Source organism: Pongo pygmaeus, chromosome 5 (assembly GCF_028885625.2).
Source record: "Pongo pygmaeus isolate AG05252 chromosome 5, NHGRI_mPonPyg2-v2.0_pri, whole genome shotgun sequence".
In the NCBI taxonomy this organism is placed as follows: domain Eukaryota; kingdom Metazoa; phylum Chordata; class Mammalia; order Primates; family Hominidae; genus Pongo; species Pongo pygmaeus.
Window position 1 is genome coordinate 116,753,396 of NC_072378.2, and position 72,089 is coordinate 116,825,484.

The following is a 72,089-nucleotide window of genomic DNA, read 5'->3' on the forward strand; positions in this document are numbered from 1 at the left end:
AAATTATAAATGACAAATTAAAAAGCTTGAAATAAAACGAGCAGAGCATATAAAAGAAAGTTAATGAAGCTGAAGAAAACGTGAGCTTCTCTGTACACTCAACAAGGCTGCGATTTTTACCAACTTTTTTGCACTGTTGTAGGCCTAATAATGTATCTAAAATGGTACGTGACACAGTTTATATCCTTAAGAATGTATGCATGCACGCACGCGTGAAGAATGAATGAATGAGGGGTCGTCCCTTTGCACACACGGAGGTCTACGGGCCGCAGAGTACCTACAGCATGGCCACCGCAAGCGCAACTAAAATTCAGGGGTTGTCGCAGGCACAGGCTCCTCCTTCGGTGGGTGGGACGGAGGCGCGCACTTTCTCTACGCCCCACTGCTAGGATGTGCGGCCACCACTCCTTCGATGTGCGGCCACCACTCCTCCTCCGCCGCCGCCGCCGCCGCCGCCGCGTCGAGTGCAAGGGCTTCTGGGAGCCGAGCCTCGGGGTCTCGGAGAAGGGGCGCAGGTGGCCGCCATCTTGGATTGCGAACTGGGTCGCTACGCTTCACGCCAGGGGCGGAGTGGCGGCCCTTCTGTTACCCGCCACACACGTCGCCGCTGGGGACTGGGAAATCAGGGCATCGGAGCGTGCCACATTAATGGGTAAGTTGGAGTGAACACGGGCTAGGTTGGGGGAGCCTCGGGTTTGGTCCCTTTGGGAACTACTAGTTCCTGGGGCCACGGTTTTTATTTACCCCGTACTTTGCGAAGGTCTCTGGAACCTGGCGGTGCCGGGTGTTTCTCCTGTTTTCCCCAGGGCGACAGCGGTCGCGGGGGCGTGGCAGCCGGACCTTTCCCTTGCGGACGCGAAGGCGTGGTGAGTTCAGATTCTTTCAGCAGGTCCTCGGAAGGAGTGGTGGGCAGCTGGTCTCATCTTCGCCGCCTCGCCTCACCGTTTCCCGGTAGTTCTTTTCAGTTAATGGAATTGCCAAACGTTGCCACTCATACCTGGTACCCAGCAGCTGTGTCCAGAAGCTTATGGAAATTCCACAGTGTCCAAAGAAGAGACAGGTTCCATCCCGAGGGCCTCCTAGCCTCGCCCTCTCCATCCGGCCTCCTCCACCTGCGTGCAGGTGTCTCTAGTGCTGATTCCCGACGACAAGGCAAGCCTGGGTTCCACGCTTCTAATAGTCGGGCAGCTCCGTTCTAAGATGAAAACTTAGGTTTTCATCGATAATGCATAGGAGATGGAAGTATTTGAAAGCTGTGAAATGACAGTGATACGTCTAAAGAATATGACATTGGCGGCGGGCGCAGTGGCTCACGCCTGTAATCCCAGCACTTTGGGAGGCCGAGGCGGGCGGGTCACGAGGTCAGGAGATCGAGACCATCCTGGCTAACACGGTGAAACCTCGTCTCTACCAAAAATACAAAAAATACAAAAAAAATACAAAATAAAATACAAAATAATAAATACAAAAAAACCCCCAAAATACAAAAAAAATTAGCCTGGCGTGGTGGTGGGCGCCTCTGGTCCCAGCTACTGGGGAGGCTGAAAGAGGAGAATGGTGTGAACCCGGGCGGCGGAGCTTGCAGTGAGCCGAGAGCGTGCCATTGCACTCCAGCCTGGGCGACAGAGCGAGACTCTGTCTCAAAAAACAAACAAAAGAATATGACACTGGCATTTACTTTTGAGCTTTTTAGACACGTTTTTTTTAAAAAAGACAAAAACGCTAATGATTTATCTCTCAATTACAACACCCAATAATGACTCATATTCTGTAGGAAAGTGGCTTTCTTGGTACGTCAGGAGCAACTCTGTCCCTCCGACCTAAGTACTGCTTGTTTGGTTGTGAGGGCTCTCTAGTTGGCACCTCCCCCGCTTTGTGCAGTCTTTTACTTTCACTAATGAGGCGCCCAGCCCCATGGAAATGAAGGCTTTACTGGCATAAGAAATAATGTCGATTGATATTAAAGAAAATCGTAAGTTCAGATTCCAGTTATTTGCCCAACTTAAACCTGGTTTTTCTAAGAGCCGTTGAAAGCTTATGAATGAAAAAAAAATCCTCTATTCTGTAACTTTAAAGTGCCGGAATAACATTTCTTATATTTAATTTTTATGAGACCTCAGCCTTTGAAGTGCAGCCATTAAATTTATTTTTCAGTGAACGAAACAATCCCATTGGATGGGGCCCCTTTAGAGATAATTTCCCTTGGTTTATTGTCCCCTTTAAAGCAACTGCAGTGAGGATGGATGCCGGTGTTAAATCTGAAGCCGGAATTCAGTACTATTGAAGAAAAAGGAACAAGTGATATATGAGTTGTTGGGACTATATTTTATTTGGCTAAAATCTATGCTGAACGGTTACAATGTGGTTGCTTGGATTAATGGTCTCATAAGTAGCGCCTTTGTGTGTGTGTGTGTGGTGGGGCACAAGGTGATCCAGTCAGATGTGGTAAGAAAATATTAGAACTTCTATTTGTTTACCTTTTAAAACTTTCATTCTTAAAAATTTCTGTTTTTTGTGAATTTTATGCTAGAGTAGTAATGCATGTATAGAAATAAATATATTGAGGATGAATGCACAAATATATTTTACGTATGTAGGATGTGTGATTGAAAACGTTTAGAGCCAGTGGCCTAGAATATGCTACATATATAGGTGATAAATATTTTAAGAGTTTTATTTCCATGAGCATTTTATTTTACTTAAATATTTTGTATGTATTGAGTATAATTCAACAACTAATACTGTGGTCAGTTTGCTCTGTAATGAACTCTGATCTCTATTTTTTTCCTTTCAAGAGTCTAGCTTTTTATAGATATCAAATAGAGAATAATATCAAACATTGTTATGAGTGAAGTTATGTTGAGCAGTGTCCCTCTTTTATTTTTTATTTTTTTGAGATGGAGTCTCACTCTGTGGCCCAGGCTGGAGTGCAGTGGCATGATCTCGGCTCACTGCAAGTTCCGCCTCCCGGGGTTCATGCCAGGAGTCTCCCTCCCGGGGTCTCCTGCCTCAGCCTCCTGAGTAGCTGGGACTACAGGCGCCCACCACCACGCCTGGCTAATTTTTTTGTATTTTTAATAGAGATGGGGTTTCACCGTATTATCCAAAATGGTCTCGATCTCCTGACCTCGTGATCCACCCGCCTTGGCCTCCCAAAGTGCTGGGATTACAGGCATGAGCCACCGTGCCCGGCCTTTTTTTGTTTTTGTTTTTGTTTTTTGACAGAGTCTTGCTCTGTCTCCCAGGCTGGAGTCCAGGCTGGAGCGATCTTGGCTCACTGCAACCTCTGCCTCCCGAGTTCAAGCGATTCTCCTGCCTCAGCCTCCAGAGTAGCTGGAATTACAGGCTCCTACCAGCATGTCCAGCTGAGTTTTGTGTTTTCAATAGAGACAGGGTTTCACTATATTGGCCAGGCTGGTCTTGAACTCCTGACCTCAAGTGATCGACTCTCCTTGGCCTCCTAAAGTGCTAGGATTACAGGTGTGAGCTACCCCGCCCGGCCATATTGAGCAGTTTCTAATGGTATCTATTTGTAGGTGCACATAGTATTGCTGAATCTATTAAATATTTTAAAGGAGGAATTTTGGTAAATTAATCATGCATTTCTTTTCAATCATTCTCAAGTCCTCAGCCCCTTCTCTTCTACCTTGAGCTCCACCAGTAGTAAGATTTGTCTCACTATCTTTACCAGTGACATAATTACCAAATCTGATGCCTGATATGGTACTTGGATTATTATAGGCACTTTTATTTTCTGGATGAATCAATGAATGAATAAACCGAGTGGCCTGTTTTCAGTGGTACTACAACTTAAATATTCCTTTATCTTTTGAACTCCTTTCCTTTGCGGAACTCTTATTTTCTTTCTTATTCTTCTGCTTCTCTGACCTACTTCTTTTTGTTTTCTTTTGCTCTTGCCTTTTTCCGCTAAAATATGATGGTGCCCAAGATTTCTCCTTTGGTCATCCTTCTGTAGCTCTACATGATACCAAATGATCACTCCAGATCCCTGTCCTGAGTTCTGATCCGTATTTTCAACCATCTATAGATCAAAGCCTCCTACATGTGCACCAAGTACTATACATTTAACATGTTTAAAACCAGAGTCACTATACACTTATTAGAATGGCTATGACTAACAACGGCAACAACAAAACCCCTTACATTATCAAGTGGAGACAGGATGCAAAGCAACTGGAACTCTCATACATTGCTGATGGGAATGCAAGATGGAATACTCACTTTGGAAAGAAGTTTGACAGTTTCTTATAAAGTGAAACATAAACGTGCCGTATTATCCATCAGTTCTACTCCTAGATATTTACTGAGTGAAATGAAAGCTTATGTTTACACGAACATCTTTACATGAATGTCTGTAGCACATTTATTCATAACCTCCAAAAACTGGAAACCACCCAGATGTTCTTTAACTGGAAAATTGATAAACCGTGATATGTCCCTACAGTGGAATAACAGCAATAAGAAAGGAGAGTTGATAGATGCCAACAACGTGGACCACTCAAATACCATGCTAAATGAAAGAAGCCAGATTTATTTTGTTGGTTTTGTTGTTGTTATTTTACCTTTAGGCTCAGGGGCACATGTGCAAGTTTGTTATATAGGTAAACTCGTGTCATGGGTGTTGGACAGATTATTTTGTCACCCAGGTACTAAGCCTAGTACCCAATAGTTATTTTTTCTGCTTCTCTCCCTCTGCCCCACCCTCCACCCTCCGGTAGGCCCCCAGTGTCTGTTGTTCCCTTCTTTGTGTCCATGTGTCCTCATCATGTAGCTCCCACTTATAAGTAAGAACATGTGGTATTTGTTTTTCTGTTCCTGCATTAGTTTGCTAAGGATAATGTCCTCCAGCTCCATTCATGTTCCCACAGAAGACATGATCACATTCTTTTTTGTGGCTGCATAGTATTTCATGGTGTTTATGTACCACATTTTCTTTATCCAGTCTGTTATTGATGGACGTTTAGGTTGATTCCATGTCTTTCCTATTGTAAAAAGTGCTGCACTGAACATTCGTGTGCACGTGTCTTTATGGTAGAATGATTTATATCCCTCTGGATATACACCCAATAATGGAATTGCTGGGCCAAATGGTAGTTCTATTTTTAGCTCTTTGAGGAATTGCCACACTGCTTTCCACAGTGATTGAACTAATTTACATTTGTTTTTTGACTTTTTTTCTTTTCTTTTTTGAGACATGGTCTCACTGTTGCCCAGGATGGAGTGCAGTGGTGTGATCATGGCCACTGTAGCGTTGACCTTTGGGCTCAAGTGATTCTTCCACCTCAGCCTTCTGAGTAGCTGAGACTGTAGTCACGTGCCACCATGCCTGGGTAACGTTTTGATATTTTGTTGAGACAGGGTCTCACTGTGTGGCCCAGGCTGGTCTTGAACTCCTGAGCTCAAGCGATCCTCCTGCCTCTACCTCCCGAAGTGCTGGGATTACAGGCGTGAGCCACCATACCTGGCTCATTTTGACCTTTTAATAATAGCCATTGTGACTGGTGTGAGATGGTATTTTATTCTGGTTTTGATTTGCATTTCTCTAATGATCAGTGATGTTAACCTTTTTTTCATATGCTTCTTGGCTGCAAGTATGTCCTTTGAAAAGTGTCTGTTCATGTCCTTTGCTCACTTTTTAATGGGGTTGTTTGTATTTTTCTTGTAAATTTGTTTAAGTTTCTTATAGATGCTGGATATTAGACATTTATCAGATGCATAGTTTGCAACAATTTTCTCCCATTCTGTAGGTTATCTTTTACTCTGTTGTTAGATTCTTTTGCTGTGCAGGAGCTCTTAAGTTTAATTAGATGCTATTTGTCAATTTTTGCTTTTGTTGCAATAGCCCCTTCGTGATGAAATCTCTGACTATTCCTGTGGCCAGAATGGTATTGCCTAGGTTGTCTTCCAGGGTGTTTATAGTTTTGGGTTTTACATTTAAGTCTTTAATCCATCTCGAGTTGTTTTGTATATGGAAGGGGTCCAGTTTCAGTCTTCTGCATGTAGCTAGCCAGTTATCCCAGCACCATTTATTGACTAGGGAGTCCTTTCCCAATTGCTTCTTTTTGTCAGTTTTGTCAAAGATCAGATGGTTGTAGGTGTGTGGCCTTATTTATGGGCTATTTTGTTTCATTGGTCTATGTGTCTGTTTTTGTACCAGTACCCTGCTGTTTTGGTTACTGTAGCCCTGTAGTACAGATTGAAGTCAGGTAATATGATGCCTTCAACTTTGTTCTTTTTGCTTAGGTTTGCCTTGGCTATTCAGCCTCTTTTTTGGTTCCATATGAATTTTAAAATAGTTTTTTCTAGTTCTGTGAAGAATGTCATTGGCAATTTAATAGGAATAGTGTTGAATCTGTAAATTGCTTTGGCCAGGATGGCCATTTTCACGATATTGATTCTTCCTATCCACGAGCATGGAATGTTTTTCCATTCATTTATGTCATCTCTGATTTCTTTTAGCAGCGTTTTGTAATTCTCACTCTAGAGGTCTTTCACCTCCCTGGCTGGCTATATTCTGAGGTATTTTATACTTCTTCTGAGAAGCCAGATTTAAAAGACTATATGCTGTATGAATCCACTTTTCTGAAATTCAGGAAAAGGCAGAACTGTAGGGATGAAGAATTAACTTTTTACCAGATGTTAAGGGTCAGGGAGGGCTAATAGGAGCAGCTTGAGGGAGTTTTTGGGGGTGACAACTGTTCTGTGTCTTGATTGTGATAGTTACATGCCTGTATATTTGTTAAATTCATAGAAATGTATACGAAAAGAGTGATTTTTACTAAATATAAATTTAAAAATAAACTTAAAATAACGGAATTCATTATTCTTGTCTCAGAAACAAGCCGATATGTAAACACAACAACCACTACTCTGATCCTCCATCTGTATTCTCTGTCTTATGTTATCTTGCCATACTACTCAGATGGCTCAGTTAAAAACATGGAGTCATCCTCAACTCCCTTTTCTTCCTCACCAGATATCTGTTACATTCATTTGGCCTCTAATTTTTACTGAATCAATTTCAGAAATATTTCTAGAATCCAACTTGTCTTCTATGTTTTCATTGTAGTAACTTGTTTAGTTCACGCCTTCAGCATCTTTCCTGTCTGTCTCTCTGAACTATGTAAAAACAACCTTTTCCTTAATTTGTTTGATTCTATTCCTTAGGATCAAGTCCAAATTTCACAGCTGCATTATAGGAACCATATGTCCTCTAACCTACCTTTATAGCTTTATGTTCTGCCGTGCATCCTCATTTTGGACACACTTAGTCTCTTACTGTTCTTGGTTATGCAAGGCTTCTTCAAAAACTTTGCCTTTGCATATATTCCTTCTGCTCAAAATGATTGATTCTCCCCATTTCTCTTTCCTGCTTTTCCTTTAAGATAGGATACCCATAAAGCTTTCAGAAGTCCCTAAGGCACAATTAGTTGCCATATCTTCACTGCTCTCTCAAGACTTAAAGCATGTATTTTAGTGTACTGCTTACAATAAAATTTGCCAATTCATTAGTCTGTCTCTTCAATATCAGGGATGGCAGATGCCAGCCTCTCCTTCTCTTGTGTTTATTTCATAAGCTAATTGGTCTTAACATTGTCTCTGGTTGGACATGGATATGTCCTCTGAATTTAACAGAATAACATACTGGGTACTCACTAATTATCTAATGTTAAACTGAAGTTGGCACCCTGCTTTAGGCAGATTTTGTGTGTGTGTGATGTGTAAGTCCAGAATAGGTTATAATATCAGTATTTTAATATTCCTATAAGATAATATCAAAATATCAATACTGTTACATTGTTAAAAAGTTTATAATTCACTTTCTAAAAGTAAAACTAGCACATATATTTCAAATATGAAATATATTTGCATATATTTTATGTATTTATAAAATATGTATATAAATGTTAATGTTTTAAAATACATTTGCAATAAAACTACTTAAAAATAAAGTATACGTGTATTTTAGTATTTCAAAAGAACTAATTATACTGGAGTACTAAAAACTGATATTGTAGTCATAATTCAAGTCCTGACCCTTTGGCCATAGCTCTTAAGGCAATGCCTTCAGTAAGTGAAAGAAGCCAGACCCCAATAAATATTTGAGATGTGCTTACTGGAGCCTAATATCATATTTCATTAAAAATAAGATACTTCAAAGCTGGTTATTTCTTGATCTAGCCAGAAACTGTAATTTAGAAGACTTTTTTTTTTAACCTAAATAATTCATGATTATTTCCTGACAGTAATTATGTTTCAGAAAGGTTAAAACACTGTGGGGGCTAGGGAGACAGGAAAGGTTGTTGCATCTTAGAATCAATAAGATAGGGTAAACTTTGTCTTTGTTTAGACCAAAATTATTTGTTTAAGATATATTTCTAAAATATGTGGTCATTTTGCTCTAATCTTGATGTGGAATTAAGGGAATGTATTATTTGCACATAATTTTCAGGATGGGTTTTGTTGACCTGTTAATCAGTGAGCCTGAATTTAGTTGCTAGATTAAGTGTCTCATGTTGTTTTGAGAGAGTGAGTTATCAGTGTCTGTTTTCTTTTCTCCTTCCTTTAAGATGCCATGGCTAGTCCAGGGAAAGATAACTATAGAATGAAAAGTTATAAGAATAAAGCCCTAAATCCTCAAGAGATGCGTAGACGAAGAGAAGAAGAAGGAATACAGCTTAGAAAACAAAAAAGAGAAGAACAGGTAGGTGTTTTTAGCTATTTAATTTTGTTTTTTAAATTTTAATTATTTGCTAAGTATTGGATAATTTTAAATGGAAATGTTTTAAGAAATTGAATATAGCTAAATCTATTATTTATTAGACTCCAGGCATCATAATTGCAAATTTTGAAACAGAACTCTGTGCTACTTTTAGTCACTGGGAGAAATGGATTTTCTGTTTTATTGATAAACCTGTTGTGTTAATTATATTTTTACCCTACTGCTAAGAAATTTTTCCTCTTGCATCTACTTAGATCACTTCCATTTGTCATTGTAAAATTTGCCCCTTAAAGAAACATTAATTATATATTATTTGCTGCTTTGTAGTTTTCATAATTCTTGCCCATAAGTATATTATTGTCATCTTCCCATGCTAGTCATACTGTTCCCCCATTGTCTTATTAGCCGGATCTCTGTTTATACTTTTCATATGAGACAGAAAGAATATAAAATCATTTAAGAGAGTACATCTCAACATTTTTTATTCCAAGATGTACTTAAATGTAGAAGTATTTATAAATAAGTAAAATAATATGGTTCTCACACATATGAATTAAAACCGATGTGTGAAAAGTACTAGCAGTGAAGAAAGTAGAAAAGGCCTATTCTATTCTATTCTATTCTATTCTATTCTGTAAGTAGAGATGGGGTCCTGCTATGTTGCCCAGGCTGGTATTGAACTCCTCGCCTCAAGCAATATTCCTGCCTCTGCCTCTCAAAGTGCTAGGATTACAGGCATGTAATAGGCAAGGCCTATTTCAGAAATATGATAATGATTTCTCATCTCCCTATCTACAGCATCTAACACCGTCCTTCATACGTTATAGTAGGTACTAAAAAAATCATGTTGAATGAATGATTAGAAGGAAGATTGTTTACATATTAAAGAAGAACAGGCCGGGAGTGCTGGCTCACCCCTTTAATCCCAGCACTTTGGGAGGCTGAGGCGGATGGATCATGAGGTCAGGAGATCGAGACCATCCTGGCTAACAAGGTGAAACCCCGTCTCTACTAAAAATACAAAAAAATTAGCCGTGCGTGGTGGCTGGCGCCTGTAGTCCCAGCTACTCAGGAGGCTGAGGCAGGAGAATGGCATGAATCTGGGAGGCGGAGTTTGCAGTGAGCCGAGATGATGCCACTGCACTCCAGCCTGGGCGACAGAGTGAGACTCTATCTCAAAAAAAAAAAAAAAGAAGAACGATATTTATTTAGCTTTCAAAAAGAATATAACCAGATTTTGTTTTCCTCAAATTTTGATTTAGGAAATATAGAGTTATCCCTTGGTTCCAGGATCCTCTGCAGATATCAAAATTCACTGATGCTCAGGTCCTTTATGTAAAATGGCATGGTATTTGCATATTACCTGCACACATCCTCTTGTATATTTTAAGTCATCTCCAGATTGCTTATAATATCTAATACAGTGTAAATGCTATGTAGTTGAGTTGTTATACTGTGTTGTTTTAAAATATGTATTATTGTCGGGCTCAGTGGCTTATGCCTATAATCCCAGCACTTTGGGAGGCCTAGGTGGGCGGGTCACTTGAGGTCAGGAGTTCGAGACCAGCCTGACCAACATGGTGAAACCCCATCTCTACTAAAAATAAGAAAATTAGCCAGGTATGGTGGTGCACGCCTGTAATCCCAGCTACTCAGGAGGTTTAGGCAGGAGGATCGCTTGAACCCAGGAGGTAGAGGTTGCAGTGAGCCGAGATCGTGCCACTGCACTCCGGCCTGGAGACAGAGCGAGACTCCGTCTCAAAAAATAAAATAAAATAAAATAAAGTAAAATAAAATAGGTATTATTTTTTATTTTCATTTTTTGTTGTTGTTGTTGATTTTTAAGAGATGGGGTCTTGCTGTGTTGCCCAGGTTGCCCTCCAATTCCTGGGCTTGTGCAGCCCTCCCACCTCAGCTTCTCAAGTAGCTGAGACCAGAGGCACGTGCTGCTGTGCTTGGCTTGTTATTTTTTATTGTTATTATTATTTTTGATCCGAGGTTGGTTGAATCTGGGAATGTGGAACTCACAGATATGGAGGGCCAGCTGTACCTATAAATCTCCTTTAGTGAACTCACCATGTTTCTTTTTTTCTGCTTCATTTTTATCTGCTCCTGAATTAATAAGCATAGTACTGTCATTTCTAAGAATTGTTTTCTATTCCTTGTTAATCAGATATACTGAATCTGTTAATGTATCTGATGTTATCTTTCCTATGTAACAGATGTGCTTTTTAAGTTTTCTTGCAAAAATTCTTAGAATACCTCATAATCCAGTGTGGAAATACATGCTTTTTTAAGTGCTATAAAATGACCATGTGTATTCCACTTACAGGCTTACCATTGGTAAAAGATCTGAGATTGAAAGTGACGTGAAGTACTCTGTGCAGCCAAAAGCTAGCCCAGAAATTTGACTTCTCATAAATACCTTAGATCTTCCTAGTATAATGATTGGGAAATACTCAAATATTCAGAATTTTGAGTTATAAAATTGATAGGATTTTTTTGTCCACTCAAATGAAAACATGGAATTCTATGGCAATTTAATGTTTTATGGAAAGCTCAATGTGTAAAATGATTTCTCTTTATTACAGTTGTTCAAACGCAGAAATGTCTCTTTGCCCAGAAATGATGAATCTATGCTTGAAAGTCCTATACAGGATCCAGATATTAGTTCCACTGTACCCATTCCAGAGGTATACTTTACCAAAATATGTTTCAAATTATACCTCAATAATTTTAGCAATAGTATGTATAACAAATATTTGTGCATGCAAAATTATTCATGTAAAATATGTAAATGTTAATTATATTTTTGTGTGTGTGTTTTAGGAAGAAGTTGTTACTACAGATATGGTTCAGATGATTTTTTCTAATAATGCTGATCAACAGCTAACAGCAACACAGAAATTTAGAAAGCTGCTTTCTAAAGGCAAGAATTATTTTCAGTATGCTTATTTGATATTACTTGATTTTGTAGTAGAGGTTTATTTTATTTTATTTTTTTTTAATTTTAAAATACCTTTCTTTGCTAGACACAGGTGTTATATTCTCTGTAAAATATATTGTAAAGTAACATCCGTTTTTGAACGTGATGTTACCAAAGTAACATATGTTGACTGTAGAAAAATCGTAAAAATATAAAAGCAGTTAAAGAGGCAAATATAAAAAGATTAATCCTGCTGCCAAGAAATAAGATTAGATATATATATTTTTTAATTCTTGTAGAAATATTTTTCAGACATGATTTTTTATTTTTATTTGTATTTATTTATTTTTTATTTATTTTTAATTTTTTTGTTATACTTTAAGTTTTAGGGTACATGTGCACAACGTGCAGGTTTATTACATATGTATACATGTGCCATGTTGGTGTGCTGCACCCATTAACTCATCATTTAACATTAGGTGTATCTCCTAATGCTATCCCTCCCCCCTCCCCCCACCCCACAACAGGCCCTGGTGTGTCATGTTCCCCTTCCTGTGTCCATGTGTTCTCATTGTTCAATTCCCACCTATGAGTGAGAACATGCGGTGTTTGGTTTTTTGTCCTTGCGATAATTTGCTGAGAATGATGGTTTCCAGCTTCATTCATGTCCCTACAAAGGACATGAACTCATCATTTTTTATGGCTGCATAGTATTCCATGGTGTATATGTGCTACGTTTTCTTAATCCAGTCTATCATTGTTGGACATTTGGGTTGGTTCCAAGTCTTTGCTATTGTGAATAGTGCCGCAATAAACATACGTGTGCATGTGTCTTTATAACAGCATGATTTATAATCCTTTGGGTATATACCAAGTAATAGGATGGCAGGGTCAAATGGTATTTCTAGTTCTAGATCCCTGAGGAATCGCCACACTGACTTCCACAATGGTTGAACTAGTTTACAGTCCTACCAACAGTGTAAAAGTGTTCCTATTTCTCCACATCCTCTCCAGCACCTGTTGTTTCCTGACTTTTTAATGATCACCATTCTAACTGATGTGAGATGGTATCTCATTGTGGTTTTGATTTGCATTTCTCTGATGGCCAGTGATGATGAGCATTTTTTCGTGTGTCTTTTGGCTGCATGAATGTCTTCTTTTGGGAGTGTCTGTTCATATCCTTCGCCCACTTGTTGATGGGGTTGTTTGTTTTTTTCTTGTAAATCTGTTTGAGTTCTTTGTAGATTCTGGATATTAGCCCTTTGTCAGATGAGTAGATTGCAAAAATTTTCTCCCATTCTGTAGGTTGCCTGTTCACTCTGATGGTAGTTTCTTTTGCTGTGCAGAAGCTTTTTAGTTTAATTAGATCCCATTTGTCAATTTTGGCTTTTGTTGCCATTGCTTTTGGTGTTTTAGACATGAAGTCCTTGCCCATGCCTATGTCCTGAATGGTATTGGCTAGGTTTTCTTCTAGGGTTTTTATGGTTTTAGGTCTAACATTTAAGTCTTTAATCCATCTTGAATTAATTTTTGTATAAGGTGTAAGGAAGGGATCCAATTTCAGCTGTCTACATATGGCTAGCCAGTTTTCCCAGCATGATTTATTAAATAGGGAATCCTTTCCCCATTTCTTGTTTTTGTCAGGTTTGTCAAAGATCAGATAGTTGTAGATATGTGGCATTATTTCTGAGGGCTCTGTTCTGTTCCATTGGTCTATATCTCTGTTTTGGTACCAGTACCATGCTGTTTTAGTTACTGTAACCTTGTGGTATAGTTTGAAATCAGGTAGCATGATGCCTCCAGTTTTGTTCTTTTTGCTTAGGATTATCTTGGCAATGCGGGCTCTTTTTTGGTTCCATATGAACTTTAAAGTAGTTTTTTCCAATTCTGTGAAGAAAGTCATTAGTAGCTTGATGGGGATGGCATTGAATCTATAAATTATCTTGGGCAGTATGGCCATTTTCATGATATTGATTCTTCCTACCCATGATCATGGAATGTTTTTCCATTTGTTTGTATCCTCTTTTATTTCCTTGAGCAGTGGTTTGTAGTTCTCCTTGAAGAGGTCCTTCACATCCCTTGTAAGTTGGATTCCTAGGTATTTTATTCTCTTTGAAGCAATTGTGAATGGGAGTTCACTCATGATTTGGCTCTCTATTTGTCTGTTATTGGTGTATAAGAATGCTTGTGATTTTTGTACATTGATTTTGTATCCTGAGACTTTGCTGAAGTTGCTTATCAGCTTAAGGAGATTTTGGGCTGAGACGATGGGGTTTTCTAGATATACAATCAGACATGATTTTTTAAATGGTATCATAACATAGAGTATGGACATAAAATAATGTAATCAGGCATTTAAATCACAAAATAATGTAATCAGGCATTTAAATTTTTCTCAATTTTAGATTACCATAAAAATGCTACAAGAATTGTTAAGCAATATAAATTTCCTTAATGTGCATTCATAAAAGTGAAGTAGGAGGTCAAAGGGAATACACTGTATTAATTTACACTCCCATCTTCAGTTTGTACAAGCATGGATTTTACTATTTATACCAACATTCACAATTCTCTTTTTCTTTTTTTTTGAGACAACATCTCACTCCTGTCGCCCAGACTGGAGCGCAATAGCAGAATCACAGCTCACTATAGTCGCTGCTTTCCAAGCTCAGGTGATTCTCCTGCTTCAGCTTCCTGAGTAGCTAGGACGACAGGCATGCATCACCACGCCCAGCTAATTTTTTGTATTTTTAGTAGAGTCAGGGTTTTGTCATATTGCCCAGGCTGGTCTCAACTTTCCTCCCACCTTTGCCTGCCAAAGTTCTGTGATTACAGGTGTGAGCCACCATGCTTGGCCTCACAATTATCTTTAAGAAAAAAATAAATGCTTATATAATAGTAATTCATTATTTGGCTTTTTTTTTTTTTTTTGTAATTAGGTTGAATATTTTGCCTTATTTATTGGTTCTTTATAATACATAATTGCCTATTTATGTTATTTGACCAATTTTATATTGAGTTAATAAGAATTCATTTAAATAAAAATTTAAATCTTTGTCTTGTGTTTCATATATGGAATTTGTTGAACTAGTAATTCTAATTTTATGGGATTGTATATATGAAGGGGTAAGGTTTTGAAAATGCCCTTAGCTCAACTGCCTTATTGTCCTAAGGGAGACAGAGTTTAGTGACACATGAAGAAGGAAAGTAATCTTGTGATCAGATCAGCATAGATTACAAGGCTTTCACTTTTGCTTTCTTACTGTAATTTATGTTCATAAATAAATTTAACTTTTATTTTCTGTTCCTCACATACCTTAGCAATGTCAAGAAACCCTTATGCAATCAAGAATGGCTTCTCTCTTCCTCACAATACTTCACAGTTTTGGTTTTTATAATTGGGATTATTTTCTGAGTCAGATTAATATTTTTAAATTGTTTTTTAAGTATATTCCTTCAAGATTTTATTTTGACATACGTCATACTGATAACAGAATTTCTTTAGATTTAAGAGTTTTAGAGTTTGCCACCAGTGTTTTTGTACCATTTCCTCATTATTGAATTCTTTATCTTGACTAATTTTTTATTAGAGCATTGCTTGAAGGATTTTCTATCCCTTTCTTACCCCCATTCTAGGAAAATTGCATTGGTACAATTTTTTTAAGCCTTTATATGTCTAAATACTGTATTTCTGATATCTTTGAGCAAGTTGTCTGGGTATCGAATTCTTTGATCAGAAGATTTTGTCCTCATTTACTCTAATTCCTCAAGGTATTCTGTTTCCGTTAAACTGTACTATCTTTCACAGAGACAATTGTGTTCTCTGTTTCTTCTTTGTAATGGAATTATGCTTGCCCAGTTGGACATACAGCAAGGAATTAATAGACGTTTTCTTTCACTGATTGATGTGAGTTCCTGCCACATCTATCAGGCCTAGAAAAATAATAGATTTACTGTATTTTTATTTGATCTGTCAAAGTAGGAAATATGGGAAAGCAAGCATCTAGAGCCCAGAACTGGAAGCAGAAACAACAGGAAACTTTGCCTCTTTTGCAGGCATTTCTTTATTGTAATTAGTGTTCTTACTGTAGACACTAGGAAGATATGAATATGCCCTGGGTACTGCACAGCCTATCTTAGCTCCAGCTTTTACTCCTCTGACTTAAGTCTGCAACGGTGACCTTTTGTTACATCTTCTATTTATTTCCTTTTCGTGGCCACTCTTGTGGATATAAATCACAAACTATCCTTTTCTTCAATCCCAGTTTTGTAGAAAGTTCTCCAAAGCTTTTTTCTTTTGCCTGACTCTTGCTTAGTTTTCAGTGCTGAAGGAGATATTTCCCCTATACTGCTTATTGCCATAATGACTAAAAGTCTTCTCGGTAGCAGTTTATCACCATTATAAGATTATATAGACTATCATCCTGTCAATATAATACTAATAGTAGTTCATGATACCTGTTAGATAAGCTGACAATCCAAATGCACTTTAATTGCTTTCTTTTAGATGAAGATAAATATAAATGTGTTGCTTTTAATTCACCGGGAAGAAACTATATTTGGGTTCTTATATGTGTGTGTGTGGGGGTATATATCATATCATATCTATATTTACTTTAATATATGTAGCTGACGTTCTCAATGCCCACCTCGCCCTACCTACCAACCACAAAACCCTATATTTTCTTCCTTCTCTCTCATCTCTTTCTCTCATAAAGAGCAAGACAAAATTTCTGTCCATTAAATTTAAAACAAAATAGGATAATATATTTATGATTTTCTTTGGAAATAAAGGAAAAACAAGAAAGTGAAGGTGATAATTGCAATCCTATAATTTTGTTTTGATTTTTTTAAGATGGAAGGTAAAATGATTAAGAATACTTAACTGTTTTATCCTGTTGATGTTTTATAACAGTATAAGTTAGAGTCTGGAATTCAGTTTTCCATCTTGAAGAATTGGGGCTTTTCTTTTAGAACACCCAAACAAAACTTGATGGGTATAACTTTACTAACCTTGCAGAAATTTTCTAAATTTTGCCCAAGTTAGAAGAATAGCAAATTTGTAGAAAAATGAAAAGGAAGAAGGAAGTCTGTTTCTAAGTAAATCTTTCTTAACAATTGAGAACAAGGTTTCTAGGATTTGAGCTGACTTAAAACTTGATGAAAAAATTTTTCTATATCAAAAAGAACGATTTGTACAGATGTTTTATGTCCACCATTTGCTTAGTCATCCTACTCATTAAACACAGTATGTTAACATTAATATATGAGTTCTTTATGATCAGTAACACAGTCAAGTAGAGGAAGTAAGAAGGAAGAATCAGAAGTGGAAATGAGTATTCTCTTTTGCATGACTACATGAATAGATAACTCAGTAATATACAATTTAGGTGGCAGATGCAGGGCAAGGGAAGGAATAACCATGATGATATAATGAATTTGATTTTGGGTATGCTGCATTTTGAAAGAAGTGTGAAAATACATTTTAAAAGGTGTGAAAATAAAAATATATCTTATCGTCACTTAGGAATATGGTCTGAAATCTAGGAAAGGAGAATTCAGTTAAGGTTGTAAGGTTTGTGAATTATCACAAATAGTAATAATATCTGGTACTTGAATTAACAAAAATAGGTACGTTTTCTAAGATGAGAATAAACAGGAATAAGACTATCCCAAAAGAATACCAATAGGGAAGTTACTGAAGAACTGTAGAGGGTACGTTCTTGCTGAAGCCAAGGTAGAGGAAAGAGTTCTTTATACTTAGATGAGCAGTACCTGAAATGTCTTTGTCTGGATTTTATATAAGCTTCCTAGATATTTTATGATTCTCAAAAGCTGTCTGCATTTCATGAAAATTTATCAATAATTGTAGACAGTCCTTTAACATTTCTGTAAAAAATAATTCCCAGACAAAAAAGAATCTTGTTTGATAGACATTAGGTAAATTGTAGTTGATAATGAAGGAGATATGCTTAGAAATTGAGGGTAGTACTATAAAGAATTAGTGGAAACTTAATTCCTCAGTTGGTATTTTGAGTTTTAGACAGAAATAATCAGTGTTTTAAAGGTGTGCTCAATAGCCTTTGATTTATGAAATTTAAATGTTTATGTAGGAAATATTTTTAAAATTTCTTGCAGTGAGTGAGAAAGTGGAATTTGCAAAATGTACAAAAAACATTGTAATCTGGAGAAAATTTGACTTCAATTACATCTAGCTAAGGGTTTTAATCTTGGGTCAGGGAAACCTAGGAAAGAGTTATTTTATGTGCCCTGTTAATGGACATAGGGACTAGATTGTTTTCTTTTTGTGTCTTTGTAATAACTTAAGTCTTTTTAAATTTTTAGAACCTAATCCACCAATAGATCAAGTTATACAGAAACCAGGAGTTGTACAGAGATTTGTGAAATTTCTTGAAAGAAATGAAAATTGCACTTTACAAGTGAGTCTAAAGTTTTCTTTCTTAATTTTTCTCTAGAAATGACATGTTAAAGTTTCTAGTGAAAGCAACTTCTGCAGTATTGACTCTATTATAAGCATTAAGTAAATACTTGGTAATTAAAAGAAAAGGTAGTGCTGCCTGTCTTGTCTTGGACACAGTTTCAGTGCTAGTTTTTTTCCAGGAATTGTTATTTTATTAAGCAATTTTAGAAAAAGTATATAAACTCATTATTAATGTTAATAAACAATTCATAGTTAACCTTTAATAACTTTTTTGTTTTAGAAAACTTCAGACTAAAATGTTGTTAAATTTATTTTGATTCTTAGCTAGCCAGGGTTCTAACTTTTACCTTTTAAAACACTGTTAGCTGTGTTTTAAAACACTTTTAGCTGTGATTAGTTCTTTTTTTCAAAACAGGATAAATTAGTATTTAGTATTATCTAGTAGAAATGTGACCAGAGTTAAGTTTGTCATAAAGAACATTGGTTCTCAACCATGATATAGTTACAATTTTAAGATGTCTTCCAAATAATTTGCTACTAACGGTAATTTACTGAAGTTTGTGAATATTTTAATGTTAAAAAAAGATTGGTTTTCCCTACATTCATTGCTATGCATATTCTTAAGTCAGAGTACAGGTTGGAATTTTATCTATGTATCAGGAATTGCACAAGACATACACCTAACTTATAAATGCTATTGTCAATAATGGAGGACTGTTACTTCAGTAACAATTGTTGAATTTATAACTTAAGAGTAGTGGTCTACTTAGCTCAATAATTTGAGAAAGATCCTCACGTTTTAGGTATAAGCAAAGGAATGTATTGCATGTGTGAATGTGAAAAATTGTTGAGAATGTTTACAATAAGGGTCTCTAAGAGGCTACTTTAGTCATGTTACAGTTTTATTGTCAATTATTTTGAACTAGAGATCATGAAATCTGGTTCCATTGCTTTGTATAAGCCCTAAGTCCAGACTAAAACCCAGACCTCTTGATACCTATTATTTGGCTTTTTAATTCCAATTGAATGAAAGAAGAAATGATTGAATGTGAATAAATAAAATTATTGAGAGCTAGTTTGAGCCAAGCATCGTGTAAGATATTGTAGTTCCAAAATTCAGATGTTGTCCTGTCTAGAGAAATTCCTCACTTTCTCCTGGGAAAGACAGACATAAAAAAGATCTGTGGTAACATCGTGTCCTTAGTGCTCTAACAGAGCTATAAACAAAGTACTATGGGGACACAGAACATAGCAACTTACTCTGTTTAGGGGAAGTTTAAGTTTAAGACTTCACAAAGGTAGTATTGCAGGACTAGTCTTGAGGATGAAGGAGCCTTTGGCAGACTGAAAAGAGGAAAATTAATACTAGGTTTAGAGGATAGCGTGTGTAGACAGCACAGTGTGGGAAGATTTGCTAGGCATGGTGGCTCACACCTGTAATCCCAGCACTTTGGGAAGCTGAAGAGGGAGGACCTCTTGAACCCAGGAGTTTGAGACCAGCCTGGGAAAACAGTGAGACCTCATCTCTGCAAAAAAAAAATAAAAATTAGCTGAGTGAGGTGGCATGCACCCGTAGTCTCATCTACTTGGGAGGCTGAAGTGAGAGTATAACTTGAGCCCAGACGTTTGAGGTTATAGTGAGCCGTGATCACACCACTGCACTCCAGCCTGGGCCCTGTCTCTAAATAAATAAATAAACACACACACACTGAGAAGTTGAGCATTTATTAATCACTGTAATTAAAAACTATAGAAATTCAACAGTATGGTCTTGGGACAGCTACATGTTGTGCCATGTTACCCAAGTGCGTGTGAAATATGTTAGTTAGTATGATTGGTCCATCTAACAGGCCTTAAATTGGGGGCCTACAAACAAGTTTTGTTGGCCTGCACATGTTTTAAAGCGCAAATTAGATATTAAGTGTTAAAAACTTGGGGGATTTCAAATGAATATCCGGGTTTTTGGCTTCTTTTAACAAATCAGAGGTGTTGGCACTGTTGTCAGATAGTTAAAATGCAAGGAGGTTGAATAGGCATTCTGTCTCTATTTTCTTTGTTCAACTGGAAAGTTTACCTTTTTTTAAAATTGTAGCCACACACTCTAGGTTTTCACAGTTGTCACTTGCTTATCACTCGTTTTATGTTTAACTGGTTGCTGGCAGGCTTCTGACTTTACCAGTCTTCACTAAGGCTTTCTTCTAGGGATACTAGGGACAAGTTTGTAGAGTAACCTTTCAGTTGTCCACTAGCTTATTTCATTATCTACAATTGGTTAGAACTATGGTCTCCATTATTTTTAAATATAAATTCCCTTTAAAATTTTTCTTAGTCCTACACGTAAAAGTAACTGTACTTTTTAGTGTTTCAGTAATGCTTTTGGGTACATTTTTTGTTACTTATAATGACGTGTACGTTTACATGAAAAGTTATTTGTGAAATATTAAAAAAATTTTTTCATGGTTAATTTTATATGTCAAATATGTGAAATATTTTTTAAACTATAGTCACTGCTTAGTTTGCCTGTGGATTTGTAGGTTGCTTTCAGTAATTCACTAGTTCATTGTTTTGGAGCCATGGTTGAATTTTCTCAGTTGCTTTTAAATCCATAATGTATATGTATATTCAAATTTTAGTTGAGTTGATATGATAACTTCTCAGAGAGTCTGCAGCTTAAAAAGAATACCAGAAGTCCCAGCACTGGCTCTGTTAATAATGAAACCTTGATGTTGAACAAATAGCTAATCTCTCAACTTCTGATTTTTTTGTTTCTTAAATAGTAGGTTGAGGTTACATGATCTGTAGAGGAATAAGTACCTCTTATGATTCTAAGTGTCCTAAATATACTGTTTTTATAAGTAGTGTCTCTTATTTATTTTTAAACTGCTTGCTTTAGAATGCTTGCCTCTGTAATAATAAACAGGAGTTTTATGCATTGTAAATTCAAAGGTGTTTATATGTTGTTGATTTTGTATATTTTCATTATATTTTTCTCAGTTCTTATTTTTCCATATTAAAGAATACTTTTCTGTAATCAGTGATCTTTGATGACAATTACTTTTTTTTGTATGAGTTTTTATCCTTAAATCTGACTTCACAATGAATCTTATTAATATGTCAGTCTTTCACACTTGTCCTGGCAGGTCTTTACTCCCTCTCTTTCCTTCTTTGCCTTTCTGACATTTCTTTGGTTCTTTCATTTATTTTACCTTTTTTTCTTCTTAGTTTGAAGCTGCATGGGCATTAACTAATATAGCATCTGGAACTTTTCTGCATACCAAGGTAGTGATTGAAACTGGGGCTGTTCCGATTTTTATCAAACTTCTTAATTCTGAACATGAAGATGTTCAAGAACAGGTACGTCTCTAATTTGTATTGTTGTATGTACTAGAATTCAGTTTTCTCTTGAAAGTACCATTTGTAATTACGATGTGTAATTTATTTTTGTTTCTAATTGCTGTATATTGCATTAAATTATAGTAGTGTTTTTGGTGTTAAGTTAGAAGGGAGGAAGAATGAACAGTTCCAGACATAATCCTGGGTTCTCTATAAGTGTGATCACAGCTAGCATAGGAATTACTATTCCTGTTTATAAAAGTGCATACTGAGGCTGGGCATGGTGGCTCATGCCTGTATTCTCAGCACTTGGGAAAGCTGAGGCGAGCAGATCACTTGAGGCCAGGAGTTTGAGACCAGCCTGGCCAACATGGCAAAATCCCAGCTCTCCTAAAAATACAAAAATTAGCCAGGCATGGTGCCACAGCTCCTCAGGAAGCTGAGGCACAAGAATTCCTTGAGCCTGGGAGGCAGAGGTTGCAGAGAACCGAGATCATGCCACTGCACTCCAGCCTGGGCGACAGAGCGAGATTTGTCTCAAAAAAAAGTGTATACTGAGACTCAAGAGTTAGTAACTTATCTAAAGTCACAATGAATGGCAGAGCCAGGTTTTAAAGCTGAACTGGTTTGACTTCTTGTTCTCTGCATATATGTAGATTATTTTGTTGTTTGTTTTAAGAATATCACATTACTTTGAACTATTTTTTAATAAACTTAATGAATAAAGTTTTGTTGTAAGAGGTAAAATTTAATTACATATAATTGTACCATCTAAATAAAATCAAGTCATTTAACATTTTTTTGCGTCGTTTGTATGTACATAAATCTGTTGATCTCTCTCCCATTTTATTCATCATTTCATTTTATATATATTTTTTTCAGTTAACACTAATATTGGGAGCCTTTTTTTATGGCAGTAATTATTCTTCCATGGAAATTTTACTGATTACTCAGTATCTGCTCAGATATGTACCATAATTTGTTATCTGTTCCTGAATTGTTGTACATTTGGATTATTTCTAGCTTATTGGTGTTGTTAATAATATTGTGATGAATATCATTATATGTCATCACTCTTTATGTATCTTTTGATTATTTTACTAGGAAAAATGACTACCCTGTCAAAAGATAAATTTTTTTGTTTGTTTGTTTGAAATGAAGTCTTGCTCTTGTCCCCCAGGCTGGAGTGCAGTGGCGCGATCTCGGCTCACTGCAACCTCCACCTCCCAGATTCAAGCGATTCTCCTGCCTCAGCCTTTCGAGTAGCTGGGATTACAGGCACCTGCCACCACGCCTGGCTAGTTTTTGTATTTCTAGTAGAGACGGTGTTTCACCATGTTGGCCAGGCTGGTCTCGAACGCCTGACTTCAGGTGATCCGCCCACCTAGGCCTCCCAAAGTGCTGGGATTACAGGTGTGAGCCACCGCGCCCGGCCAAAAGATAAATTTTTTAAAGCTCTTACTATGTATTTCAAAGTCAGACTCCAAGAATATTATACCAATTAAGATCTCCACCAACAGAATATTATATTACACAAGGTAGAAAATGTCTTTAAAGGTTTTTCTTAAAAACAAACAAAAAAACTTAGGTCTAGAGTAGGTGTTAAAAATACTAACTTATGTTTTAAACATTAAAATAAAACTTTCCCAATTGAAAAGTAACATGTCTACTTTTGTACTAACATGAAAAGTTTATGGTGAGAATAAAATAAAATGATAATTTGCATTTGCATAATTTCTTACCTAATTGAAATTTAATAAATGAATATGTGTTCTGAGAAATACATTTTCATCATTGTGCAAATTCCATGGAGTCTATTTACACAAACCTAGATGATTTATAGTATGGCCTTGGGCATCCAGTCTACAAACCTATACAGCATGTTACTGTACTAAATGCTGCAGGCAATTTTTTTTTTTTTTTTTTTTTGAGACAGAGTCTTGCTGTGTCACTCAGGTTGCAGTGCAGTGACATGATCTCAGCTCACTGCAACCACCACCTCCTGGGTTTCAAGCAGTTGTTATGCTTCAGCCTCCTGAGTAGCTGGGATTACAGGCACCTGCAATCACACCCAGCTAGTTTTTGTATTTTTAGTAGAGATGGGGTTTCACCATGTTGGCCAGGCTGGTCGCAAACTCCTGACCTCAAGTGATCTGCCCACCTCACCTCCCAAAGTGCTGGAATTACAGGCATGAGCCACTGCACCCGACCTACTATAGACAATTGTATATACAGTGGTAAGTATTTGTATATCTACACATACAAAAGGTACAGTAAAGATAATGGTGTTATAATATTATGAGACTACCATCTTATGTGCAGTCTGTCATTGACTAAAATGTTATGCAGTGCATGATTATAATTGGAAAATTTGCTAAATAGATGTATTTTGTCTCTCCATGTAAATTCATAGTAAACTATGCTCTTTGTTGAACAGTATAGATATTTCACTAATATGCAAGGAAAACTTGTTTTTTGGAGACAGGGTTTCGCTCTGTTGCCCAAGGTGGAGTAAGGCTCATTGCAACCTCTGCCTCCTGGGCTCAAGTGATCCTGCCACCTTAGCCTCCTAAGTAGCTGAGATGACAGGTGCGTGCCACCACACCCAGCTAATTTTTGTCATTTTTCAGTAGAGACAGGGTTTTACCATGTTGCCCAGGCTGGTTTTGAACTCCTAGACTCAAGCGATCTACCCACCTCAGCTTCCCAAAGTGCTGGGATTACACGCGTGAACCACCTTGTTCAGCTGGAAAACTTTTTAAATGTCCTATCTTTCAATTTGAATAAAAATATTAAATTGAATTTTAAAAGTTTTTCTTCTCTACTTTTTTTTTTAACATATCGGAAACTGTTGCTTTGTTCATTGTGTACTAAAATCTCATTCCTAAAGGAAAGCCTCTAATTTAAAATATTGTCTTAAGAGAATTTTTTTTTTTTCCTAAGGCTGTTTGGGCACTTGGTAATATTGCTGGTGACAATGCAGAATGCAGAGATTTTGTTTTGAATTGTGAAATACTTCCACCTCTTTTAGAGTAAGTACTTTATCACAATTAAGTATGTATCGAAAACTATATACTCCACGATATTCTACATACATAATTAAGTTCTTCAGTCATACTTTTAAATTTGTCTTATGGTTATCAAGCCTGCAGTAGCTTGACAGTAGGTAGAACCAAGAGAAATTTTCAAATTTCTGTGTCTTTTATGTTCCCTTAAACCACACGTAACGGTGGTCATTGCTTACTTGATGCTTACTGATCTAAAATAGTTATTCTGCAAAAACAAGGATATATAGTAGTTTATAATACAATAAAATTTACATATTGCTATAGTAGGGAATCCTTAATACTTGAACAGACAGTATATTTAGGATGTCAGTATGTTTTAAATTTTATTAAAAGAACCAAGATTTAAGATAGAGATTTTTCTTTCAGGATTAGAATTTTACTTCAAGTGATTTATCTAGTAGCTTCTTCTACTACTTTATGTATTTTTTTAAAAAAGAAATTACCCTATAATGTAAGGTCCTTTATAGAAATGACATAAAATTTTTTGAAAGACAGGTTTATACATATTGTTTATGATTAAGAGGATCTTTATGTAGGATAAATGCTAATGGCAGGTAGTGAAGAAAAATACTAATTGAGGAGATAGTTAGAAGTAAACATTTTACTCTTCATTTCTGCATGGAGGTGCGTTTTCTATGTTCTCCAGCTGAGGAATTAAATAGGAAGAATAAATTTCTAGACACTAGTTTTCAAAAAAAATTTTACTCTAGCTTTCTGTGGACAGAAGTTATTTCTTGGCATGGTTTCACTTAACCAATATTAATCGAAGATCTGTGTACAAACCACTGAACTACTCACTATAATTTCATTTATTATGGGCTTAAAGTTAATGGTCTATAGTATTTGAGAATTTAGCTGAGCTGTAAAAGAAAGTACTGATTTAGAGTTCAATATGAATCATTTTGAAGTCTGTACTATTAAAAGCATCTCTTAAAGTTTCAATTTGAGACTTGTCTCACCTGATTTATGTGGTATATAAATTAACTGAGCACTTTTTGTTTTTGTTGTTCTGTCTGTATGTCATTTTATTATTTGTTAATATCTCAAGTAGGTAGTGGTTTATGAAGTAGTAAACATTTCTTAGGTCTAATCTCTTTAAATGTCCTAAGGAGTCTTTTAACCATGACTGAAGAAACCAAACTAAAAAATAAAACAAAGGAAGAATAACCAGTACCCAGCTATGTAGTAATAGTTATAAAAACAATTTCAGGCTGGGCATGGTGGCTTACGCCTGTAATCCCAGCACTCTGGGAGGCCAAGGCAGGTGGATCCTCTGAGGTCAGGAGTTCGAGACCAGCCTGACCAACATGGAGAAACCCCATCTCTACTGAAAATACAAAATTAGCTGGGTGTGGTGGTGCGTGCTTGTAATCTCAGCTACTCGAGAGGCTGAGGCAGCAGAATCGCTTGAACCCAGGAGGAGGTGGAGGTTGTGGTGAGCTGAGATCATGCCATTGCACTCCAGCCTGGGCAACAAGAGCAAAACTCCATTTCAGATAATAATAATAATTTCCAAAAAGGGTATTAAAAAGTTGGAAAGTTTCAGAGTTTCATTATAAAACTTCATCTTAGAAAGTTTCAAAGTATTTAAAAAAATAAGAAAGGTAATTAAAAGGAAGTTAAGTTAGATACTCTCTCTGGAGTTGGGCAAAAGGAAAAATTTTCAGCTTAAAAAATGATTATGCAGGCCGGGCGCAGTGGCTCACACCTGTAATCCCAGCACTTTGGGGAGGCCGAGTTGGGTGGATCACGAGGTTAGGAGATCGAGACCATCCTGGCTAACACGGTGAAACCCCATCTCTACTAAAAATACAAAAAATTAGCCGGTCGTAGTGGCGGGCGCCTGTAGTCCCAGCTGCTTGGGAGGCTGAGGCAGGAGGATGGCTTGTACCCGGGAGGTGGAGCTTGCAGTGAGCCAAGATCGCACCACTGCACTCCAATTTGGGTGACAGCGAGAGACTGTCTCAAAAAAAAAAAAATGTTTATGCATTATTTGTTGTTCACATTGTAATTCACATTTAGTAATGCTTAAGTAAATGTAAAACTTATTAATGTATCATTTTATCTCTTTGAGTGATATTTTAATTTATTTTATTAGTATTCATTTGATTCTCAGTAATCAAATCTTTTACTACTATAAATGTAAATCTTTTACTACTATAAACTATCCTGATACAATTTTGCTGTAATTTAACTCAACTTTAATTTATAATGTAGCATATTTTTACTTTCTCATAATAACCCCATTAATACAAAAAAAGAACAATAGTATACAACAGGGGTTGGCCAGCTTTATCTCTCAGGCCAAATCTGGCTTGCTTCATGTTTTTGTAAATTAAGTTTTATCGGAACACAGTCACACCTATTCACTTACTTAATGTCTTTGGTTACTTTCATGCTACATCAGCATAGGTGAGTAATAAAAACGAGAAGGAGGGCCTGCAAACCCTAAAATATTTACTGAAAAAAATTGTCAACTCTTAGCATACAAAAGCAGTATAACTATTTTATTTCTAAATCTGTTGTATTTTGGGGAAATCTAACATCTATTTTCAGGAAAGCCTTTAGAACAGAAACTTTTTTTAGTGTAGTAGAATACATGTAACCAGTTTAACCATTTTAAAGTGTACAATTTAGTGGCATTAAGTAGATTTGCAACATTGTACAACTATCACTACTATCTAGTTCCAGAATTTTTTTACCACCTTAAACAGAAACCCAGTACCCATTAAGCAGTCACATCCCATTTTGCCATCACTTTGTGCCTTGGAAACTACAAATCTGTTTTCTCTCTCTATGGATTTGCTTATATTGTATGTATCACATAAGTGGAATCATACAATATATTACCTTTGTGTCTGGCTTCTTTTAGCTTACTGTTTTCAAGGTTCATCCATATTATAGTGAATTTATCTGTGCTTTGTTCTTTTTATGGCTGAATTATATTCCATTTTATGCATGTGTCACATTTTGTTCATTCATTAATAGATGGACACTTTGGTGTGTCCACCTTTTGACTACTGTAAATAGTGCTCCTATGAACATTCATGTACAAGTTTTGTCTCAGTACTGGTTTTTAATTCTTGTGGGTATGTAAATACGTAGGAGTGGAATTTGCCAGGTAATATGGTAATTCTATCTTTAATTTTTTAAATTAAATTTTTAGGGACTACCAAGCTTTTTCACAGCAGCTGTACCATTTTACATTCTCCTAGCAATGTATGAGTGTTCTAATTTCTCTATATCATCACCAACACATATTATCTGTTATTCTGATTTAGATCATTTTAGTGGGTGTAAGTTGACTTTTTCATTTCTATAAAAAGGTCATTGTCATTTTGATAGGGGTTTCATTTACTCTGTAGATCACTTTGAGCAGTATTGCCATTTTAATAATATTAAGGCTTCCAATTCATGAACCTGGGAAATCTTTTAATTAAGGTCTTTAATTTTAACAATATTTTGTAGATTTTAGTAAACAGGTCTTATACCTCTTTGGTTAAATGTATTCCAAAGTATTTTATTCTTTTTTATTCAAATGTAAATGAAATTGTTTTCTTAATTTCTTTTTTGACTTGTTCCTTGGTAGCGTATAGAAATACAACTGAGTTTTGTGTGTTGATTATTTATTTATTTATTTTGAGACAGGGTCTTGCTCTGTCACCTAGGCTGGAGTGCAGTGGCGTCATCTTGGCTCACTGCAGTCTGTGTCTCCCAGGTTCAAGCGATTCTCGTGCCTCAGCCTCCCAAGTAGCTGGGATTACAGTCGTGTACAACCATACCTGGCTAATTTTTGTATTTTTAGTAGAGACGGAGTTTCACCATGTTGGCCAGGCTGGTCTTGAACTCCTGGCCTCAAGTGATCCATCCCCCCTTGACCTCCCAAAGCTCTGGGATTACAAGTGTGAGCCACCACACCCGGCCTGTGTGTTGATCTTGCATCCTGCAACTTTGTTGAATTTATTAGCACTAATAGTTTTTTTGTGGATTGTTGTGGATTTCCATATATTAGATCATGTCATCTGTCAATAATGATAGTTTCATTGCTGAGCATAATGGCACATGCCTGTAGTCTCAGATACTTGGGAGGCTGAGTAGGGAGGGTCGTTTGAGGTCAGGAGCCTCCTGGGTTCAAGCGGTTCTCATGCCTCAACTCTCCCAAGTAGCTGAGAATACAGGCGTGCACCACCATGCCTGGCTGATTTTTGTATTTTTGGTAGAGATGGAGTTTCATCATGTTGGCCAGGCTGGTCTTGAACTCAAATTTGAGGTCAAGATCATTTGAGGCTGTAGTGCACTATGATAATGCTTGTGAATAGTCACTGCACTCTAGCCTGTGCAACACAGCAAGACTCCATCTCTAAATTTTTTTAAAAAAAAGATAGTTTCATTTCTTGCTTTCCAAGTTGGCTGTGTGAATTCTTTTTGTTGCACAGTTGCTTTGGATAGAGCTTCCATTACAATGTTATTTAGAAGTAGCAAAAATGAGTGTCTTTGTCTTCTTTCTTATCTCAGAGTAAAAACTAACTCTTTCACCATTCAGTGTGATGTTAGCTATGGTTTTCGATAAATGCCCTTTATCCTGTTGAGGTAGTTTCCTTCTATTTGGTTTTTTTTTTTTTTTTTTTTTTTTTGAGACGGAGTCATGCTCTGTCGCCAGGCTTGAGTACAGTGGCATGATCTTGGCTCACTGCAACCTCTGCCTCCTGGGTTCGATTCTCCTGCCTCAGCCTCCCAGGTAGCTGGGACTACAAGCGTGCACCACCACGCCCAGCTAATTTTTGTATTTTTAGTAGAGACAGGGTTTCACCATGTTGGCCAGGATGGTCTCGATCTCCTGACCTCGTGATTCACCCGCCTCGACCTCCCAAGGTGCTGGGATTACAGGCATGAGTCACTGTGCCTGACCTGTTTAGTGTTTTTATCATAAAAGGATGTTGAGCTCTTTTAAATACTTTTTGCATCCAATGAGATAACTTGTTTTTTTTAATTCATTATATTAATATGGTTTATTATTTTGATTGATATTTGTATCTTGAACTTTTCTTGCATTCTTTGGTTAAATGCCATGTGGTCATAGTATAAGCTGCTAGATTCAGTTTCCTAGAATTTTGTTGTATATTCTGAAGAAATATTTTTTCTTTTGTAAGTTTTGTTTTGATGTCTTTGTCTTTGGTATCAGGGTAATGCTATCGTCATAGAATTGATGAGGAAGTGTTCTCTTATTTTTTTAAAAAAATTTTGTGGCTACATAGTAGATATGTTTATTTATGGGGTACATGAGATGTTTTGATACAGGCATTCAATGTGAAATAAGCACATCATGGAGTATCTATGCCCTCAAGCTCTTATCCTTTGAGTTACAAATAATCCAGTTACATTCTTTCCATTATTTTAAGTGTTCTCTTATTTTTTGAAAGGGTTTGAGAATTATTCATTAATGTTTGGTAGAATTCACCAGTGAAGCCATCTGATGCTGGACTTTTCCTTTTTGGGAAGTGTTTGATTCGAATTCTGTATCTTGTTATAGTTCTATTTAGATTTTCTATTCTTAAGTCAGTTTGGTAGTTTCTTTGTTTCTAAGTGGTTTTTCATTTCTTCTAGCTTATCTTTCTTGGCTTTTGATGATAATATTCTCATATAATTTTTTTTGTTGAAGTGCTGATAGTAATGTCTCTACTTTCATTCTTAATTGTAGTAATATTATTATATATATATATATATATATTTTTTTTTTGAGTTGGAGTCTTGCTCTGTTGCACAGGCTGGAGTGCAATGGCATGATCTCGACTCACTGCACACTCCGCCTCCCGGGTTCAAGCGATTCTTCCACCTCAGCCTCCCAAGTAGCTGGGATTACAGGTGCATGCCACCACGCCTGGCTAATTTTTGTATTTTTGTAGAGACATGGTTTCACCATGTTGGCCAGGCTGGTCTTGAACTCCTGACCTCAGGTGATCCGCTTGCCTCAGCCTCCTGCAGTGCTGGGATTACAGGTGTGAGCCACCACGCCCAGCCAAATTGTAGTAATATGAATCTTTTTCCTTTTGTCCATCTAGATAAAGGCTTGTTTTTGTTGATTTTTTTTTTTTTGGTCAAAGAACTACCTTTTTGTTTAGTTGATTTTCTGTAGTGTTTTTCTATTCTGTATTTTATCTCTGGTCTTAACTTTGTTTTCTTCCTCCTGCTAGCTATGAGTTTTGTTTACTCTAATTTTTCTAATTTCTGAAGGTTGAAGGTTGTCTTTTTTCATATGGGTGTTAACAACTATAAATTTTTTTCTGAGTATTAATTTCACTACATCCCTTAAGTTTTGGTGTGTTTTTATTTTTTATTTATCTCAAAAGTATTTTCTGCGTGTGTGTGTGTGTTTTAACTCACTAGTTATTTAAGAGTATGTTACTCTACTCATAGTTCTGAATTTTCTAGTTTTCGCTCTGTATTTTTAGTTTCATTCCATTGTTGTCAGAGAAGATACTTTTTATGTTTTCACTTTTCAAAAATTTATCAGAGCTCAAGTGATCCGCCTGCCTTGGTCTCCCAAAGCCTCCTGAGTAGCTGGGATTACCGGCACGTGCCACCAAGCTCATTGAACCTCCGCCCCCAGGTTTAAGCGATTCTCCTGCCTCAGCCTCCTGAATAGCAGGGACCACAGGCACGTGCCACCATGCCCAGCTAATTTTTGTATCTTTAGTAGAGATGGGTCTTACCATGTTGGTCAGACTGGTCTCGAACTTTTGACCTCAGGTGATCTACCCACCTTGGCCTCCCAAAATGCTAGGATTACAAGCGTGAGCCACCACATCTGACCCATGTGTTACTTCTTCCTGATAGATTGACTTTTTATCAATATATGGTGTTCTTCTTTGTCTCTGAAAACAATTTTTGACTTATAGTCTAGTTTGTCTCATTAGTGTAACTATTCGGATCTCTGTTATTATTTGCATGGAAAATCGCTTCTCGGCCTTTTGGCTAAGATCATGTGTATTATTTGCATGGAAAATCTTTTTCTAATTCACTTTCAACCTATTTATGTCTTCGATTCTAAAATGAGTCATTTGTAGACAGCATCGTAGACTTATGAGTTTTGTTTTGTTTTGTTTAATGTATTCTGCCAGTTGCTACTTTTAATTTGAGAGTTTAATTCATTTACATTTAATATAACTGCTGATAAATTGGGACTTACTTTTGCCATTTTATTATTATTTAAGCTTTTGTAGAGACAGAGTCTCGTTATGTTGCCTAGGCTGGTCTGAAACTCCTGGCTTCAAGCAATCCTCCTGCATTGGCCTCCCAAGGCACTGGGATTATAGGTGTGAGCCATAGCACCTGGCCATTGTTATTTGTTTTCCAAATGTCACTTTTTTAAAAAATAATTTACAGTATTGATTCCTTTCTTGTTTCCTTTCCTATTTTTTTAAAAAGTTTTTTTTAATGTACCCTAAGGAGTATAATTAACACTTTAAACTTGTAACCACCTTGATTGAATTACTCGCAGTTTACCTTCAAAATTATACAAAAACACTACTCCTATACATTTCTGTCTCACCCTTCTTAAGTTGTTATTGCCACAAATTACAGTATTATACATTGTGTGCCCATTACCCTAGATTTATAATGATTATTTTTTGCATTTTACTTTTAAGTCATGTAGGGAAAAAAAGAGGAATTATAAACCAAAAAATCCATAATACTAGCTCTTAGAGTTGCCTATGTAGCTATCTTTAGCAGTATTCTTTATTTCTTTGTATGGTTTTGAGTTATTGTTTATGGCCCTTTCATTTCAGCATAAAGGATTCCCCTTAGCTATTCTTGTAAAGCCAATCTGCTAGTGATGCCTTTCCTCAGCTTTTGCTCATGTGGGAATCTCACTTTCTCCTTCTGTTTGGAAGGATTGTTTTGCCGGATATTGAAGTCTTGGTTGAGAGTGTCTTTCAGCACTTTAAATATGTCATCCCATTGTCTCTGTCCTTCATGGTTTTTGATGAGAAATCAGCTATTGATCTTTATGAGGAATCTTTGTACACTATGGGTCACTTCTCTCTTTTTTGCTTTCAAGATTCTGTCTTTGTCTTTTGATTACTTGTGTCTTGGTATGTATCTCTTTGAGTTTATCCTTAGAGTTTGTTTAGCTTCTTGGATGTGTAGATTCATTTCTTTTATAAAGTTTGAAAAGTTTTCAGTAATTATTTCTTCAGATATTCTTTTTGCTCCTTTTCTTCTTGGATTTCCATTATGCATATATTGGTATGCTTGATGGTATTTTACAGCTTTCTTAGACTGTGTTCATTTCTTGTCATTCTTTTTCTTTCTGCTTCTCAGTTTGAATAATTTCAATTAACCTATCTTAGGTTTGTGGATTCTTTCTTCTTCCTACTCAATCTGCTGTCAAACCGCTGTAGTGAAATTTTAATTTCAGTTTTATACTTAACAGCTTCATAATTCCTATTTAGTTCCTTTTTATAATGTCTGTTTCCATAGTGATGATTCTCTATTTGTTGAGTCATTGTTTTTCTAGTTTTCTTTAGTTTTTTTGTGCATAGGTCCTTTAGCTCTTTTGAACATATTAGACAATGAATTTAAAATCTTTGCATAGTAAATCCAATGTCTGTGATTTCTCAGGGAAAATTTCTTTTAATTTATATATTTCACTGTTAATGGACCACACTTTTAAAATTTCTTTGCATGCCTCATAATTTCTTGTTGAAAAACTGGACTGATTATTGTGACTATGGTAACTATGGAAATCAGATTCTCCTCTCCTTCCAGGTTTTCGTGTTGCTGCTTGTTGTAGTTATTTATTTGGGGACTTTTAAAATTAATTTTATAAAGCCTGTATTCTTTGTCATGCGTGGTCTCTGAAATCTCTTTTCCCTTAACTCAGTGGGTAGCTAGTGGTTTGACAGCAGAGAGTGCTTTAAATATCTGGAGCCAAAAATAAACAAAAAGAAAAGTCTCCAGGTTTTTACAGATTGGCCCTGCATTGAGCTACCTCTTCAATTCTTAGTCAGGCTGATTACAGCTATGACTTAGCACTACTTTACTCCCTGCTCGTGCTAAGCCTAAAGGAAAACTAGAAGTAAAAGCATAGGTCTCTTCATGTTTTTTCTGATTGTGGACTCTGCCCTGGACATGTGCATGGGCCTTCAGATTGTCTGATATATGTGGGAGCTTTTCACATCCCTCATAGCCCAAGTATCTTACTCCCCACCTTTCCAGCCAGGTTTTCAACATGTGTCTTGTTTGCCTCAACTGTATCTTTGCTCAGGTTTCAACATCTTATTCATTTGCCTTTTAATGTTTTTGAGGACCATTCCTTATTTACAAAGCTACTTTTCCACCCTGAGAGAATTCCCAGTTATGCAAAACAAAGGCAAGCCCTTTGCATCAGTTTTTCAGGGAGCCTCCAAACAGGTCAGAACAAACAAACACAATTTCTTGGAAACAAGTTCTGCTCTACTCCTTCCAGAACCAGGAACCCACAGTGAGAACTCAGGCTGCTGTCTTAAAGGTTGCTGCCAGGCTGGGGAGGGGGTTGGGTAAGAGTAGGTTAAAATGCTGGAAAGCTTTCCTACCACATTTCAGCCTTTTCCTGGTTAAAAGTTATCTTAGTTGCATAAACTTTTGACTATCTTCAGAGTTCTAATAAACTTGATTCTGACAGTGTTTGCAAGTTGCTTGGTGTTCCTGGGAGGGACAAGCACCTGGAGTTCCATTCTGCACCATTTTTGCGTGTCACTCTAAAACAGGGATTTTTTTAACCTAGGTTCTTTGTACTTCTAGCAGGTTTGTGGAGGTCCTTAGGAGGTTAACAAACTCCTGAAATTGCATGCCAAATTTTGATGTATGTGCTTTTTTTCTAAGGTAAGGATCCATTATGGTCTCAAGGGGGTCCACAGCTCTAAAGTTTCAATTACTACTATTTTAGGGGCTGTCTTATTTAAATAACTAAAACATAAAGTTATGCTTTGAAAAAAAAAACTGTAAGTAGTAACTCCTTAGGAGCTGAGAAGAAAAATTATCATTTTAGATACTCAGTAGATACCAAGGTTCATTGCAAACCAGATAAAAAAATACTAAGACATACTCTGTTAAAAACACAACAAAAGAACTTCTCTTGTCAATAGGTAATCTTTATATAATTTAAAACTATTCCTTGCTTTCTGAATTCATATAATGTATTATTTTCATGATTAAAGAAATTAATCTGGCTGGGAGTGGTGCTTCACGCCTGTAATCCTAGCACTTTGGGAGGCTGAGGCAGGTGGATCACAAGGTCGGGAGTTCAAGACCAGCCTGGCCAACATGGTGAAACCTTGTCTCTACTAAAAATACAAAAATTACCCGGGCGTGGTGGCAGGCGCCTGTAATCCCAGCTACTTGGGAGGCTGCGGCAGGAGAATCGCTTGAACCTAGGGGGCAGAGGTTGCAGTGAGCCGAGATTGTGCCACTGCACTCCAGCATGGGTGACAGAGTGAGACTCTGTTGCAAAAAAAAAAAAAGAAAAGAAAAGAAAAAGAAAAATTAATCTAGTATTCTTTTTAATATATATAGAAATAAGTAAATTTCCTACAGCATCCTCTTAAGAATTCTTTTAAGAATTCAGATTGTAGATTCACTTTAGAAAATAGAACTGTAATATGCTTATTTTGCTTGTGAAAACATAATGAATTTTAGATTCTTTTTTCCTATTTTACTAGTTTGAATATTTTATAAAATGTATTGGAGAGAAATTTTATGTTATGATAGCTAAAGAAGAAAAATGAATGTAAGGTGATAATTCTTTTTTTTTCTTTTTCTTGGCAGGTTATTAACAAATTCAAACAGACTCACAACAACAAGAAATGCTGTGTGGGCCCTCTCAAATTTATGTAGAGGCAAAAACCCTCCTCCAAACTTCAGTAAGGTATGAGTGAAATACACAAATTAAAAAATTTGTTTCCATAAACCTAAGTTTCTATATAATAGCTTTTTGATGTTTAAGGAACTCCACTTTTTGTTTAGTAATTATTTTCTTTATTGACCAATATTTGCACATATGCAGTATTCAAAAGCTTTACAATATAAAGGAAGTCTCCCTTGTACTTTTCCTCACACACCTTAAATTCCTATGCCCAGAGGCAGTCACTGCAACCACATGTATCAAGGGATTGATTTCAGAAATCTTCTAGTCTAGTTCTCTCATTTATAGGAAAATAAGTCCCCCAAAAGATTAAATAATTCCTTTAGGTTCACCGTTTGTACTTTTTCATTGTAACTTTTATCTCTTAGGATATCTGTTTCCCTATCTACTGATATTTTGCCTCTAGAAATACAGATGATTAATTAATTCCCAGTTTAGTTTTATTGATTAAGATGCTGTTAAGAAGGTAGAAAGGGGGTAAATTTTTAGAATACCATTCTACTTCTTTTGAATTTAGTATCTAAAATGGCACAATGACTCTAGCACTAAGAGAAATTTAAACTTTGGTAAAGATCTAGTGATAAAGTTTCTGGGGATAAAAAATAATACATTTCTAATTCACAAAGGTAATGCATGAACTAGTATGCCTTCTCATTTTTAGTTTTCATTTCATTTCATAAGATATTCAAAAGACACAAACTCAAGAGTTGAGATTTAATAAAAGTAGTAATTTTTACTGCCTATTCACGTTAACTCTTAAATAAAACTGGCTCTACCCCACCCACTGCCCTTTTAACCGAAGTGAAGAATACAGAGATATGTAGTACATTTTGATACTACTGCCGTGATTTGTGCTAACATGCCAACAGTTTTACCTGCCAGTGTTTTTGTACCTTTAGTGCAAATGTCAACAAAATGAGAAAGACGAATGATGTCTTAGTATTATTGTGAAAATAGTTTTGACATCACATATACCCCCAAAAGGGTTTTAGGAATCCCCCAGGGGTTCATGGACCACACTTTGACAACCACTGTCTTACAGCAGTCTCCTTGTAGGTAGCTACTTGACTGATTCCCTCATTTTTGTTTGCTTAGAAGTCACATTTTTTATGAGCTCTACTGTTACCACTATTTTTAATAATGTAATCTGTCACTGTGGTACCAGTGGAAGGTATCCAAGTTACTGATGGCAAATCCATATGGGTCTGCAGCAACCTCATTTCTTGCATCCCCAGAAGAAAGAATTCAACTGAGAGCATTAGGTAGAAAAAGAGACCAAGGCAAGTTTCAGAGCAGGAGTGGAAGTTTATTTAAAAGGCTTTAGAACAGGAAAGAAAGGAAAGTACACTTGGAAGGGACCCAAGCAGGCACTGAGGTCAAGTGCCGTGTTTAAATTAACCTTGATCCTAGGACTTTATACACTGGCCCCTTTCCCATGATTCTTCCCTTAAGGGTGCGCTGCCTCCATGCCCAGTGCCCTCCTTACCCTTGGGAGGTGAGCATGAGCAGTGTGTTTAGGAAGTTGTATGCATGCCCATCTGAGGCTTTCTTCCCTTTTCCAATAGTGTGCCCCCCCACCGCCGGAAAGTTATACTCCGTCATTTTGTCTCTTAATGGACATGCCTGAGAAGTTGCATCTCCCTGGTGCCTGCATTCAGTTAACACTTTAGTGCAACAGGTGAGGATCATCAGGAAATGGCCTCTTCCTTGCACCGGCTGCCAATTTATCACTTTTAAAGATGCAATGTGATAATTGCCAAACCATCACCTGACATTCCTAGTGGGTGGGGGAGCAGCCCTCTCATGCCCCGCTTAAGCCTGTCTACCTACTGTAACAACTGCCCTCACCCCATGAGTATACCTGACCTTCATTTTTACTCTGTTTCTTTCAAATCACCTTTTAACATAATATATGTGTTTTTCTTATTTATGTATTTTAATTTTTTTCTTCTTCTTTTTTTTTTTGAGATGGAGTCTCACTCTGTCGCCCAGGCTGCAGTGCAGTGGCACGATCTCAGCTCACTGCAACCTCCACCTCCCGGGTTCAAGCTATTCTCCTGCCTCAGCCTCTCGAATAGCTGGGATTACAGGTGCACGCTACCTCACCCAGCTAATTTTTGTATTTTTAGCAGAGACAGGGTTTCACCATGTTGGTCAGGCTGGTCTCGAACTCCTGACCTCAGGCAATCTACCTGCCTCGGCCTCCCAAAGTGTTGGCATTACAGGTGTGAGCCACCACGCCTGGCCCTTATTTATGTATTTTAATTTTTAAAAATCTTCCACTAAAATGTGAACTCCTGAGGGAAACTTTGTTGTTTACTTATGTATTCCAAACTTATGAAATAATATCACATTTTGGGGCTTAAGACTTTTGTTTGTTAAGTACATTTTCTGTAATTTTATATGAGATTTGTTTTTTAATCATTCACTTTTTTTGAAATTTTCTTTTTTTTTTCCTTCTTTTTTTGAGATGGAGTTTCGATCTGTCACCCAGGCTGGAGTTCAGTGGTGCGATCTCAGCTCACTGCAACCTCTGCCTCCCGGGTTCAAGCGATTCTCCTGCCTCAGCCCCGCAAGTAGCTGGGATTACAGACACCTGCCACCGTGCCTGGCTAATTTTTATATTTTATTAGAGACGGGGTTTCACCATGTTGGCCAGGCTGGTCTTGAACTCCTGACCTCAGGTGATCTGCCCATCTCATCCTCCCAAAGTACTGGGATTACAGGCATGAGCCACCACGCCAAGCTGGAAATTTTCATTTCTACAATCCTATTTTATCTTTTCAATAATTAGTTTTCTTGCTCTCTGGTTGCTCATCTTTATGTAGAATTCTGTTCTTTTATGGACCCAGCAAATTGTCATATCTAAGGATTTATAGTGTTGTTTGTTTGTTTTTTGGTGTCTTTGTTTCTTTGTGCTTTTTTTGTTTTGTTTGTGGTTTGTCTTAATCACTTTAATATTGGAGGCTGTCTTCATTTATCTGGTGATCTTTGAACAAATTTCGGAAGAAACTAAAAACTGATTAGAAGATGAGTGTATAAATGGACTTCATTGTAGGATACTTGGGCAGCAAAACTATATTTTCTTTGAGGAACACTAAATTTCAGTCTCTTTTGTGAGACCGTTCAGTTTTTTCAGAGACAGATTTTCCATTCTCTTGCTGGAAGATGGGTAGATTGGGTTGAGGTATAGAGTAGGTAACATACCTGTCCACTAAATATCCCGCAGCTGGGCACTGTGTCTCATGCTGTAATCCTAGCACTTTGGGAGGCTGAGGTGAGAGGATCGTTTGAGCCCAAGGGGTTTGAGGCCAGCCTGGGCAACATTGTAAGAGCCTGTCTCTACAAAAAAAATTAAAAAAATAAGCCGAGTGTGATAGCACATGCCTGTATTCCCAGCTACTCAGGAGACTGAGATGGGAGGATTCCTTGATCCTGGGTGGTTGAGACAGCAGTGAGCTGTGATCATGCCACTGCACCTCGAGCTTGGGCAACAGAGCAAGACCCTGTCTCAAAAATAAAAAATACAAATAATAAACATCTGGGAACTGAGTATTGGAAGAGAGCTAGAGGTTTTCACTAGTCAGTTTGAAGACTTACGCTTATCTCCTACTTTCTAGTCTAGTGCTTCATTTCAACCTCCGCTGTGCTTTATATCCCAAAGTTCTGTTGCTGTGATTCACATTTTGTTGTCCAGTTTCTCCTTCAAATAAACTTCCAGTCTTTGGTAGCATTGAGAATGCTAGTCACCTACCTTTGTAGTAGGGACCCAAAGTCTAACCTGCTTCTTATCAGATTTTTAATCTCTTCCTCTATTTTAGCACCGTTTCCCCTGCTGTCTGTGATACCTGGTTCCTCTGATTTCTAAGTATTTGGAGGTGATGGGGGGGAGATAAATTAGCTTTCCTCTTATTGGTAGTTCCCTCTCCTGGCATTAAGGTTCCACTTTTCTCTCCTCTTCTAAGTCGGTTACTGTTTCTTTATTCACTTTTGTCTTTATATATTGTGGGCAGGATTATTAATGTCTACTGGCCTTTTCAAAGTTGGAATTTGTATTTGTTTCTTTTCTTTTTTCCTGAGAAGATACTGGGGCAGAAATGTTTTTACTTTGCTCACTTAATACTGGAAATATGTATTAGTTCGTTGTTTTTTAACTCAGCAAAAAGGCATATGTCAGCTGTATTGATTTTTTTAAACATACTTTATATTTGCTTTAAAAACCTGATATTCGGCTGGGCGTGGCGGCTCATGCCTGTTTTTCCAGTGTTTTGGGGGGTTGAGGTGGGTGGATTGTTTTGAGCACAGGAGTTCTAGACCGGCCTAGGCAACATGGTGAAACCCTGTCTGTACAAAAATTAGCTGGGCATGGTGGCTCACGCCTATAATCCCAGCTACTCAGGAGGCTGAGGCTGGAGGATTGCTTGAGCCCAGGAAGCAGAGGTTGCACTCCAGCCTGGGCAACAGAGTGAGACCCTGTCTCAAAAACAAAACAAAACAGAAAAAGAAAAACAAACCCTGATTTCTCTGTTCAAAGAAGAGGTGGTTGGCAAGGGTGGAAGCTTGATTGTTGGAGAAGGATCCAGTTGTGCTGATTTTATTTGCCCACTAACAGATAGACATACCTATTTTGTAAGCTAACTGATTTGTGTACATGAGTCCTAGGGTCATCTTTAGATGGTAACTGCTTTCAGAAGAGGATAGTTTATATGCTGATAATCTTGAAAATCATCTTTAGAGGACAGGCCCAGCAGAGATGGTAACTGCTTTCAGAAGACGATAGTTTATATGCTGATAATCTTGAAAATCATCTTTAGAGGACAGGCCCAGCAAAGATGGTAACTGCTTTCAGAAGAGGATAGTTTATATACTGATATTCTTTAAAATAGGGGTAAAGAGAAAAGTCATCTATAATATTAGAACATTTAAGAAAAATGTCATCACTTTTTATTTGTGAGATACATAACATATAACATAGTTCTTTTTTTTTTTTTTTTTAGTAGAGATGGGGTTTCTCCATGTTGGTCAGGCTGGTCTCGAACTCCTAACCTCAGGTTATCTACCCGCCTCAGCCTCCCAAAGTGCTGAGATTACAGGCGTGAGCCACCATGCCCAGCTTAACATAGTTCTTAACTGAGGAAAAAGACTAAGGGATATGTTAGGTTGCTGATTTTAAAAAAACAACTTTAAGGAACATAGCATTGATAGTGATCATGGTAATTAAAAAAAGCCAATATTTGAGTGCCTACTCTATGTCAGGCACTGTTCTTAGGTGCTACATGCCTTCTTATCAGTGTAATAGTTTATTAATGACTTCCACTTGAGTACCCGTCACAAATATATTTATTTTTGTACTTTCTGTACCTTAGTTCCTCAAATGATTATTAGATTTATTTCCAGTTAAATACATGCAATGAGTAAAGTGAGGCTCATTAAAGTTAGATTATATTCTGTGATCATCATATCAAACACTTAACTGGAACATTTGAACTTCTCAGTTTTGGTATGCTTTTTTTGTGGGGGTGTGTATGATTTAGACACAGACAAGAGATCTCAAATATTTTACTACTTTTTAAAACAGATTTTACTACATATCTTATTCAATATAACATTAATAGTCATAATCAGCTTCATATTCATATATCTGATTATAATTTTAAAACAATATAAATTTTCTGGTATTTGTATAACATTAAATTTTTGTTTTAAAATGAATTTCTATATTTTTCTAAGGAAACTTGGTTTTAAATAGAGAAAAAATTTAAATATGCTCTTTCTTCCCTTACAGGTTTCACCTTGCTTAAATGTCCTGTCACGACTGTTGTTTAGCAGTGACCCAGATGTGTTAGCAGACGTGTGTTGGGCCCTTTCTTATCTCTCTGATGGACCCAATGATAAAATTCAAGCAGTCATTGATTCTGGAGTCTGTCGAAGATTGGTGGAACTTTTGATGTAACTATAAATAATTTATGCTTAATAATTGTATGATTGAGATTAAAATTAGCAATTCAAGTAATAGCTTTGTAAATATCTCAAGAGTCACTGTCTTCAGGGAAAATTAAAAAGCTACTGACCCTACACTTAACAGAATAGCCATAATCCTAGAAAGTTGACCCTAACCTTAAAATTTGGAACTTATGTCCTATAGTTGGGACTAATTATTTTGTAAATGAATTTCCTTAGTTTAATGTGATCTCTTTATGAATTAGATAAACTTAATTTAATAAGTATTTATGGAATGCCTGTTATCTGTTAAGGGGTTGTGTGAGACATTAATGAAGTGTAGAACACAGTTTCTCCTCTCACAGAACAAATAATCTAGTTTATTATTCATTATAATAATTAATTTGAGTAAAAGTCCATGTAGTGAAAATCATTTAGTATTTCACCTCTATTAAAGATAACATGTTTCTCTTTGCTGGGCTGTTATAGCTATTTTCCTTAAAAAGAACAGCTTTTCTATACAAAGAAGTTAAAAACGTTTAAGAAAACTTGTTTTAAAAAGATGTTGTAACTTCATAACTTCATCTTCTTACCTTCTTTAAAAAATGTATTATCTTCCTTCCTTTCTTCTTTTGTCGAGAAGCCATTGTAGGCCCAAACAAGGTAGATGGCACAAAGATAGGTCTGATAAGGAGTTGGGGGTCCCAGCATGAGGATAGCATCAGAGGAGCGTGGGCATGCAGTTCAGCATGGGGGATCAGGGCCCCAATGTGATAATGACACCCACTGTGGAGAGCAGATAAGCAGGTTGGAGCAGGGCTTGGAGCCAGCACATCATGGGGTACCAGTCTAGCTGAGGTAAAAGATTGGCTGATATAGGGAGGTTTGGAAAATAGAAGCTATTCCTGTTATCGGAGAATAGAGATAAAAGTATAGAAGAGGAGAAAGCCTGAATAATTTAATTATTTTAGATTAGAACTAGAAATATCAGTGTGAACTCATGGCTCTTAACATAGCTAGGTATAGAAATAAATATATACGTGTGTAGGTGTGTGTGTGTGCATCCTCTTGAAGGGCCTGGGAGCAGTAACACTTCTACATTAATAAGCTGAGGAAACTGAAGTTCAAATCGAAGTTTCTAAACACTACTCTCCATTGAAAGGAACCAAGATTGTTGGAGAAATGACTGGTTTCAGGGCTGGCACTGAGAAAATGTAAGATGAATGCAGGAAGTAATGAGTGCTCAAGTAATGGACAGATGTCAAAAGGACACAGAAGCCTATTTGAAGGGGTTCTCACTATCCAAACCTGGGACAGTTTGTGCTTTGAAATAAATTACATTAATGTATATTTTATTGAATAAAATACGAAACCCATAAGTCCACAGTAAAGCATGTAGTTAGAATGATAGTATTAGAAATACATCACTGGTAATAATACTAATAATTGCCAATACTTCAGATAATAAGCATCAAGAGATGCTAAAACCTAGTGGTAAAGTAGGTTAAGGAGTGAGATTTTGCATTATCTCAAAGTATTTTGTTGCAGAATATTAATTATATTAATTATAAATGGGAAAACAATAATGGTAAAATGGAAAAGTCTGGCAGACATCATCATAGTGACCAGAATTCAGTACCAATATAATGGGAAAAAACAGATTGGGATATAATGAAAAGATTATAGCACTTATGATATCCCCCAGCCAAAGTATATAACCTGGGTCTTAATCATGAAAAACATTGGATAAACCCAAATAATGGGCTTATGATCTTCAAAAATGGCAAAATCATGAAAATTAAGGGAAGACTGAGAAACCATTCTGGAGAGACTGGAGAGACATGAAAACTGGCTGTAATGAATGATCCTGGATTAGATCCTTTGTTATAAAGATTGTCAGAATAATTAGTAAAACTTCAATGGGATCTTTGGCTGAACACCCCGCAGGAGTTTGTAGTATTTTTGTAACTTCTGTGTAAATTTTTAATTCTTACTAGTATTTAGGTTCATGTTTTTATTATTTTTAGGCACAATGATTATAAAGTTGTATCACCTGCATTAAGGGCAGTTGGTAATATTGTGACTGGTGATGATATTCAAACACAGGTGAGTTCAAACTTGAGTATCATAAATTGTTAACATAAAGGACTTTAAAAAATTTATGTTTCATACAACTTGATTACATATTAATCAAGATTTTAGCATCACCATAATTGTGTGTGTGTCTGTATCTGTGTCTTAGAGGATGGTGAGATGTCAAAGAAGATGTGCTGTCAAGATTGACACCAGCCAGATTTGGGTTACAATCTTTTTATTTATTTATGTAGTTAGTTAGTTTAGTTAGAGACAGGTTATTGCTCTTTCTCCTAGGCTGGGGTGTGGTGGTGCGATCATGGCTCACTGCAGCCTTTACCTCCCTGGCTTAAGCAGTCCTCCTGGCTCAAGCAGTCCTCCCGCCTCAGCCTTCCAAGTAGTTGGGACCACAGGTGTGCATCACCACACCTGGCTAATTTATTTATTTATTTATTTTTTAGAGACAGGGTCTTGCTATGTTGCCCAGGTTGGTCTCAAATTCCTGAGCTCAAGCGATCCTCCTGCTTTGGCCTCTCAAAGCGTTAGACTTAGAGGCATGAGCCACTATACCCAGCACAATCTTTCTTGAAGATAGAAACTTAAATTATTTAACACGTTAGATTTTCCTTTGTTTACCACCTTACAGTGTATTTTTTATTCTAACCTACATATGTTCTTTCAGTTTTATCCTTTTAAAGGCCTATTTGGATACTAATCATAGTTATTAAACAGTTGCTCTTTAGTAATTGACAGTTATTCATTTAATACAGCTATTGAAATGAAAATGCCATTCTAGACATATACTGTAATTTTCAGTTGGATTTCCAGTGCACTGCTCCACACTTCTTCACCAGATGAATTTAATGTAAATCATTGGAGTATTTTGAATATAGGAACATCATTAATCTTGCAATGGAATAAAGAATGTAAAGGGACAATGCAGAATATACTTGTTTACAGAAGAAGAGTAAGATAGTAAAAATTTTTATGAAGCCAATTGATTCTACATGCTAATGTTTTTAATGGTTGTAGAATTGGATTTTCTCAGACTGTATGGCATATGTATTTTTTTTCACCAATTCATTTGGCAAAACTAGAGGTTGGATCCTGACCTCAGTCACCGAATCTTTTTTCAGTTTTATCAGTTGAACTCTGAGAACATTTGTAAATATGAAGGATACACCTCTGATTTTCATTTTATTGGGTTGAGAACAGGGCACTTCCTTATAGTGGCACAAGACTAGGTTTATCAATAGCAGAAGTGTAGAAGACAGCAAGTTTTACTTTGGGAGGAATTTCTCCTTAATTTCATTTTCTGGAATGGTTTTTGTACATCTAAATAATTCATTAGTAGATTTTCAAATAGGTTATTTACTATAAAACTTTTTGTTTCCATTTCTAACTTGTTTTAGGTAATTTTGAATTGTTCTGCGTTACCCTGTCTCTTACATTTGTTGAGTAGCCCAAAGGAGTCAATTAGAAAAGAAGCCTGCTGGACTGTTTCTAACATCACTGCTGGAAATAGAGCTCAGATTCAGGTAACTACCCTTCAGATCTGAGAGTAGAACAGCAAGGTCTAAGAAGCCAGTTTGGACAAAAGTTAACACTTTTACTAAAAAAGATTCCTTTTTAAAAAGATACCAAAAAAGTATTTTAAAGAACATGGCCTTTCCTCCTCTAAAATAACATTTACTTGTAGTATTCTAGTGGAGAACAGCAAGTGTGTGTGTGTGTGTGTGTGTGTGTGTGTGTGTGTGTGTGTGTCTAGCACAGTGCCTGACACATAATGGTTTGTCTTTAGAAAGATATTTTTCTGCATTAGTTTTAAATAAGTTATGCAATAATCTTCCTCTCAAAGCTTTTAATGATTTATTAGGGTTCTATCAAGCTTCTTGCATCAGTGATTACTTATCCATTTTGATCAGTCACATGCCTTGTGCTTTATCATCTCTAAAATTTATATTTTGCTATTCTCCAGTCTTTAAAAAGCTAATTTCCTATGTAAAAAGAAAAATATTTGAAAAGTTTGCTGACAGAATAGAAATTAAAAATTCTTGGAAAGGTATTTCCAAAAACCTTGACATTTTGAAGCCATTGAGTTTCAAGATTTTTTTTACTGGTAGTGTTTTAGAAACAGTATTTGTACTGATTATATATTTTTCCCCCTCTCAGGCTGTTATAGATGCAAATATTTTTCCTGTTTTGATTGAGATTCTTCAGAAAGCAGAGTTTCGTACCAGAAAAGAAGCAGCTTGGGCTATAACTAATGCAACATCAGGAGGTACTCCAGAGCAAATAAGGTATGATATAAACTTTTTAATTGTTTTTTAAATGTAAATGAGACAAAAGTTGAAATTAAAACATTTTAATTTACTGATGGAACTAAAATATTATTTCCAAGTCAGTTTGATAATATGAAATGACAGCATGTATTATATCAGTTACGCATTCACAATGTTTTTTTTTTTTTTCCATTTAACATATAATTAACATCATTCTCCTTGATAGGCTGCTTAAGAAAAATCAGAGATTAAAAATCCAAACGGGAACGGTCTATGTTAATTTGCAGAGTACACTGTCATGGGCATTGAATATTTTTTAATCACAAAAATAGAGCTTTATTGTACAGAAATGGCTAATAAATTTGAATATCCACTTACTTTAAATAAAATTGAAATAGACGTTGCTTATATGGTGATGTTCTGTTCCTCATTGATTGTTAGCCTTGCCTATGGATAGTATCTTACTTTTATTTTTCTATACTAGTTACCTTTTTTTCATATTAGCTTTTTGAGTCTAGGCTTTCTAAATTTATTTATTCTGCTGACAACGTAAATAATAGGTGCATGGGCTTTTAAGTCAGCCTGATTTCAAATCCTGCTCCTTCAGTAAAAGTTGTGCGGTCTTGACAAAGTCATTTAACCCCTCTAATCTAGTTTCTTCATTTTAAAAAATGAGTTCCAGTAATCAATAGTAATGGTAGTATAGTCAGCCTTCCATATCCTTGGGTTTTGCATCTGTGGGTTCAACCACCTGCAGGTCAAAAATACTAAAAAAGAAAAAAACAGTAAAAAATGCCAGTACAACACTACAAAATAATGCAAATTTAAAAACACAATACAACAATTAGCAACATCATAGCAATTACATTGTTTTAGGTATTATAAGTAATCTAAAGATAATTTCAAATACATGGAAAGATATGCATAGGTTGTACGCAAATACTATGCCATTTTATATAAAGGAATTGAGCATCTGTGGATTTTGGTATTGAGAGGAAGGATGTCCTGGAACCAATCTCCGATGAAACTGAGGGACTGTATCTTGATAGTTAAGTGAAATTTATGTCTTTGAAGTGTCAGTACAGTGCCTAAACATATTATTAATAACTAATAGATAATTAAGAATAGCTACTATTATTATTTGTAATCATCATAATTTTTATTATCAGTATTGATTCCTGAATCTCTTTTTATCATGTACTTTCATTCTTTTTTATCTCCCGTAGCAAAGTTTCACTTACACTTCTATTAAAAGCTTCTACAGAATCGTCTTGTTCAGAGGATCCCTCCATGAAACTAGACTTCTTAGAAAATATTTTCTAATGCATATTTGATTTATTTTTCAATTTATAAAACAAGTCAAATTACGGTGCAATTTTATAAATCACATAATTTTGAAATCTACCTATTGTGAAATTGTTGTCTTTTATTGCCTTCATTTGTAGTATTATCTTGCTCTCTCAAATTTGTATCGCTGTATATTGGTAGCATCTGTCTCTTCCTTTTATTTTCTATTCTATCTCTTTGCTTTCATCAGTATTTCCACTTTGTGTCATAGATACAAGCAGTAATAAATCAAGACCCTTCCTTTGTTCTATTTTGTATTTTTTTAATGCTGATATTATTTTTATTTTATTTGGGCTGCAAGTTTGTTCACCTGCAAATAGTTGTATTTTTTCAATTAATTTTCGTGGTTATATCTATTCTGTATACTATTCCTTTAATTTATTAGTATGGATTAAGTATCCAAACTGGGATAATTATTTTTCTAACCACTTTTATCATTTCATTAAGTCTGCATATATGGGAAAAGACCTCTTGATCTCAGATTAAGTTATGCATCCATACCACTAGTTGAGTGCCTACTATTGCAAGTTATTGTGCTTAGTAAGTCATTTCAGTTATTGAGCACCAGCAATGTATCCGGTACTTTCATGTATTTTATCTCCTGTAATCTCTGAACTTTGAGGCAGTTATTATTCAACAGATATTTTTGATCAATTACAGTACAGTATAGGGCAAATGAGTGCTCCGGTGAAGGTATATACATCTTTTTTGTTAAGAGGGACAGAAACTTTTATTAAATGTCTATTGTGTTCTTACAACAACTCTCTGAAGTTGGTACTATTATTATTCCCATTTTTAAGATGAGGAAACTGAGACAGAGTAATTGCTCAAGGTCACACAACTAATAAGGAGTGGAATTGGGACTTGAAGGCACACAGCCTGGCTTCATAGTATGTTTTTAACCTTTGTACTTAATACGGACTTTTTGCCAAGTGAACAAATCAGCTACTTCGTTTACATTATAGAGTACAGAAAACCAGCCAATAACTAGAAAAGGACATGCATTCAGAAATTAAAGAATTTTTTTGTGAATATTATTTATGAACATTATTCACAAGAGAGCCTGTTTTGTTCCTACAGACCTTCTATGCTTCTGAAACACAGTATATGTTTCAGAACATTAGCTGTGATTGTTTTTATGGGAAATTTTCTCAAGTTTAATTTAGATGTCTCTTCTTTCTTTCCATTTCTGTCTACCCCCATATGACCTCCGTGTGTGTGTGTGTATGTGTGTGTGTAGGCTTGCCTTTAAAAAAAAAAAAAAAAACCTTTCGAACCTACGTTTAGTGCTCAGATGAGCACCATGAAAAACAGGCCGAAGTACCAGTTTGTGTGTGTATTTTATAGTCTTTGCAAGACCATTTATTGCTAATTATGTTAAATTAGAGAATAGGTGAGTAAAGAAAATTTTAAGTTTCCTATGTGAGAATTTAAATGTGTGTAATGTTTGCATTTGTATAGGAATACTTTTTCTTAATTGCTTATGTAACATTTCACTATGAAAAATATTTTTGTGTCATTGTTACAAACAGTACTTAAGTCTTTTTAAATCTTTTTTTCCCTGTTTCTTCTCTTTTAAATTAATCTGAAGGTATTTGGTAGCCTTAGGCTGCATTAAACCACTTTGTGATCTTTTGACTGTTATGGACTCCAAAATAGTCCAAGTGGCTTTAAATGGACTTGAAAATATTTTACGTCTTGGAGAACAAGAATCTAAGCAGAATGGAATAGGCATTAATCCATACTGTGCTCTCATTGAAGAAGCATATGGTAAGCAATCAGTTAAAAATTTGCAATTATAGTCAGTTCTTAACTATCTGTCATAGATACTTTCCCCTTCCAGTTCCCTACAATTTTTTTGTCGTAAAAGCAGTATGTATTTTTTTAAGTTTTAAAATGTCACCCGTAATTTTATTACCCTAACAATTTATTTTTATTATTTACCTTTTTTTAACATTGTCTTTATGCACAAATACTTTACATTGACTTAATTGTATTGTATGCATAGTTTTATGTTCTACTTTTTAACATTTTGGAGAAATTGTACATTTCTACATAATTTTTATTATAATGGCCACATAATGTTATATATATATACTATGTATAAATATGTAATTTTTTTTTTTTTTGAGACACAGTTTTACTCCGTCTCCCAGGCTGGAGTGCGGTGGTGTGATCTTGGCTCACTGAAACCTCCGCCTCCCATGTTCAAGCAATTCATGTGCCTCAGCCTCCCAAGTAGCTGGGATTACAGGTGCATGCCACCATGCCCTGCTGATTTTTGTATTTTTAGTAGAGATGGGGTCTCTCCATGTTGGCTAGACTGGTCTCAAGCTCCTGGCCTCAAGTGATCCGCCCACCTCAACTCCCAAAGTGCTGGAATTACAGATATGAGCCACCATGTCTGGCCATAATGCTACATATTGAGTCAGGTTTTAGCCATTTGAATGGAAGTTTAACCATAACCTGTTGTTGACCATTAGTTTGTTCCCAGTTTATCACTTTATGTATACCAAAATAAGCATCTTTCGGTGTATATGTTTATTTGTTTTATGGAATTAATATCCGGGGATAAATTTTCAGGAATACAGTTGCTGAGTCTTAGGGCACTGACTTCTTTTTAAGCTTTTCATATGTCTTCTAATTTTGCTTTCCAAAGGCCTGTTGCTGACAGTGTCACTGGCATTGTATGAATCTATTCTACAACCTCATACTTGTTTTGTTTATTTTGCAGACTCATCAGATGTAAAATAGTACACCAAGTTGCTTTTATGTACATTTTTTGGTTTATTTCCTATAGATAGTAGTATGTATTTTTCATGAGTTAGTCTGTGTCCTTATCCAAATTGCATATTTATTGTACTTTGTCTGGTTATCTATTTGACTTTTCTTTTTGGTAAAAATTTGAATTTTATTTTATAGTAGTTTATTTTGATATGGCTTTTTCCTCGGTCTATTGTTTTTCAGATCATCCATTGAATACATTCTTTTATTTTAATAAAACATACCATGTTCATTTATGTTTAAATAACTCAGTCTAATTTTCTATTCTTTCAAAGTTTACAAAGTCATTGCCTCCACAGAGATTTGATGAAAATTAATTTTTTTATTTGCCAAGTTTTAAAAATTAGGTTCTTAAAACATTTAACTTAATCATATGGAATTTATTTTAAATAAGGCATGAATCTAAATTGATTTTCTTTTATTTGCATTGAATATTCACTTTTCTGTATTAAATCCTCTTACATTGTATGGCTGATTCAGACTTTTATTTCTGATTCTTAAAGCCCATGATATCACTTTGTCTTTCTTTCAAATTATATAACATCACTGGATAAGACATTACATGAATACAAGATATTAGTCACTGATTTAAGAATATTGTCTTACTACAGTCATTATTTTGACCCCAAGTTAGACTAGGGTTTGAGCTATTCTGTGATTGTGTATAGATATGACTGCTTTGCTGCTTTTTTATTCTATGATAATCTGATTGAAGTGGTTTATCTGTAATTAAATGAAATGTATTTTCAGCACTACCCAGACTTATGTGTAGAGCTTTTTCTGATAAGCAGTAAAATCGATTGCTATTGATTCTTCTCATCTTTTCAAAATGAGGCCTTTCAGTTTCAATTGTAGATTGTAATTCTTTTAAATCGCACAACAGCCATATGTTTTTTGTTGTATGGGTTTGCAAATTTTACACATTTATTTCATAGTGATATTCTCTGGCTCAGCGTGTTTTAGTTTCTTCATTTTTTTTGTTTTGTTGCTTTCCCTTTTTGGGCTTTGTTAATTACTCTAGAAAGGACCTGTGGAGTTAATCTAAAACTGCCATTTTACAGTTGAGAAACAGAAGAACTGAACTTACCTGGCCAAGATCACACACCTAGCAGGGTGGTGTCTGTGACCTTACTCCCAGGCCTACGGTCCTTCTTCATATCACATTGCTACATACTCTCATTCTTGAAGTATAAATCGTAAGTGATGGCTATCGATATGTGCAACAATTAGATTAAAATAGCTGTCCCATTGCCAGTGAGGTGATAGATGATGTTCATTTATTATTTTGATTTAAACATATACTGAAATTGTAGTAACAGTTTGTTTTTATATATATATATATATACTTTGTATAACAGGTCTGGATAAAATTGAGTTTTTGCAAAGCCATGAAAATCAGGAAATTTACCAGAAGGCATTTGATCTGATTGAACATTACTTTGGTGTAGAAGAAGATGACCCCAGCATTGTACCTCAAGTGGATGAAAACCAACAACAGTTTATATTTCAGCAGCAGGAAGCACCAATGGATGGATTTCAACTTTAACTTACTGGAGGAAAAAAAATTTATGGCTAAAAAGGGTAGCTTCAGGTAACTCCTCTTTGTTGCCAATGTCAGTAAGAATGTTTGTTTTTTTACATAGAACAGTAAAGAGAATTTGATGCACTTTTAGAAAGCAAAATGAAACAAAAATTTCCATTCAGATGCAACCTTTCATTGTAGTTTGTTGTTGTTTTAGTTTTGTTGCCGTGCCTGTATTTATATCTTCTGTTGTTTGGATTTTTGTATCTATTTGTGAATAATTGAATATGCAATTATTTAGTAATTTAAGCTTGAAAAGGAGAACTTTGGTGAAGTATTACTTAGTAATTCTGAATTTTTTCAAGCATTCTTGGAAACTGCACATTAGCAGTAAACCTATTGATAATTGCATTTTGGCAGTAAGTCTTACACATCCAATCTCTACTAAATCTACCTCTATCTTGAAGCAGAAATAAAAACAAAAAAGCTTCAGAAGCATGAAATAATGCAAATGCTAAATTAGAATGTGAAAATATTTATTACCTTAAATTATGCATATCACTGTGCTGTAGGTTATACTTTGCAAAAAACTGCAACAGAAAACCTATAAAATTTATTTATAAAACAGAAGAAATATTGTACTGATAATCCATTAAAATGTGGCAATTGTGAAGGGAGAAGCTGTTTTTCATGTTGAACACTTTAGAAAGATTACTTTACAAAATGTTTAAATATTTCTGTTTTTAACATATAAGTGCTATGTATATTAGTATATTTTGTATTTCAACCAAATATGCTACCATTTTTGAAATAGTGTTTTATTGTTTTTCACTCATTGTTTTAAAGAGCATCATGACAGAGATGTCATCATGAATCTAAAGTAGTGCTGCATATCTAAAATAATAACTAATTATTTCTCTGATTTTTCAGAGCAGTAATTGAAAAGTTTCATTTTCTACATAATAGTACTAGTTTAAGTACAAGTTTAGGTACTTGAATGACGAAATTATCCTGAAGAAATAACCTTATTATGTGTTAAATTGTATTAAATGCATTTAACATTTGGATGCTAAATGATAATGAAAATTGCTAAAGATTCTTTAATATGGTTCAAATCTATAATAGACTTTTTTCTTTTAGTAATACTCAGAGGGTCATACTGCTGCTTGTTATGAATCATAGATTACATTCATGTCAGATTGGTCAATATGTATGTTTTATGATTTAACAGCAAAAACCTCTTCAAACTGAAAGTTTAAAAGAAAGGTTTCAATAGAAAAATTATATATATATTTATTTATACATATGTGTGTGTGTGTTACTCTCACAGTTCAACTACTGTTGAACTCAATCTTTTAATTTATAGTTATACGTAGGCTATTTACGTGTCCAATTATATACCTAGAATACTTACTTAAAACTTAGTTTACAACTCTTTTTAAGATGAGAACTAAGGCAATTTTGATATGATTCATGGTCTATTCTTTAAAAAAAAGATTTCATTTGTGATAGTATTTGTAATGTTTCTGCTGGAAATCAGAGGCACGTTCCAAGAGGAAAATGTATATAGGAGTACTTTTAAAGAATATGTCACTTTGTAAATTACATATCATGAAACTAAGCTTTTGACAAGACACTTAAAACCTACAGCTGTAAAATACAGGTTTAAATGGTGTTCGTAATGCTGAGTGCATCTGCCAGCCCTTTTTTATTATTAAATAGAAGATTGTATCTGTGCCCCTTTTTTCATAGTGGAAGGTATATAGTTGAGTATAAAATGGTTTTCTTTTGCATTATCCGTATTCAAAAAACAGGGTAGTTATATTAAAGCTTACCAAATCGATGGTGAATTTATCAGACTAACATTTTTGTGGTGCAGATGGTTCTAAGTATCAGGTAACAGGGTATTCTACTCTTTCTAGTCAATTAAAATTGATAATGCAGCATGATTCATAAACTAACCAGCTGTGCCTCCTTTTATTTCGAGGACCCTGTAGTCACTATAATAAATTTCTAAGCCAAATTTTTCAAACAAGGTAGTTCTTATAGAAGGAAAAATAATAAATATGTGTGTGTTCATGCATGCACACAGAATGACCTGTGAAAGGAAACTTAAATTTTGCCGGTAAAACAAACATATCTCTACAGACTGTGATTATACTTCATAAGCATTTAAATACAGTTTTATTTATTTCCTTAAATATATTACTTGGGTAATTAATTTTAGATTTGATTGCAAAGAGCACTGTATAGCAGTTGGGACCAGCTCTTGGCTTGGCTTAGCTTATTGTTATGAGTTTATTGGATCAAGACTAACAAATAACTTTGTGATGAAAATTCTTCAAAAATATAGCTACTCTTTTCAAGTATACCATTTAAAATATTTCATCAGGCAGAGCCCTGACCAGGAAAAAAAAAAAAAAAAAGGAAGAAAGAAAGAAAAGAAAAAAATAAATAAAATGCTCCAAAAAGTATTTTCAATAGTCTTCACTGGCCCTTGTGGGAGGAAAAATACTTTTTTAACTTGCTTTTCTAAGATTTGTTATATTTAAATCCAAGAGAAACTATGCCAAAAAAAAGTGTTATAAAGAGGAATGCATGTAGCATTAATGCAAATATCAAGAAATACTTGAAAGAGTCCTTTTCATTTATTTAATTAAATTTGGTGTTTTATTTTGTCTGAATCTGAATTTCTCCTATTTAATCTAATCTATGCAATTATGCTTGTTTTATATTTATAAGCATTTGACTCACTGGTGTGGTCTTTTTACTGTGTTTTATTTCAAAACGTTGTTTTAAGTGATAGTGTCCTTAAATTTTAGTGTCATTTGGTCAACTTACTGGTAACACCAGAACAAGAAAGCAAAAAAGTAATAAATTCTGCTGGCACAGAACTAACATGTCATTTGGTAACTGTAAAACCTGTTTGCAGTTAAAGGTTGATTTATTGGATAAAGGACTAAAAGAAGCATATATTACCTTTGCCTTTATATTTTTTCTTCTTTTAAGAAGGAGCATTATGGAAAAATAAATATAGTCTTAGTGAATTTTTGTTGTGGTTCTCAATTCAGCAATCTACTGGCTGCTTGTGAAACTGTGAAATCAAATTGTTCTTAACCTTTATTCAGTTTAGTTTATAGTATTACTGTTTTATGAAATGTGACATTTTAGGAGCCAATATAATAGAGCTCTAAAAGGATAGTATATCTTTAAATTCTGACTGGGGAGTAAGAAGAGAAGATATTCTTACCCTACTAAATAAACCAACTTTTGAGCAGTATGCAATATTATGAAATGTTACAACACTATATTAAAAATAATAAAATATTTTAAAATTGCATTTATATAAATGTGTCCATTTCATTTTTTCTTAAGATTGTTGTTTCCTAACAGAACAAAGACAGATGCTATTATTGGTTAAAAATCCATTTACTTTCTAAAACCAACAAAGGAGAAAAAATAGAATTATAAAAAATAGCTAATCCAAAACTAGATAGAAAAAGAGAAAAAACAAATGAAGATGGAACAAATAGCAAGAAAGATCAAACTCAGTTATATCAGTAATCACAGTAATTACTAATGATTTAAACATGCCAATTAAAGTGCAGAGGTTATCAGTTTTAATAAGAAAGTAAGGCCGTATTTTGCCTCTAAGAAAATGTTTTCAAGAAGCAAATTGGTGAAAAGTAAAAGGATGGAAAAAAGATATACCATGCTATCACAAATCAAAAGTAAGTTGGGGTGGCCATATAATGCATATCAAGGTGCATTTCAGAGCAAGGAATATTTATTGCTGGAGATAAAGAGGGTCATTTGATAAAGGGATCAATTCATGATAGTCAAAATGTAGAAACAAATGTTCATCAGCCAATGGATAAATAAAATGTTATATTCATAAAATGGGGTATTACTCAGTAATAAAATGAAATATGGATATATGGTACAACATGGATGAACATTGAAAACATTAGGCTAAGTGAAAGAAACCAGATTCCATTTATATGAAATGTTCAGAATAGACAAATCTATAGAAACAGAAATAAATTAGTATCTAGGACTGGGGAAAGTTGGAAATGGGAGGTGGCTGGGTACAAAGTTTCTTCTTTGGGCAATAAAAATAGGATTTTCTAATAAATTCATAGAGATGTGCTGCCATTACCATAAGCAAAAGTTCACTTTTTTACTGGCACTAGCCATATTTCAAGTGCTCAGTAGGGAGTGCAGGGCTACAGTATGTTTTTTAAATCATATGAGAGTAACACCAAGTTTTAAATGCGTATTTTACACCCCAAAGCAACCACTTCTTGTTCTTGGAGTTAGCTGAGCTTCCTAGGAACCATGGATTTATAGTTTTCATCAAATTTGGAAACACAGCAATTATTTAAACATTTTTTCATTTCCAATTCCACTTATATTAGCCTGCCTGAAATACACAGCTTATTAATGCTTTGCTCATTTTTGGTTATTTTTCATTTTGTATAGTTTTCATTGCTTCGTCTTCAAGTTCACTAATCTTGTCTTCTGTTGTGTCTAATTTCTTAATTCCATTAGTGTATTTTTTATATCAGACATTGTGTATTTTATCTTTAAAAATTCAATTTGGATCTGTTTTATATCTTCCATTTTTTTATCATACTCAAGCTTTCCTCTGCTGGCTTGAACACAGCAAGTATAATAGCTGTTTGAATGGCCTTGCTACTAATTCTGTCATTTCTTGCTCTGTTTCTGTTTATTGATTTTTTTATTATGAGTTGTATTTTTCATTTGCATGCATTTACATGTTTGGATATTGCATTTCCCATATTTGTTCTTCTTAACACAAGTTACTAGGGGAAAAAATGTGATCCTTTAAAGGCTTGCTTTTAAACTTTGTAAGGCAGGCACAGAACAACATTTATTTTACTGCTGAGTCAGTACCATTCCGAGTACTCTATTACCCTATGAATTACAAGGGATTTTCACTTTGGCTAGTGGAACTTAAACTGTTCCTGATCATTGTGGGCTCCAAAAATTGTTTCCCCTTGTGCTTTCAGGTGATTCTTTAGAAGGCCTTGGGTAGTAGTCACATGTGGTCAACAATACTCGGCTGAAGACTCAAAGGGGAATCCTCTGCAGATAATCTGGAGCAATCTGTGTAGTTTTGTCACATTTGGTACTCTACCTTGTGAACTCTAGTTTTGTCCTCCCTGGATTCCTAACTCTTTCTCCCCAACTCAGAGACTTCGTGGCTATACCTGGATTTCCCTTCCTTGCCCTGCAATCGTGAAACTCTAGGCAGTAAGAGACAGAGTAGTCATAGGGCTCAGCTAGTTTGCTTCTTCTGTTTCATAGATCACGGTTCCTCATTGTCTGATGTCTAATGTCTGGAAACTTGTTTCATGTTTTTGTCCTGGTTCCTATTACTCTAGTTTGGCTTAAAGCAGAAGTTAGCATACCAATCCATGTTCTTTTTAAAATCTCTGTTTAATGTGGGCTTTGATCATTTTTCATATTGTTTTCGTTGTGCCTTTTTGTCTCAATCACTCTCGCTGAATTCAGTTATAGTGATTATAGTATTTTTACTTATTTCCTTAGTTTTTGCTCTTAATTTTAGAATTTCCAACCTTTTATTCTCTTTGGAATTATTCTTAAGTCTTTCCCTAATTTCTTAAGGTTGTTAAATGTTTAATTTGGGAAGGCTAAAAATTTACCTTGAAGTACCATTTCAGCTGCATTCCACAAGTTATTCAGCTCTAAGTATTTTAAAGTTTATATTATGATTTATTCGTGACCTATGAATCATTTAGAAATGTACTTTTAAATTTCAGACCTTAAAAATATTATGCCACTAACTTCTAAGTTGTGATGTGATTACATGAGTTTGAAATTCGTTGATATTTGCTTTATGATCTGGTATGTGTTGGTTTTAGTGAAATGGCCCATGTGTGTAAGAAAAGAATGTGTTTTGTTAATTGATTCATGTCTTTTACGTACTAGTCTGCTTAATTTGTCAGTTTCTAACTCACCAGTTTCTAAGAGAGGTGTGTTAAAATCTCCCAAGATGATTGGTGGATTTTGAATTTTCCATCTAGTTCTGACAATTTTTTTATGTTTTATAAGTTTTTTACATTATTTTGTGCACGGAAATTTAGAATTACGTCTTTTTTTAAGATTCAGATGAGAATTTGTACATTTATGTGCTAAAAGTACGGAACAATAGTTGACATTTTCAGAGTACTTGATAAGTGAATTTTAACAAAATAGTTGAAACTTATTTGAAAATATTTTCCCTTTGGTCTTTGTGGTAGAAATGACAGACTTTTTCATTGAAGCATGAGGACACAGCAGCCATATTATGCCAAGATGAAAAATATCATGATCATATTGAAAGGTCAAGCATGAGCTTCCATGGTGAAGTCTTCTGTACCAATGCACCAGAGAATGCCTACCATCCAAAAAAGCAGTCAGCTGATGGAAAAGAAGATTATTAAACCTTTGTTCTGGGACTTACTGTTAAAAAGCAAAAAACAACAAAAAAGCAGTGAGAGGAAACAGTTAAGGAAATGATTTAACTGAAGGGAAGCAAGATTTTTTTTAGAGCATTGTTCTTAATCCCCATGACTGTCCTTCAGTCACAATTCCAGAATAAAAGAATCTACTTTGTGTATTAATGTATTATGCTTTTTATGAAACAGTCAAGTCTTTTATTTTCCCCCTTCTTGAACCACAGGGATAACTATCTTTTCACCCAATACAAGTGCTGGTCATAAATACACAAAAAACTTGTGTTTATCATGCAAACCACTAGCACCAAGAAATTTTATTTGTTGCAATTTGATGTCAGATAACATCACTGGGTAAATAATTTTTTATATACACATACTAAAACACAAATGCAGATTTATGGGTCAGATGACACATTATTTTTCCTGTGCATGTGGTAATTAACATTGCCACAGAAATATATTAGAATACACATGTGTATATAGAATATACATTCATACCTACATAAACACATGTGATATGTATAGTTTTTAACAAATACACTGGCCATTACCCATTCCACTTGAAAATACATGTATGAACTACCTCATGAAATGTAAACAGGAGTATAAAGAACCACAAGTTTCTACCGATAATAGACATCTAAAAGTCTTGACTATGGAGAGAGAGTTCTTTTTTAAATAAACATATTTAACCCAAAGTAGAAGTCATTTTTGGAAATCCGTCAATTAGATAACACAATTCTCCTTCATTTGATACTGATTTCTGTTGTACTAACCACAGCCTATTTTTATATACTCCTAACAGAATAAGACACACAAAAATAAGAGTTAAATATTGGTGTGTTTTAAAACTCTCACATCTTTGAAAGCACTACTTGAACCTATCTACTTTATTTTATTTCTGACTGTGCCCTAAGACACCATGAAGAGAAGACACCAATTTAAAAAGTTCAACAAATAGGAAAATCCTATTGGTATAAAATTTCAAAATATTGGCTTTCTAGCTCAGTAATTTCTCACAGCTTACTGTATTTAAGTGAACATCTATACATCTATTCCTGCTTGCATCTTAGAGTGGGATTTAAAATTTTTCAAAGGATAATCCTTCAATACTGTATTTTGAAGCATATACATTAAGGAAAATTTCTTTTAAAGCTATCACAACACTTTCTGTGTGAAAGTTGAAGACAACTTATGTGAATAATACTCTGTTATGTAAGGAAGGGGTATTCCAGTTGTACCCATAAAACTGACAATCTGTCCTAGTGTTGGGATTTGCCACTACGTTTTTTGTTGGGATGGAAATTATACTTTAAAAGAGGAAAATCCTTTTTTTTTTTTTTTTAAATGAACAAGCACCCCTTTTTATTGTTTTCTCTAGAGTCTATGTTTTGAAAGATGTCAAACTCTACTAATTGATATTTAATTCCAATTTTAAATAATCAGCTGTACAAATGTGTTTTTAAAGTATAATAAGCAACATTTCAAAAATTAAAAAGATTTTAATCTTATTTAATCACGGTGATATTGTAGTTAGCTCAGTGACTATAGATTCAGAAATACTAGTTTAATGTTAACATGGTAATTGTTTTAAATTTTTTTTTGCTTTTCCATATGTTTAGACTTTTTTCATGAATGTATTTTTTATTTTAAATTGAGAAATAATGGTATATATTTATGGGGTATATTGTGTTTTTAAAATATATTTGCATCATGAAATGATAAAAATCAAGCTAATTAACATATCTGTCACCTTACTTACCCTTTTTTATGATGAGAACATTTAAAATCTACTCTCTTTTTTTCCCTCCTCAAGATAGAGTCTCACTCCGTCACCCAGGCTGGAGTGCAGTGGCATGATCTCGGCTCACTGCAACCTCCATCTCCCAGGTTCAAGCAATTCTAATGCCTCAGCCTCCCAAGTAGCTGGGATGACAGGCGTGCACCACCATGCCCGGCTAGTTTTTTGTATTTTTAGTAGAGATGGGGTTTTGCCATATTGCCCAGGCTGGTCTAGAACTCCTGGCCTCAAGCGATCCTCCCACCCCACCTCAGTCTCCCAAAGTGCTGGGATTACAGGCGTGAGCCACCGTGCCTGACTAAAATCTCTTTCAGCAATTTTGAAATATACAATACATGGTTACTAACTATAGTCAGCATGCTGTGCAATGGATCTTTAAAACCTATTCCTTATATTTTACTGACAACTTTGTACCCTTTAACTGTCTTCCCATTCCTCATCCCCTCCATATCCCCCAATCTGGTAACCATCATTCTACTCTCTACTTCTATGAGTTTGAGTTGTTTAGATTCTACATATAAGTGAGATCACACAGTTTTTGTCTTTTTGTTCCTGGCTTATTTCACCCAGCATAATGTCCTCCAGATTCATTCATGTTGTAAATGGCAGAATTTCCTCTTTTTGTTGGATGAATAGTATTCCATTTTACCACATTTTCTTTATTCATTCCTCCTTGATGGGCAATTAGGTTGCTTTCATATCATGGCCATTGTGAATAATGCTGCAGTGAACATGCAAGTGCAGATATCTCTTTGACATACTGATTTCAAGTCCTTAGGATATATATCCAGAAGTGGGATTGCTGGATTATATGGTAATTCTATTTGAAATTTTTTGACAAATGTCTGTACTTTTTTCTATAATAGCTATATTTGCATTCTACCAACAGTGTACAAAAGGTGCCTTTTCTCCACATCCTCACCAATACTTATCTTTCATCTTTTTGATAATAGCCATTCTGACAGATGTGAGGTAATATATCATTATAATTTTAATTTGTATTTCCCTATGATTAGTGATTTTAAGCATTTTTTTCATATATCTGTTGGCCATTTGTAAGTCTTCTTTGGATAAGTGTCTATCAGGTCCTTTGTCCATTTTTTAATTGGGTAATTTATTTTTCATGCTATTGAGTTGAGTTTCTAATATATTTTGGATAGAAACTCTGTATCACATATATAATTTGCACATATTTTCTCCTAATCCATGGGCTTTCTCTTCACTCTATTGATTGTTTTCTTTGCTATGATAATTTTTTTTTAAATCTGAAGTGAAATGGCCTCATTGCCTGGGGTGGCATCTGAAGTTCTTGGTCTCATGGCCAAGTAAATCAAGGACGCACACACACCCCCGAAGGTGAAGTCAGAGCAGAAGTAGACGTTTAATAGACAAAAGAGAACAACTGTTTGTTGCAGACAGCGGTCCCAAAAAGGTTGCCGTTCAGCAGTGAAATGCAAGGGTTTTATAAGTGAGTTAGTGGGGAGGCAGTATCTTATCTCATAGGGCACAAAAAACTGGTTAGGACCAGGTATGCTATCTGCATAGAATGTGAATCTCTGGCATCCCCCACCCCAACCTTTTATTATGCTATGGGTCGTTTGCCTGAGTGACTCTACATTGCTTTCCTACTGTGCACGTGCTAAAAAAAGGGGGAGGTGGAGCCCCCATGGTGGACATGCGTGGCCCCAGGTACCCCTTTCTATCGGTGCAGTTGCAGACATTCCCCACATGCAAGCTTCCAGCTTCCTTATCACTGTTTGCAGCCTGATCTTCCAGGCTGCTCTTTGTTAGAAAAAAAAGTGATTTCTTTGGCTGCTTTTTGTTAGAAGGGAAGTTCTGCCAAGAAATTTTTGCCTTAACTATCTGCCTAGCTAGTCTCTTTTTATCTCCTCTCTCAGAAGTAATCACATCTGTCTTTTTTCTTTTGTTGCTTGTGCTTCGGAGGTCTTATCCAAAAAATCATTGCCCATACCAATGTCATAGAGCTTTTCTCTGTTTTATTCTACTAGTTTTACAGTTTCAGGTCTTATGTTAAAGTTTTTAATCTATTTCAACTTGATTTTTCTACATAGTGTGGGATGAAGGTCTTATTTCATTCTTTTGCATGTGGATGTCCAGTTTTTCCAACACCGTTTACTGAAAGACTCTCTCCATTGGGTGTTCTTGACACCTTTGTCAAAAATCAATTGACCATATAGATATATGGGTTTATTTCTGGGCTCTCTCTTCTTTTCCACTGCTTGATGTGTCTGTTTTGATGCCAGTACCATGCTATTTTGATTACTATAGCTTTGTAATATATTTTGAAATCAGATATTGTGATTCCTCCAGCATTGTTCTTTTTAAACAATATTGCTTTGGCTATCTGGAGTCTTCTGTGGTTCCATACCAATTTTAGAATTTCTTTTTCTATTTCTGTGGAAAATGTCATTAGACTTTTGATAGGGATTGCATTGAATCTGTAGATTGTTTTTGATAGTTATGGACATTTTAACAATATTCTTCCAATCCATGAACACAGGATATCTTTCCATTTATTTATGTCTTCTTCAATTTCACTTCTCAATGTTTTATTTATAGTTTTTGGCATGTAGATCTTTTACCCCTCTGGTTGATTTATCTTTCAGTATTTTTTGGTGCTATTGTACATGCAGTTGTTTCTTAATTTCTCCCTTGAATAATTTGTAGTTATTTTCTAGAAATGTTGCTGGTTTTGTATCCTGCAACTTTACTGAATTCCTTTATCAGTTTTAACAGCTTTTTTGGAAGAGGCTTTAGGGCTTTCTATGTATAACAGCACATCATCGGCAACAGAGAGAATTTCAGTTCTTCCTTTCCTTTAACTGTTTTCAAAACAATGTGATTCCCTGGCCTTCTCTAACAGTGACCTGATTTCTTGTTTTTGTTTTATTATTTTGAACTCACAGATTTAAATCTGTTTGAAGAGGTTCAACCTTTTCTGGTTACTATTCTTGCTGATGTTCCTATTTTTGGCTGGTGAAACTGTTGTCAGGTTGGTTCTAGAGGTCTTTGGACATAGCCTCAAAGCTGTATTAGCTTCCTTATTTTCTGTATGGCCAGATGTTCCAGGACCATCCTGTGTATTTCATGTACCAGACCTGGAATAAGCCAACTCAGGAGGGAGCCCTGGGTTTCTTTTAATATGAAATAGTATTTAGAAACCAAGATCTGGGCGCTAGGACTGCATATTACTACTGTGTTGTCCGTTGCTATCAATGGACAGAACTAGGAAAAATGTGTTGTTTTTGTTTTGTTTTGAGATGGAGTTTCGCTTTTGTTGCCCAGGCTGGAGTGCAATGGACCAGTCTCGGCTCACCACAACCTCTGCCTCCCGGGTTCCAGCGATTCTCCTGCCTCACCTTCCCGAGTAGCTGGGATTACAGGCATGCACCACCACGCTCGGCTAATTTTGTAGTTTTAGTAGAGAAGGGGTTTCTCCATATTGGTCAGGCTGGTCTCAAACTCCTGACCTCAGGTAATCTGCTCGCCTCAGCCTCCCAAAACCCAAAATGCTAGGATTACAGGTGTGAGCCATCGCGCCTGGCTTTTTTTTTTTTTTTTTTGGAGACAGAGTATCCCTCTTGTTGCCCAGGCTGGAGTGCAATGGCACAATCTCGGCTCACTGCATCCTCTGTCTCCCCGGTTCAAGCAATTCTCCTGCCTCAGCCTCCTGAGTAGCTGGGATTACAGGCATGTGCCACCATGCCCGGCTAATATTTTGTATTTTTAGTAGAGACGGGGTTTGACCATGTTGGCCAGGCTGGTCTCGAACTCCTGACCTCAGGTGATCCGCCTGCCTTGGCCCCTCAAAGTGCTGGGATTACAGGTGTGAGTCACTGCGCCTGGCCCAAAAAATATGTGTGTGTTTTTTCCTTTTAACTTACTTGCTGTATCATTTTACATATGTAATATATATTTGTATGGTTGTCATATTAACAATACCGATATTATCATTAATAGTATGTGTATTAGGATTCTCCAGAGAGAACTAATAACAATAGATAGACACGTGAGAAGGGATTTATTAGGGGAATTGGCTTATGCAATTATAGAAGCTGAGAAGTCTCACAATAGGCCATCTCCAAGCTGGAGAACTAGGAAGGTGGGTAGTCTGGCCTGGTCCAAGTCTGAAGGCCTCAGAACCAGGAAAGCTGATGATATAACTGTCAGTGCAAGGGTGAAAGCCCTAGAATCCACGGGGCTTCTGCAAGTCTTAGAGTCCAAAGCTAGAGAACCTGGAAGTCTGATGACCAATGAATGACAGAAGATGGATGTGCCAGCTCCAGAAGAGAGAATGAATTCATCTTTCCTCTGCCTTTTTGTTTTAAGTCCTCAGCTGGTTGGATGGTTCCTGTCTACACAGAGGGTGCATTTTCTTTAAAAGCCCACTAATTCAAATGTCCATCTCTTCCAGAAACACCCTCACAGATACACCCAGAAATAATGTTATACCAGCTATCTGCATATTCCTTAATCTAGTCAAGTAGACACCTAAAATTAATCATCACAATTTGCTTACTGGAAATGTTTTCTGGGAGATGGGGAGGGGATATCTTTTTTAAACATCGAGTATATACCACTAGAAATATTTTTAGATCACTTGAAATATTTACTCTCCATCTGGCCATCCTACCAATTTAATACACGGGTTTATTTGTTCGATTTTGGTTTTGAGTTTTTAAAAAAGTTGACCACTTTTTTTAACAATTTTATTTAATATATGACCTTTACATTGTTCAAGAGGATAAAACAAGTTATATTCAGAAAAGTTTCACTTTTATCACTGTCCCTCCTCTACCTATTTCTTCCTTTCTTCTATATATAACATTAAAAACTTTTTCTTGGTTTATACTTCTATTGTTTTTTAACATAATAATGAATACATTTACAGCTCCCCTCCCTTTACTGAATACTACATATGCTTTCCTCCAATGCACTTTTCTCACTTAACTCTATTCTGTAGCTCATTCCATAGCAGGATGCAGAGCTCTTCATTTCTTACCACATCTGCACAGTACTCCATTGTGTGAACCTAGCATTATTTATTCAATCAATCCTCTACTGATGGACAATTAAATTGTTTTCAGTCTTTGCTATTGCAAATAGTATGACAGTGAAAATCACTGTAAACTGTTAGGTCCATAAACGTGCAGTTTTGCTAGAAACTGTCCAATTTCCATCCACAAGGGTCATACTATCTTCTATTCAGAACAGCAACATGTAAGAATACCTACCATGTCCCAGCCTTGGAAACATAGTATGTTGTTCAGGTCACTTTTTAAAGCAGTTTTATTTTCATATAATTTCTATGTACCACTGTAATTTTTATATACCATAAAATTCACCCATTTTATGTGTACATTTTTCTTTGTAAATTTACCCACTTGTGCAGTTGTGCATTACAACAATCCAGTTTTAGAACACTTCCATTCAATCCTCAGTAAATTGTGCTGTGAGCACTTTTAACCAAATACTTGGCGTAGACTTATGTGGGGGGGTTAACACAGATGGCATAAAATCTGGTCTCAAAAAACATGTAATAACAAACATGGTTAAGTGTTCTTAAAGATTTTTTTCCTCTATTTTTTCTTTTTTTAAGATATTAACATGATAGGTTTCTCTCTCGTTTTTACTCTGTCTCTCTTACTGTTCATTTAGATCTCAAGATGATAAGTAAATTTCTCCTCTCTTTCTCTCTGGAGCACTGTGATGATTGGTTTTATGTGTAAATTTGGCTAGGCTATCATACCCAGTTTCCAATTAAACATGAATCTAAATGTTGCTGTGAAAGTATTCTGTAGTTGGGTAAGCATCTATAGTCAGATAAGTCTAATTAAAGGAGGTATCTTTGATAATTTGGGTAGGTGTCATCCAATCAGTTGAAAGGCCTTAATAATAAAACTGAGGTTTCCCTGAGGAAGAAAAAAAATGTTGCCTTTGGACTGTAGCTTCAGCTTCTGCCAGAGAATTCTCAGCCTGCTGGCCTGCCCTACAGATTTCTGATTTGCCAGCCCCCACAATCAGGTAAGCTAATTCCTATAATCTATCTGTCTGTCTGTCTATCTATCTATCTATCTTTATCTATCTATCTATCTATCTATCTATCTATCTTTTACATATACATACATATGTACATGTAAGTATACACACACTTTCAATTATCTTAAAAATATGCTACTCCTTAAAAGTGTTTTTATACCTTCAAGATTCCTGAAATTTCTAAATATTATTGAACAGCTCAAAGAGAATATTTATAAGGATGAATATGATATATATTCTACCAGAGAAATAGGACATTATATCTCCTATTGTTCCATTTGTCTGGTAGAACTCTGATATGTGCACCCCACCACTACCAAGCTCCAGTTCAACCATATGGATAGTGTAACCTTTCTGGGATTCTGCCTTTGTGTTGATGTTCTCTCAGCCTTTACAGGTCTCATGTTTTTGACTATTCTCTCCAGCATATAACCACTTAGGATAACTGGATATGCCCATGGCAAACAGCAGCATCAGATATGCTTATTAACACTCTAGATTTTTACTTTGTTATCTATGACTATCTATGACAAGGATCTTCCTTCTTTTCCCAACAGTTTAACCAAGTATTTTAAAAGATGTTTAAAAAAATATTTTGTCCAGATTATTTAGTCTAATACTAGAAGACTTTCTCTGGACATCTCATCTTCCATGTAACCAGAAATGGAAATCATCATATTCATTGTTATAGATATTCTCTCTGAGTATCTCAATAATATTTAGAATATTCCAGGAATCCTCAAGGTATAAAAAGACTTTTAAAGAGTAGTATATTTTTAAGATAATTGATTTCCAGATATTTTAACTCCATATATACTCCCTCCTACAATGTATATGCCCAAGAATGTGGTCTGACGGTTCTCCTTTCTCACCTCTCCTCATAACCAACGTTACACTATTGTGCAAAAAGAGAGCACTTCACTCTCATTCTGAACCTTACTCATGCTTTGCTTTGTGATACAAAAACCTTCTGGATGACAAAGAATAATTTAAGAATTAATAGCTCCAGAGAGGGAGTTCCATGAGAGCAAAACAAAGGGAGTCACTGTGCAAAATGTGAAAGCAGCCAGTGCCACAGTGGGTCTCATGAAGACAGAGCATAGACAGGTGGTTACCAGAGGCCAGAGAGAGTGGTGGGGAGAGGGAAATGAAGATAAGTTGATTAACAGGTACAAACATATGGTTTGGTAGAAGAAGTAAGATCTAGTGTTAGATAGATCAGTAGGGTGACTATAGTTTACAGTGATCTATTGTATATTTCAAAATAGCTAGAAGAGAATCATTCAAATGGTTCTAGCATAAAGACAAATATTTAAGGTGATAGATAAGTACACTGATTTTATCTTTACACCTTATAAGAATATATCAAATTATCTCATGTATCCTGAATTTATGTACATCTATTGTGTATAAATTTACGAATTAAAAAAAAAATAAGCAGCAGTGCCTTGGTTCATCCAAGACACAGACTCATAACAATGCTTCATGCCTTCTCTATCTAAGAGTTAGGATTCAAAAATGAGATTATTGTCACAGGAATATATATTAACATTTTCACTTTCAAATCAAAGTAAGCCTTTTTCTAACAGAACGTATAGTTATGTGCCACATAATGACATTTTGGTGTAAGATGAATGAACCACATATACAACAGTGGTCCCCAAGGTTATTGGGAGCATACATAGAAGTCTGATATATGGCACTTGGTATTGGCACTGCAGATCAAGTAGGGGACATGAATGATAATTCAGTAATGGTGCTGGGATGTTTGGTTTTCCATATGAAAAATACATATAAATAAAAATATATATACTATCTAGGTTTATGTAAGTATACTCTGTCATGTTTGTACAATGATAAAATCACCTAACAATGCAATTCTCAGAATGTATCCCCATCATTAAATGATGCGTGACTGTATAAGTTTGATTTGGCTCATTAGTTTGACAATAAGAACTGGCTTTGTACCTCAAAATGGACAGGCAGACATCCTCCACAAACTGATTGAGCTAATTATGTAGCTTCAAGGTTATGATGGAAAATACACTTAAAGCACATGAACTATACAGTATGCCAGAAGTTATATCTTTTATAATACTTACATTTATGGTTAAAAAAATAACAAATGTGAAGTTAAAAATGTGCAGGGATGAGATATGTAATTTTAAAAAGTTATTTTAGGGCTTAAGCAAGTTTGAGGATCATTAATGTATACCATTTTTTTCTCTAACATTTTTGTCGTTTTCAAAATTGCTGTTACAATTACTGTTTTAGTACTTTACCATTTTAGGAATAGGTTTTAGAATTAAGAATTCAACCTATTTCACCTAGTTACAAACTATAAAAAGAATAATCAGAGGTACTACCCAGCTGCTAAATACAGTGAAATTTTGGTTGAAAATTAGTTTTGATTTTAATGAGCCCTTAATGATTAGTTCAACCTCATTTTAATGACATATACAATGTGCTCATTTTAGCATTATATGTAGTGGCCAGAAACTGTGCCAAATATCAAAATAAATTGTGGTATGTTTATACAACAGACTACAGCAATGACAATGGATGAACTAATGGTACACACAATTTGTGGATTAACCTTATAACTAATGTCAGGTAAAGAATCCACACACACAAGTGCATAATGTATAAGTCCATTTATATAAAGTTCAAAAACAGGCAAAACGAATCAAAGGTGATGAAACTCAGAAAAACTGCTATGTTTGGGAGGTAATGGCTGAGAAAAGGCAGGAATGAGGCTGTGAAGTGTTGCCAATATTCTACATCTTCACTTTGGCAGTGGTTACACAGGTGTTCATGACATAAATATCTATCAGACTGTATACACTTTTGTTCACTTTTTGAATGCATGGTATACTTCAGTAAAAGTTTACTAAAAAATAAAAATAAAAAAGACATTGTGCTTCTTGTTACCAAAATAAAACCATGGCAGATGTTTTGGTAAATATTCTATTTTTCCCATCTTCTACTGTTGCTGATGACAGGGATGGTATTCAGGTGAACACTTTGTCACTTAGAATATCATTTAGCTTTAGCCTGTGCAGCCAATGCAGCTTCTTCACGCCACTTAGCTTTCTTTGCCAAGTTCCAACTTGTTAAGGATTCATGTCGTTCTACAGCCTGTGGGGGGAAAGAAATAAATATATATATTTATATTTATATATTAACACATAAATATATATATTTATATTATATATTTATATATGTTATATATAAATATATAATATAAATATATTATATATTAATATATTTATATATATTATATATAAATATATAATATAAATATATTATATATTAATATATTTATATATATTAATATATTTATATTATATATATAAATATATTATATATTAATATATTTATATATAAATATATATTATATATAAATATATTAATATATTAATATTATATTAATATATAATATTAATATATATATTAATATTATATATATTAATATATATATTAATATATATAATATTAATATATATGTATATATATAATAAATATATATATAAATATTAATATATTTATATTTATATTTATATATTAATATATTAATATATAAAAATAAATATATAAATACATATACATATAAATATATATATATTTCCAGTTTCCAGAGAGTCACGGTGATATATATATATATATCACCGTGACTCTCTGGAAACTGGAAAAATTTGTATTTTAGATAGAAATACACAGGAGGGAATAGAATTAGAAGTTCTAACATATGTTAATAATGGGAAGAGAGAACAGACTGAATGGGTGAAGAGGCTATATTTGAAGTTATGACAGCATAGACTTTTTCAGAAGTGAGGAAAGCTATAAGTCCTCAAACTGAGAGACATACAAAGTCCTTAGTAAAATAAATAACATTTAATATATATTGATGGATACCTAGTGTGCATCTCACATTTAATATAGCCAAAATAGAGAGTTGACATATTTTGTTCCCCCTGCCTACCAGTCTTTCCCTAGCCATACACATCTCAATAAATGGCAGCATCATCCACCTACTTGCTCAAGTCAAAAAAACCCAGGCCTTTTCACTTCTTTATTCCATTTTCTTTTCTGCTTCCACAATGAATTAACCACAAAGTTCTATCCTTTTTACTTCCCCAAATTTACCTGAACTTGCTAACATTTTCTGCATCTCCATCTGCCACAATTTCTTTAAGGTACATGCATTGTTATTAAAAATGAAAAATGAATTGGAGACAGGCAAGAGGGACAGTGGTGGGACCATTTAGAAGATATTGCAATGAACCAGGCAATAGATGTATATTGGTATCTCCGGAGAGATACTGAGGAGTGCTCCAATTTGGCTGTATTTTGAAAGTGGAGCCAATGGGGTTGCTGACGACTTATCCATGAGCAGCTAGAAAGATAGAGTTGACATCAACTGAGAGGAGGAAAACAGTACAGAAAAGGGTGGCTCAGGGTTGTCTGCGGGCAGATCTAGAGTTCAACTCTTGACACGTTCAGTTTGAGATGTCCATTAGACATCCAAAGGGAAATGTTAAGTAAGCAACTGACTATATGAATTTGAAGTGCAGAAGGAAGACATTAGCTGAAATATAAATTTGAGAGTTCTTGGAATATAGAAGGTATTTAAATCCAGAAGACTTGGTAAGATCCCCAAGGGAGTGAGTGTAGATAGAGAACGGAAAGACTAAAGACTGATCCATGGGGAGATTCCACCATTATGAGGTCCAGGAGAATAGGAGAAACCGGCAGAGTAAACTTGGAAGATGTGGCCAACAGATAACCTATGTGAGTGTGGTACCACGGAAACCAAACGAAGAAAATGTTTCATAAAAGATAAACGATTTTCATTCCCAATGCTCTCACTTCAGAGCTTCTGAGGATTTTTATGGAAGGACAATGGCTAGTTTGCATTCTCCAACAAAGGGTAAGTGAAAAATGCCACAATGGCCTATTCCAGTGTTTTTCATATATCCATTTATAACTAACTATTTCCCTATGTGCCAAAAATATTCTTTTCTTGGTTGAAGAATGGAGAGACTGGCTACTACGTGCCAGAATTTCTGTAGAGGAGTGGCTTTGAGGCGTAGGGAGACCAAATTCCTTTATAATCCAGATATTCTCAACCTAGACATAGTTTTAGCAGCTCCAGTAGATTGAACTCAGATAGAGCAGAATCTGAGTGGGGGAAGATACTGATTCAGCACTGATTCAGCAGAAGAAAATATTTGCTAATCAAGCAGAATTGTCAACTGCCTCTCCAAAATGTAATGAGATTTATCAGCACCCAAGCATTGAAACGTTGTGTCAAACTGAGTCTAAATAAACAGTCTTCAAAGTAGGATAAGAACTACGATGTCCACTGAGATCAAGAAAGCAATAGGAACACATTTCATCTTTTTTTAAAAAGAAAAATTGCTAACATTTAATAGAAGAGTTGAGGAATAGAGAATCCCTGTCTATGTCAGGAGTTGGAGATATCTTGAGGAACCTGTGACAGTTCTATAATACAGAAGAATATAAAGGCACATCTCATTTTATTGTGCTTTGCTTTATTGTGACTTTCTTTCTTCTTCTTTTTTTGTTTTTTTCAAATTGAAGGTTTGTGGCAACCTGGAATGGAACAAGTCTATAGGCTCCATTTTTCCAACAGCATGTGCTCACTTCGTGTCTCTGTCACATTTTGCTAATTTTTGCAATAATTCAAACTTTTTCATTTTCATAACATCTGTTATGGTAATCTGTAATCAGTGATTGCTGTTGTTACTATTGTACTTGTTTTAGGGTGCCACAAGTGTGCCCATATAAGACGGCTAACTTAACTGATAAACAATGTATGTATTCTCCACTCCACCCACTGGCCAGTCTCCCATTTCTCTCTCTCTCCTTGGGCCTCCCTATTCCTGAGATGCAACAATATTGAAATTAGGCCAATTAATAACCCTATAATGACCTCTACATGTTCAAGTAAAAGGAAGGGTTGTACATCTCTCACTTTAAAAAACTAGAAATGATTAAGCTTAGTGAAAAAAGGCATGTTGAAAACCAAGATAGGTCAAAAGCTTGGCCTCTTGTGCCAAACAGTTGACCACGTTGTGAATGCAAAGGAAAAGTTATTGAAGAAAATTAAAAGTACTACTCCAGTGAACACCTAAATAAAGTGAAACAGCCTTATTACTGATATAAAAAATGTTTTAGTGGTCTGGAAAGAAGATCAAACCAGCCACAGCATTCCTTTAAGCCAAAGCCTAATATGGAGCAAGACCCTAACTCTCTTCAGTTCTGGGAAGGCTGAGAGAGGCTGTGAAGGCTGAGAGAGGTGGGAAAGCAGTAGAAGACAAGTTGGAAGCTAGCAGAGGTTGGTTCATGAGGCTGAA

At 35.4% G+C, this 72,089-nt stretch overlaps 2 protein-coding genes across 6 annotated transcripts in view; one reads left to right on the forward strand and one right to left on the reverse strand.

Moving 5' to 3' along the window:
• The first annotated feature begins 352 nt into the window (after positions 1 to 352).
• KPNA5 (karyopherin subunit alpha 5) lies at positions 353 to 58,009 on the forward strand. Of its 5 annotated transcripts, XM_054491804.2 has the most exons (17): positions 499 to 652; positions 807 to 866; positions 956 to 1,152; positions 8,592 to 8,725; positions 11,335 to 11,436; positions 11,573 to 11,672; positions 18,015 to 18,109; positions 21,334 to 21,465; positions 24,388 to 24,476; positions 35,319 to 35,418; positions 41,201 to 41,364; positions 43,383 to 43,461; positions 44,841 to 44,966; positions 45,601 to 45,728; positions 48,649 to 48,827; positions 51,200 to 51,432; positions 57,651 to 58,009. In XM_054491804.2, exons 3-16 carry the CDS (start codon positions 969 to 971, stop codon positions 51,385 to 51,387), a joined length of 1,800 nt encoding a protein of 599 aa, XP_054347779.1. In that variant the 5' UTR covers positions 499 to 652; positions 807 to 866; positions 956 to 968; the 3' UTR covers positions 51,388 to 51,432; positions 57,651 to 58,009. The 5 variants fall into 5 exon arrangements, with proteins under 5 accessions (XP_054347781.2, XP_054347780.2, XP_054347782.2 ...); XM_054491805.2 differs by lacking the exon at positions 956 to 1,152 and having other exon boundaries at positions 400 to 652; XM_054491806.2 differs by lacking the exons at positions 807 to 866; positions 956 to 1,152 and having other exon boundaries at positions 353 to 652.
• Positions 58,010 to 68,348: 10,339 nt separating this feature from the next.
• The window catches only part of FAM162B (family with sequence similarity 162 member B), a 13,926-nt gene continuing 10,185 nt past the window's right edge, over positions 68,349 to 72,089 (reverse strand). The window contains exon 4 of the mRNA XM_054491809.2: positions 68,349 to 68,847. Within this exon, the coding sequence (XP_054347784.2) occupies positions 68,749 to 68,847 (99 nt within the window). The 3' untranslated portion in view covers positions 68,349 to 68,748. The remainder of the gene's footprint in view (positions 68,848 to 72,089) is intronic.

Excerpts from the sequence above, each read along its gene's own strand:
- KPNA5 (XM_054491806.2), top strand. The coding sequence starts at position 391 with ATGTGCGGCCACCACTCCTTCGATGTGCGGCCACCACTCCTCCTCCGC. Across the intron at positions 35,419-41,200 it reads CTCCTCCAAACTTCAGTAAG|GTTTCACCTTGCTTAAATGT; the intron begins GTATGAGTGAAA and ends CTTCCCTTACAG. Across the intron at positions 44,967-45,600 it reads GAAATAGAGCTCAGATTCAG|GCTGTTATAGATGCAAATAT; the intron begins GTAACTACCCTT and ends TCCCCCTCTCAG.